At 43.8% G+C, this 71,349-nt stretch overlaps 3 protein-coding genes across 7 annotated transcripts in view; all 3 read left to right on the forward strand.

The window, feature by feature from the left end:
• The first annotated feature begins 658 nt into the window (after window positions 1-658).
• rpl22 (ribosomal protein L22) lies at window positions 659-11,066 on the forward strand. Its single transcript, XM_076268240.1, has 4 exons — window positions 659-715; window positions 1,673-1,777; window positions 1,925-2,049; window positions 10,877-11,066. The coding sequence occupies exons 1-4, from the start codon at window positions 704-706 to the stop codon at window positions 11,019-11,021; spliced, it is 387 nt and encodes a 128-aa protein (XP_076124355.1). The 5' UTR covers window positions 659-703; the 3' UTR covers window positions 11,022-11,066.
• A 962-nt stretch (window positions 11,067-12,028) lies between these two features.
• Window positions 12,029-53,238, forward strand: chd5 (chromodomain helicase DNA binding protein 5). 4 transcript variants are annotated; one of them, XM_076267767.1, is made up of 41 exons: window positions 12,029-12,534; window positions 19,222-19,373; window positions 27,677-27,874; window positions 28,083-28,201; window positions 28,483-28,724; window positions 29,054-29,169; window positions 29,432-29,588; window positions 30,183-30,349; window positions 30,670-30,888; window positions 31,622-31,828; window positions 32,651-32,862; window positions 33,484-33,615; window positions 33,937-34,045; window positions 34,203-34,394; window positions 34,657-34,857; window positions 35,015-35,152; window positions 35,387-35,508; window positions 35,921-36,094; window positions 36,349-36,490; window positions 36,981-37,112; window positions 37,719-37,836; window positions 38,212-38,336; window positions 38,985-39,240; window positions 40,918-40,971; window positions 41,359-41,531; window positions 42,432-42,606; window positions 43,386-43,472; window positions 43,994-44,082; window positions 44,348-44,481; window positions 44,638-44,782; window positions 45,731-45,890; window positions 46,151-46,233; window positions 46,392-46,596; window positions 46,791-46,877; window positions 47,132-47,284; window positions 47,531-47,639; window positions 47,823-47,955; window positions 50,054-50,249; window positions 50,570-50,733; window positions 51,200-51,323; window positions 51,810-53,238. In XM_076267767.1, exons 1-41 carry the CDS (start codon window positions 12,468-12,470, stop codon window positions 51,929-51,931), a joined length of 6,090 nt encoding a protein of 2,029 aa, XP_076123882.1. In that variant the 5' UTR covers window positions 12,029-12,467; the 3' UTR covers window positions 51,932-53,238. The 4 variants fall into 4 exon arrangements, with proteins under 4 accessions (XP_076123882.1, XP_076123883.1, XP_076123884.1 ...); XM_076267768.1 differs by having other exon boundaries at window positions 46,794-46,877; XM_076267769.1 differs by having other exon boundaries at window positions 43,407-43,472.
• Window positions 53,239-56,420: 3,182 nt separating this feature from the next.
• Window positions 56,421-71,349, forward strand: part of arhgef10la (Rho guanine nucleotide exchange factor (GEF) 10-like a) — a 147,223-nt gene continuing 132,294 nt past the window's right edge. For both annotated transcript variants that reach the window (XM_076267300.1, XM_076267299.1), the window contains exons 1-2: window positions 56,421-56,713; window positions 64,550-64,903. In XM_076267300.1, coding sequence (XP_076123415.1) covers window positions 64,555-64,903 — 349 coding nt within the window. In that variant the 5' untranslated portion in view covers window positions 56,421-56,713; window positions 64,550-64,554. The remainder of the gene's footprint in view (window positions 56,714-64,549; window positions 64,904-71,349) is intronic.

A 71,349-nucleotide genomic window follows, 5' to 3' on the forward strand; every position in this document is an offset into this window, starting at 1 on the left:
CTGGCAGCTGACATGCCCCTGGTGGGGGTGAGAGCTGATGGGTGGGGGTGAGGTTAGTTTGGGTTGAGTAGGAGGGGTGGGTTCGATAGCTAAAGGAATGACAAAACAGGACAACACAGAGGAAACCTGATACCAAGTGCTTGATCAGCATCAGGCAAAAATAACTATCTTCAATCTCCTGACTCATAGCCCGCAAATCTAAATATGCAGATGTTTGAATATCTGTTACAAGCAGTGGACTGTACATTAAGGAAAAACTAATTCTAGACAATTTGCAAGACTGCAATGTCAACTGTCCTCCAACGGCATATCCTTAAAAAGTGAAAAATCTCATCCATCATACATCCATTCATCCATCATTTATTCTTCCTTCCTATTCTTGCAAGCTCAAAAATGGTCTTATAATAGGCCTTGCACAGACAAATCGACAGGTTAGTAATGGCTGTAGGCCTGGTGAGTCTGATGCCATTCATGGATTATACTATAGATGTGTTAAGGGTATTAAGTGCAATAAATGCGTTAAATCTGGAAAACGGTTCAAGAGCTACAGTATGAGTTGCCACTGGACCCTTTTCCTTTGCATGCGCCTTAATCTATCCCATCATGTACGATTTAATCGATTCGCTCAGTATTCGATTGAGCGCCTCACTCAATTTAGCGCAAGCGCAGTTAGGCCTCTTCCTTTCTGCCTTGCCTGACGACCATGGCCCCGATTGTGAGTCGGATACTGTATCGTTAATTTAACGTTTTAATTATCTACATGTACCCCAAAATGCCTGACTGTTTTAATGTTGTAGTCTGTAACCGGTGGGCTGTGATTCTCTTTTTCATAGAGTGTCAAGAAACTGTCTGAAGCATGTAATATCAACAGTTTTGTGAGCGCTGTCTGAAATGAGGCCTGCAAAATGTAAACCACGTTGTAGCAAGTGAGTTAGCTAGCTAGCTAGCAAGGTAGTTGGATGCTGTGGTGTTCCGGTGTGTTTTGGTTTAACGTTAGCTAACCCAGAATGGCCTTCTCTGGAATTATATGGTAATGTGTCAATAGACATACACATTAAGTTTGCTGACACATTTTTCAATCGTTGGTCCTTCGAATAGGACAACGTGGACTTCATTGGAAAGTTTGCGGATGTAACGTCAGGCTTTTAAGCTGCTGCACAGCTTTCCTAGCGGTTTCACTAGTTAGCTCTTGTTGCCTTACTAGATGTCGTCCCTGGGTAAATATTGTCTGGCTTCGGTTACCGTTATCATTATAACACGTATCAATATTTCATACCATAGGGCTCACACATACAGTCGATCTAACTTGCATAGGTGTGCTGTCACCCTAATATGGGCATCCTTATGTAGCTAAGTCGACTAGCAAGATAAGATGTCAATTAGCTACGTTACCTTCCTTGTCTTGTGGTTTTTGGGAGTTGGAGTTGATCAAAGGCAATGTGAGGTTAATTGAAATGGTTAAGGTAATTTTAACTGGTCTAAACCCATACTGTCACTGCTGTAAATCCGACATCTATACGTTCATGCCTGCGTAGGAGAAGGACATGTATGTTGATGTTCTAATAGACACATATTCCTAATAGACACATTACAACATCCCCTAGTGAAATGTAAGGAAGTCATCAGTGTTGTGGATAAGATTTAAGATAACACGAGCAATTTAATCTAACAGAAAAAGCAGGCCACCAAGGGTGGCAAGAAGAAAAAGCAGGTCCTGAAGTTTACTCTGGACTGCACCCACCCTGTTGAAGATGGGATCATGGACGCTGCTAACTTTGTAAGTCTTTGTGAATACAGTATACCTCCATCTGGATAGTTTGACATCTGGTAATCAGGCCAAGTTATGCTTTAATTCTCTTTTTTCCTGTTTGCGGTTTTAGTGTTTTATTTATTTATTTATTTTTTTAAATGTTTGCAATTTTAGGAGCAATTCCTTGCGGAGCGCATCAAAGTGAACGGAAAAGCTGGAAACCTTGGAGGTGGAGTTGTCTCTATCGACAGGAGCAAAAGCAAGATTTCCGTGACTTCTGAGGTCCCCTTCTCCAAAAGGTATGCTGCTGTGTAGTCTGGACTGTTTGTTTTGCACTGGCATTGTCCTACATGATGTCACAAACCTTGATGGTTAATGATGCATGTCTATAACCAGTGAGTACAGAGCTGTCCAGAGAGCAATCCTGTGCTAGTGGGCCACTGTGAAAATGCCAGTGGGTCCAAACGAGTGCGGTATGAACCTGTCAGGGGTCTGCATGTGTTCTAAAATGGGAACCTATCCAGCAGATCCAATCTAGGACTGCAGCTATCAATTCTATTAGTATTCTAGTGGTTATTTAATTGATTAATGGAGTAATCGGATAAAAAATAATTTTGCGTTAAGTGCAATTTATTAATACACACCGCCGTTAATACAACAAATGTCATGCTGTAAACTAGCCTTAGTCACTTCAAAGTAAATTAATATATCTATTTTATGTAGATTTGTGCATCTGGAGCATTTACTATTACTACCAAATAACCTCGCTTGCAAAAAATAACTGCAGTTTTTACAGTGTTCTACTGCAATACAGTGCAGTACTTTAGTATTTTCATATTCAAAATACTGCAGCTTTGACACTTGAAGTAATGCAGTTAATTTTTTGTAAGGGCTATAATAAGTCTGGGGTAGGCGATAGATGAGGTAGCCTAACCTAACACTGTGTGTGTGCGCGCGCGCGCCAGAGGGAGAGAGATGGAATTAAGTGTGTGTTTTTTTTTTTTTTTTTTGGTGTATTGCTCACTTTTACATGAATTAGTTTACTACTTAAAATTTCCACAACTTAACATCATATCAACTCACTCCATTAGGCTACAGCCGCTACAAATATTGTACGTTCTAACTAGCTAATACATTAAATCAGCTAACATCTGTGTCTATGTTGCCTTCGGCTACGCTTGGTGAGCTGGTGTTAACAACTGGATGCTTTTGGCTCAGATGTTAAATCATTGTTTACGTGCTGTTGTCGTACGCCAGTTCTGCTTTGCAGTGGACAAATTGCACCTTGTCTTCCTTTCTAAGTTTGAAATGATCCCAAAACTTTGAACATTCTCTGCCTTTTACGGACGGTGTCTTGGCTTTGTCATCTCGCCCACTTAATTCTGAAAGTGGTGTGCAGTGCGTCAGTAATGATTAGGGTTGGGCACCGAAACACGGTTCTAATATGGCACCGGTGCCGACACAAACGGTAGTAACTGCATCGAATAACAACGTGGATTTCGGTGCCTCATTTCGGTGCTTAAATAGCGTTTTATTTATTTATTTTATACAAGGCATCACTGCATGTCATGCGCCATCTCTAACGTCTTGCTCTGATAGCAACACATCCAGATACAGTTAGCTAACATAAGTGGATGTATAAACCAGAGGGGTGCACCACATAGGCGAGTGGACAGTGTTTGACAGCTTGCGTGAGCCCAAGTAGCTTACTTTAAAGCGATATCGCGAGCTCCTGTCAAAATCTAGCAGTGGGCCTAACTACACACAAGCAAAAGGCTATGAAACATCAACAGCAGCCTAACAGCAGCCTAATGCCTTACACAATGTCCTTGCTAATGCGCTAATTGGCATTTATTTGAAATGTTATCAGCAAAGTTGTAAGGTGAAAACTTAATTTCACGGTGTGTTCTAAACAACATAATGGCATGATATTAATCTTTCATGTACATGAGGCCCATATAGCATCACAATGAATATGAAGATCATGTTAAAAGTTAGCTGGCAAAAACATAAATATGCAGGTTACATACCTGATGTCACTGAGCTGTCAAGAGGCTACGAAACCGTCTCCGTAGCCTACGTTATCGCTAATTAAACTCAGCTGACTGGTTCAAAACTATTGCGTGTTATGGGTTAAGACATGACCTTTCTTGAAGCATTTGGGAACACACTGAATTAACTGGAAAGTAGAGTCCCTGTTAGATTAGCTTGCTTGCAAATGCAGTTGTCCATATTCTATGGCAAGCGGTTTTAACATACCTTATGGCAAACCGCCTACACTGGGTAAACTTAAAAGCAGAGCTTACCATTGTGTGTGCATGCATGGCAAGCTGTTTTAACATTTAAATGTATTATTTGTAGGAGCAATGAGATATTGATAGTAAATTGAATATAACAGTTAAATTTCATGTTCAAATTTGTCTTATCAATAAAAAAAAGCAATTCATGCTTTAGACCATTTTAATTTAAAACATTTTAAAAACAAAGTACCGGTTCAGGCACCGTTTCAGCACCGGCACCGTTTTAAAAGTATCGATTTAGCACCGGTATCGGATAAAACCCAAACGATACCCAACCCTAGTAACGATAGTCCTTAATCAATAGCAATAATCCCTGAGCTGAGTAGGCCACATAACGCAAGTGATAGGAATTAAACAAAGCTTCTAGGCAGAGAATTTTCCTTGATCATTTTTTGTAATCGAATTATTCAGATTACTCAATCGTTTCAGCCCTAATCCAATCCAGCAGACCTAATGGAAGAGTGTGTTGCTATGGTTATGCTGTAAACAATAACTATATGGTTAAGTCCAACGTCAAGCGCAGCAAGACTAAACCTTGTTACTATCACCTCTGTTTTAGTGAGAGTATAAAAAATCACTTAACTTTAAGTGTAGCTGTGCAGTCAGATAAGGAGGAAGTGAGTAGTCAAATTACTATTTTCTTATTGGATACTTTGAATAGTGGGAAAAAAATAGTTTCTTTTACGTTCTATGGGGGGAAATACGAGCGGCTCTGGGTGCAGTTAGACCCCGAAAAAGTATTAACGGCACATTATTGCATCACGACTTAACAATCAAATAATTGTTACAAATTCAGCATTATCTTCTAACGTTTCCTTATTTTTCATCTGTCAAGTAGCATACAAACTTAACACTAGGCTATGCAATTATGTAATGACAGATATTATAGATTGATAATTTGTTTTCATGCTTTAAATGTTGATGTCACAAGGAAATCTGGGACAGCATTTTCCCCCAGGAGCTCATGCAAGTCAGAAAGGGGAAGATTTTATTGGGGAAAGGTTCCAGTGGGGGCTGGCATAGAAGCAAAGAGGGGGAGTCAGGGTGTGTTTGTGTGTTTTAATGTACAGAATCACACATACAGTCAATCTGATCAATAGGTATGTGCCTGGACTCAATTTTACACACTGACCATTTTCTCACCCATTCATTTCTAATGGTCCGTCATTTTTGACTGGGAATACACATGGGTGTTCTAAAGATAAAACTCTTAAATTGTTATGAAAATGATCCAAATTTGTTTTGTGTGTTCAGATGCAAAGTCATGGAGACTCATGGTAGTCAGAATAAGTTAACAATACGTTTTGATATGTTTGACCCCGAACACAACAGGAGGATTAAAGCATGGACCAGCATACCCTATGGTAGAAATGAGCGAAAAAGTATCAAAGCTCCTTTAGTTCGCTTATTCCTCCAATACTTATCATGGCTTCTTAGTAGATACTTTGGGGTCATTTCACTCAGTGAACCTTCCTCAGCAAAAACGCTATTCAACAGCAGCCAAGATGCCTGAGCCCATTGAGTTTTAGCCCCCTTGCTAGCATGGAGACCTCCTACGCCCAAAGTTTGTGAGTGTGAGTCAAGTCCAGGATCCTGCTGTCACGCCACACAAGTTACACATACATACCATCAACATGATTTTGCAGACTAGTGGACTAGTTGCCACAAGAAACGTACATCATGAAGTTGTACATTCTTAAAGTAAATTCTCTAAAAGCATATGTGAGATGCAGGGCAGGGCGTGGAGGGTGTGAAGGATGCAGACAAACACAGGCTCAGTCTTGGTGTTTTCACACCTGCACATATTAGCCCAGTTAAAACGAACTGCAGTTCTTGTTTTCCCTTGGTGTGATTTGTTTTGGCAGGTGTGCACTCAGCAATCGAACGTTGGTGCGGACCAAAACAATTGCACCAAGACCCTTGAGAGGAGGTCGTCTCAGTCCAGTCTCAAGCTAGCTCTTGAGTGGTTTGGGAACCATGGGAATGTGATGGGTCTCCGGTCAAACCCAACTGTTAGGTTTACTCAGCAAGTTTAACTAAACGGCTCCTATAGCCTGGTGAGTGTTGCATTCTGGATTGTGGCTTGTGCAGAGGCACCAGAGAGTGAAGTGAAGTCTGAAGGTAGTGATTTGAAGATTTTGCCATGTCCTCCTCCTTGGCCAACAGGAACATTTCTGCTGGCCTAGTCAAGCCAGCATCTGACTTGAGTATGTGGTTCGTTGTGGACATTTGTTTACCCAGTTTGAATTTTTTTCTTGATATTTTTGTCCTTGGCTACTTTGTCCTAAGTTAATTGTTTTTTCAAGTAAGCCTGTAGTTCCTATGGTTCTATTAGAGATCAGCTAAAATAATTGATAGGACAGTCCCAGCACATTATCACCTTATCAGTGTGGTGCTAGGTAAATTCAGACAAAAAGCACACAATGCTTTGGCTGCTTTTGCTAGCCTGGCTAGCGCCACCACTTCTCAATGAGACGTGGTCTGGGAACCAAACGTTCATTTTCTCGTATTTGAAAAAAATGCCCAGATCCGTTTATTGGGTGCCACGGATGTCTATCAAATGTCATCATCGTCTTGCTTCCCCCCTTGTTCTGTGATTGGGCGCCTATCTCAGGCGAAAATTTGCTCCATGGTCTCCAGGCTGCCTTAGCAGCGTGAATCAAATCGCGCGCAAGGCAGCATGGGAACACCCAGGCTATGCTTTTGCTGCTTTTAGACCTATAAAATAGCCATCTGCTTGTCTGTCAGGGTACCTGCTGGATCTTAAAAGTATTGAAAAAGTCTTACATTTTAATATTGTCAAATTAAGGCTATAAAATTATTGAATTTCGTTTACCAAGTCTTGAATTCCATTCACAAGGTCTTATTTTTTCCTTTGGTAGAATTAACAGATACCGTAACGTCAATTAATTTCCGTAGAGACCATAATATTGTAGATCCCAAGGGGAAAATATGCATCTCTTCAGAAAATAAACGGAACAAAATTTTCGGAACAAGCATGACTTTTATTTTGAAACTTGTGTTCACGGTTCTCATCCCTCTGTCATTCACGCCATTCTAAAGTGAAAGTGCAGGTGCATCTGGAATGTCAGCTAGAAAGATAGGGATGTCACAGGTCAATATTCAAAACGACAAAAAAAACGAGTAAATTAGCATAACAATGTAGCAGCATGTTTTCTTCTAATGTTGTGAAAGTTATCAATATTAGACCACTAACCTTATGTTGCCGTTTTTGCATGTGAAAAAATAAACGTGGGCTACTGTGTTAAACTGTTTAGGCTACAACGAGATTCTGTGATGAAGAATACATGATGTTTGAACAATATAGATCAGTGTTTCCCAAACTTTTTTTCTGGGGACCCACTTTTTAAAAATGTCAGACCATCGCGACCCATCTCACTTCAGATCTAACATGCAACCTGCATGCAAACAATTTAGGCCACAGGTTCTCAAACTTTTCTTGGTTGTATTCTTGCATGCTACACAGTAGTCACTCTTCAGCATAGTAAGCTGTTCCTATATTTCTAAAGAGAAATGTTGTAGGCTACGTTGCAGATAAATGGATCTATAACACCGTCAATTCCTATGTAAACATAGCAAGTAACTCAAGTCGTTATATTGTAGCCTATTTGTGGAGGTTTCTTTATTTGGAAAGTTGAATGCGCATTTTCCTCTGGAGTTAATCGTTTGTTTGTAGGCCGTATACCAAGGCTGTGACAAGCTTTGTTGTAAGAATGTGAAATTAATAAATATCAGAACAAGAGGCTTTTGCGCAAAAGATAATGCGCCCCTAGTAGTGTTTGCGAGGTGGAAAAACAAGAGGCAAGTTTTTAAAATGTCCATTTAAATAGTAGGCTAATATAATGCACTGTTGAGCATTTTAAATCCAAAATAATAAGGAATGTGAGGAGGTTGCTATTAACTTTAAATTGTGCATCTACAATTGAAACTACAGTGTATCTACAGCCTATGACGCAAATTGAATAGCCATGTCCGGTATACGGACATCTGCTTTAGTTGACTAGATTTTAATCGGTCAAGTTGAAGAGCTGGAGTCCGTTAATGTTCGTGCAAATAGGCTGATTTATGTCTCTTGCATTTTTCAACTGCGAGGTCCATGGCAGGGGCCCCAAATGTTTCATTTTGCGAGTGAGATGTCCACGCTGTCCCCTCTGCGACGCGTTCGCCCCCCAGTTTCAGAGCTATTCTAAATGCAAAATTGCACAGAGGGACGTGACTGGTAAACAAACTATATCCTAATAGAAAACTGATAGCTTTCCTGGCTAAATGGTATAATTTAGGCTCATTAGACAACATAAATTGTGCTGACGACCCAAATAAAATCTCTTGCGACCCACCCGTGGGTTGCGACCCAGTCTTTGGGAAACACTGATTAAGATGGACAAAGGTGGAGCAAATTCAGACAACTTTAACAGAGAATTTCATCGGTATAAGCTTAGTAAAGGCTATGTGAATAAAAGATGAATTGCCCCTTAACTGGCATGTGCCATTGCCCCCCGAACGGGCATTTCACTGACTCACTCCAGCCAGGCTTTAATACAAATAACATGAATATTCCAACACTGCAGTAAAAAAATCAAGTTCAAGGGCTTGTCAATGCAAACCCTGTTGCTTAGCGACAAACACCTGATTTTAGTACCTTCATATTACTTCATGAAATGAAAATTGCATATATTTTAAGATCAAGATAATTTAGGTAATGTTACATACAAGTATGTGCCACCAAGTTAACATTGAATCCTTCAGTATTCAGTGTCTTGAGTGCTGGCTCAGGACTAACCAACCAGTATGGACCACTTGTGATGCCAGTCCAGGGAACAGGACATGAAACAGCCCACAACAAACCTGCTTCTTTAATTGTTTGGAAGTGGCAGTTTAAAAGAGGCATTCATGTTGACATTAGGATGTAGTTCAATATGATGTGTCACAAGAAAATCAGTCCAGTATGGCTTAAGTTTCACCATTGGCTAAAAATATATAAGTGTGACTCTAAAATAAGCCCACCTAGGTTTTTTTTTTTTTTTTAATATTACTGTAATTACACTACTCACAAAAAGTCAGAGATATTCTTTTTTTTATTTCAGGATGAACCTAAAATCCACTATAACCTTTACAGGTGAACTTAATGTGACCACCTCTAAACTTTCGAATGTGCATGTCCAACAATTCAGTGTTTCAGTACTTTCTGTACTGAAACAATACATTTCAATATGAAAGCCAGATATCCCTTACTCATCAAAATGTTACACTGCAAATCAACCTATAAATATGACTATAGGTTTCTCTCAGAACTTTTTCCAGGAGAAAGTTTAAGGAGTCACATCATTTTTTAGCAATTTACCTTTTGAAGAGCTGCTCATGAATATTCATTCAGAATTTTATATTTTTTTTAGAGGCTTGCTATAATGGTAAACAAATTACACATACTGTCAAGAAAAAAATACCGATAAATTATTTCTACAAATTAGACAATGTTACCAGTTCCTTGACTGAACAGAGTTTTTCATTTTTGAAGAAATGCAGTCTACTCTTCTGCTATACACTGCACTTTTCACTTTTCACCCATGCAGATGAGAGGAGAGAATGCATTTAATAAGTGTCCCAGATAACACGTGTGCCTTTTCCTGTTTACTTGTCCAAAAGCAAGGGTCGTGATAGTTTGGTTTGGCTGATGAATTCTACATCTGAGATTGTTGTACTTTGAGATGTAGGCCCTTGTTAAAGAAATTACACCGAAATCCAGCTCAATGAAATTGAGTGTTTACTGAAATTTGTGAGGTGCTTCTGAACTTCGGAGTTATCAGCCCGAGAATAGGAGGGTAACATGTATAACATGAACCTTATAACTCTTCTCAGCTATTCTTTGACAATAAATAGTAGGCCTAGGTCTACAAATCAGACTGTTACACAGAATGCACATATCTTCACCGAAGACAAGTGCCAACATGGCCATTTAAGTGTTGTGATGTGACATTCTTATAGGATGATTAAATCAGGCTGATTAAGTGGTTTGATTATCAAACTTGAGAACTGTAGGGTCCTGCCACTGAGATGTCTTGTCACCGTTTAATATGCATTTAATTCCTGCGTCGGCATTAGTGTGTGCTTCCTCACTGCGTGTCCACTGTGTGCTGAGTGTGTTTCACTAATTTACGGATTGGGTTAAATGAGACCAAATTTCCCTCACGGGATCAAAAGAGTATATATACTTATTTCATTTCAACAAAATTACATCAGTAGTTTGGCTTTGAAGAGTTTGTATAAATGTTTTTTTCCAAATAGTCATTAGCCTGGCTCCTCCCTCCTACATGGAGGAGATCCAGTTATGGCAGATCCAGAGTGGCTCTGGGCAGATCCAGTAGTTTTAAACTTCAACAGAGTACTCGCCTTCAAGGTTCAACTCTCTGTACATTATGAAATGTACGAGTCTGGTAGGACCAGGCTAAAGAGTCATGGCATTTAAATATTTTTCTCATTACGGCTGTGTCTCAGGGTTGTGCCATATTCATAATCTATAAGTATTACCAGACACTTGCTTTTAAACGCTGAGGTTGGCTTGTCATGAGAGCTACACAGGGATGTGTACCATGCTCTGTCCTGTGGGACTAATAATAGTCTCAGTTTTAAAGCTTCAAAATCTACACAAACACGTTGTTTGCCAGTGATATTTTGAAAATGTAATTATTAATTAATTAATAAAGGCTTAAAAACAACTTTAGCTCATGGTGAGTGTCAAATCTGTACTGAAGTGATTTTGTTTTCCTCTACTTGACAAGTGTTAAAGTGTAAATCTTGTCGTTCATAGGTACCTGAAATATCTGACCAAGAAGTACCTGAAGAAAAACAACCTGCGAGACTGGCTGCGTGTTGTGGCAAACACCAAGGAGAGCTACGAGCTACGCTACTTCCAGATCAACCAGGACGAGGAGGAGGAAGAGGACGAAGATTAAATCCATACCGCTCTTTTGTAAACAATAAATTTTCAAAAGAACAGGTGTCTTGTTTAAAGCGGTCTTTATTTCGTCAATTAACCGAGCACAGAGACTGTTGCAGAGTAACAAATGCTTTTATTAATTAATAACGTAAATCCGACTGTATAGTGACAAGTGTATGTATTTGGCTATATAAGCAGGCCAATAAGACAACTTAATAGAAGGTTGGATTTCAGCTTTGACACTGGTTACGCTATTTGTAACGTTATACAGTTTGCTATTAGATCGTACATTTTACCGACATGTACGCGTTTTGGCACATACTAATTGGGTAAACTTACCTGGTCAATTGTTCTGATGCACGCGTAAAGCGTCCTATTCATAGACTATAACTTGAGGTCCTATTCAGATGCTCTTTTGTTTCCGGTACTCGCACACAGTGGAGTCGGGCATCGGTAACCTTGACAACTACTGATGTGACGTCGCTTGTCCTCTAAAGCCATAAAGTATCGTCTTAACATCATGCAATCTTAAGTGAGTAAAATTTGGCAGACGTGTTTAGTCTTTCCACTGAAGTGCGCAACATTGTGGCAAATTGTTAGGTTTTCGCCTTTGTTGCATCATTATCGACGCTTCTAAAACGCATTCCAAACGGTCGGTCCATTGCTTTGCCTTCTCGGAACGCGACGGAAGCTATCAGACACCTGTGTAGAAGTCTAAAGTAGCTGTGGGTTGTTCTGCTGTCCGTCGTTGTCCCAGTCCAACTAACGTGAAGTTATGGAGTAATAATGATCCCATTTTGTTTCTCTTAAAAACAAACATTATTAATTACATGTGACGTGTCTTATATGGACAATATAATGTACCGTTGCATGTTTGGTTCTGCTGTTACAGCTCTTGTCATAGAGTAAGAAGTCCTCCAACGTAGAGAAGGAAAAGGAACCGTTTTCCCGAGTGGCAGTTTACTGGAGGAAATGTAGCCTACGCTAAGATTTGAGGGAAGTTCCTCTCCAGCCTGATGTAACCTCAGATTCTACGGACTTTACAGGGAAAATGGGCAAAGCGAGGTTGAAGCATGCACTGCCATAGCCACTTGCAGCACTGCACACTACTAGTAAAAGTGCTAACTAGGGGAGCATGACTAACTAGTTGTGTGGAAAATTATGGGATGGATTGCCATGGCAACAGACCAGACGTCACAATCTGGGCATGTGTGTTCCATTTTTGTCTCTCTTATTTTCAGACTGGAGGATTTGGATAGAGAAGAGGGGGAAAGGAAAGGATTTTTTTTTGTCGGTGATTTAGAAATAGGACAGCTATCGTTTTTTCCCTGATATTAAAAAAAGCTCTGACCGGACGTGTCCATTTTTTTTCTCGAAACATTTAGAGCACACAGTGGTATTCTGAGGGTTAAGTTTCAGTACTTCATTCTTGGCGTGAGTGTGATTTGGTTATGCAGTAAAGATGCCTGGCTCTCTAAGCAATGAAGACGAGGGGCAAGACGACATGGATTTTGAAGACGAAATACCAGGTGAGGGAGGAAAGTGGCAGGGGAGGGGAGTTTCTGCCCTTCAGATATGTGCCACTGCTACGCCTAGTTGAATGCGGGGAAAAGGGCTTGCCCTACGTTATTGTAGACTTTGGGAGAAGGGGGGCGACAGGGCGCAGTACGCATCGGTGCACAGTCTAAATTACTATAAAGCGTGACCTGTGATATTCCTTCTCTTCACACTAGCGTGGACAGTGTGACACCAGCTCCTCGAAATCACGAAAAAAGCCTATTGCACTAATAGTTATTTGACAGTCTCTAAACGATTTATCTGTGCTGAAAAACGGACAGTTTAGCGAACCCTGACCCATTCTATCCCTCTAAAACCTTATGTAGTATGAATATAGTGATACTCCCATCAACTCCATTTTATTTGCACCACTATCAACAGACGTTTTTGCATACGAATTGGATACATGCACACCATTTTGTTTTTGCTTCAGTATGCACGGATATTATGTATCTTAACAAATCTGCAGTGTTGTTGATGTTGGCCAGTATTGTATTTAGTTTATAGACCATCGACTGTCATTTTGCCCAAGTAGGCTATGCCGTATGCTGGTTATGTGTCTACCGTTTCCAGATAAGTGTTAGCTTAGTTATTCTTAACCTTGTACTGTGTTCTGGAGGGATATTTTATGGTGCGCACGCCTAAGGAGATTTGAAGGCAAAAGTTGGGATATGAGCGCCGGTTTGCTGTGGAGAAATTCTGGCTCATGTGACTGCTCAAGCCACGTGTGACAAGAAAACATTGGCCACAACGTCTCAGGACTCAGCTGGACAGCTCACCCTTCCCCACAGTCTGCATTTATTTGTGATGGTCTGAGTAGTGTGGAGCTTTTCCAAGGTTACATAGGACCAAACTTCATTATCAAATCTAGGTCAAGCTGATTTCTGCTTGGGGAACAACTAGCCTACACCCCCTCCACACATACACACACACACCAATTAAAAAAAAACTGGGGAAATAGATTCTTTTTGGTCAGTGTTTTAATGGCCTTTCCTCTCAGAAGCGATATGTTGGCTGTGGTAACCTTCATTTGATTGTGCTTGAGGCGTAAGGACAGGCTGTTTTTAAGTTGTTTGTGTGGCCATTCAGTGCCCTTTGTCACAGGCCACCTCAAGCTGGACAGTGCTGGGGTAGGCTACTACCACACCTCTCAAATGCTGTGTTTGTTTTGTTTACACTTTCTCTGCCTGTGTGTGTGAGGGAGAGGAGCAGGGAGTCCTCGGCTGCTTCTTGAGCGAGGCTCATCAGTCAGTGAACTGCCTCAAATCTCTGAGGGTGGTTACTGTGGAGCCAGAGCCAAAGCTTGGGGTGAAGTGATGAAGTGTCTTTATGGCAAGGCCCCAGCCACTGCTGTGTGCTGTTTATACCCCCATGTCACCTCAGTCAATATAATCAATACATTCATAGTTTTTTGCCTCCAGCTTGGGCCCTGCTGAATTAATTGTGTGTGTGTGTGTGTGAAACAAGGACAGTATAAGGGGCTACAGTGGAAGGCATTGCTTTTGCGGTTTTTGAAGGTTTGCATGTACTGTAGTGTACAGTAGATTGGTGACTTTGAGGTGGTCTATGTTGATCATCTTGTGTTGCATAAATGATGGTTGAACCTGTGTGATGGTGATTGTGTACTGGGGGCTGTGGGAGTTTGGTTGTTCTTTGGTTTTTCCTGTTGTGCTGGTAGGATTATATGTATAGGCAAGATTATGAGTGTTTTTTTTCTGGCCCTCATTTTCTGTGCCACTAGGCCACCTTGAGCTGCTCAATAGAATCGAACATTAGTACATAACATTGGCCGACTTGCAATTTTTCTAGTAACAATAAAGGAGTGAAGCGTAGTCTTGGTAACCAGAGGAAATCCATTTAGTAGATTATTAGTTCATATTTTAGTCAGAGGTGTCGCATTTAAAATTTGATTTGGAAACTGCATTTTCTCCACCCCCCAACCCCTGCCTCTTGCTCGCTCGCTCTCTCTCGCTCTCGCTCTCTCTCTCTCTCTCAAACTCACACACACCAAAATGCATTGTATCCCTTTCTTTACTTCCATCTTACATCAGGACACTTTTGAGAGCTATCTCAACTTGATGGTCGGTCCATAATGAAGCCAACTATAAGAAGGATGGTGAAGGACAGGTTAGCTGTACTTCCCTACTGCAGCAAGAACACATGACTGCAAGCCATACACTGAGGGATAAAGTGATCACTGATGCATGTCTTAAATAACGGAGGGCTTAAATAAGATGAATAGAGGCTTTGTGGAAATGTAGGCAGATGAAATAAATGAGAAAAACACTGTATAAACATATTAATGCATTTAGGTATTTAATTTGCAAATATGTTTATTCTTCCAATACCACCACCCCCATACACACACACACACACACACACACACACACTATACAGTACATTTGCTTTATGCTGATAATATACTTCCATCTTTGTTTTAGGCACAGGAGGTCCTGTTCCATATTTGGCGTGTCCCTTTCAGTCTAGACCCCAAACGGATGTGAAATTATTATTATTATTATTTTTGTGTGTGTGTGTGTGTGTGTGTTTATCTCAGTTCAATCTGTATTTGTCTGCTGGCCCATCTTTAAAAAATGCCCTAACTGGTGTCCTCTGCCCTACTGTTCCAGTTCTGCCCTGGTGTAACATTGACCACGACCCTCCACTTTTGGCTTCCTCTTAGTTTCGTCCTTGTCAGAAATTGAAAGATTATCTCAGGCTTTCGTGTGCCTACAGAAGTCATCATACTGATTGGTGGGGGGCTATTTATGGATGTCGTGCAATGGAAGCTGACACCCCATTCCCTGAGCATCAGTTTTGCATCGCTCTGTGTGTGTGTGTGTGTGTGTGTGTGTGTGTGTGTGTGTGTGTGTGTGTGTGTGTGTGTGTGTGTGTGTGTGTGTGTGTGTGTGTGTGTGTGTGTGTGTGTGTGTGTGTGTGTGTGTGTGTGTGTGAGAGAGAGAGGGGGAATTGTGCTTGTGTGTGTCTGTGTGTGTGTGTGCATGAGTGTGTGTTCATTATATGTGTCACTGTGTGCGCTTGCGTATAATTTATGAGCTTATAATATATGCCTTTGTGTTCTTGTGGTAAGAAAAAAAAAAGCGTCCTCAAATAGACATCATGGCAGATTGCAGCATTGCTACAGCACTGGAAAATAGCAATCCATCCCATTTCCTTTTGCTACAGCTTGATCTAGTTGAGGAATAAATGTGTGCATGCGCATAGTTATTTTATGACAAAATTGACATCTGTGTATTGGAAATATCCTAAAGAAAAACACTGATTTTAGACACATTCACTCAGCTCCACATCCACTCGGACCACCAATTGGACTGTTATTAATTATTTACCAAATTAATGTTTTCAGGGCTGTGCCAATTACATGCTAATAGGGACCCATTTTGGTCTTTTGTGCTGATTTTTCTAACCTTGACAGTTGTTTTAGCCAATCTCCTCCTCTCTCCTTTACTCACACACTCATACCATGCCTTGACTCTTTGTTTCAAATATTCTCTATTCTAAGGTATTGATTTCAGCCATTTATCATGAGGTTTGTGGTGCGTCTGTCTTCTTGTGATTTTATTAGTTTAGTGCACCTCTGTATTGTTAGTGCCTCCGTGCATGTTTATTTTACAGTGATCGTATGCGTTCCACAGTGTGTGTTGTGGATGCATCACTGTTTAGCAAGGATTCTGTGGTCTGGTTTGATCCTTGGGTAGGCGAAGAATTAGTCTGTTATTAGAGCTAGCTGTCCTGACGAGGAGCAAACGAGGAGCATCTTCTCCACATTAGTGTTTGGGGACGCCATTACTGTGCACATTTCCATATGCGTGCTGTCAGGGGAGTAATACGTTTTGCCATAAATGTTCCTCTTTTTTTAACGGAGGGAGCCCCACCTCCCACCTCCACCCCTGGCTGTGAATCTCTAGGTTAATGGAGTGTGCCAGTGGCCGAGCCCTTCATAGAAGGTCAGAACCGCCCTGCCGCCTACGTTCGCTCCTCCAATCTGGCGTTCTGAACTCGCTGTTTTTGCCTGCCACTGCTTGATTCCTTTTGTAGCTCGGTGCCAGGTACCTGACCCCCCCCCCCCCCCCATTCCCTCTCCCCCCACCCATCACTCTGTTGATCACACAGACATCCTCTCCACACCTGGCACAGACGGACCCTCCGCTGTGCTAATGCCCGTGCCAGAGCCAGCAGTGTTTACGGGGGTCTTTCCCCTCTGTGCCAGCCTGATCCGCTCTCAATCACGGCTCCGTGTGCCCGTGGGTTGAATGGAAGCTTTCTGCAGAGCTCACTGGGAACCCACTAGAGAGAGAGAGAGAGAGAGAGAGAGAGAAAGAGTGTGTGTGTGTGTGTGTGTGTCTCTGCGGGTTACTTGAACCTGAATGGTCCCAGTACACTGAGGATTCCGGGGAATTTTGATTGGAATTTTTCAAAATTAACTCATCGAATAGCTCATGCAAAAAAGAATGAGCCGTCATCTCTGCCAGGCTGAGGTACCTTCCTCTCCCTGAATCAAATAGACAGGCTGCTGTTGGACATCTCAGTAGTTTAACCAAAAAGGAGTATAAAAAAGAGAAAGAAGAAAGAAACCAAAGGATGAAAAAAAGACGTTTTGCCTTCGTCTTGTTGCATCATCTGCACCAAGAGTCACGGGGCTGAGAGAGAAAGAGAGAGAGAGAGAGAGAGAGAGAAAGAAAGGAAGATGTGAAGCCGGCTGAGTTGTTAGCATGACGTGCCTGGCAGGCAGCAGACGTGTTCGGCAGACATGAAAGCACCTCCTGTGAGGTTTTGCAGACGCGTTGGCCTAAATATGCGTCGCTTCGCAGGCACCCGCCAATGTTTATGCACGATGCAAAGAGCAAGGTGATAGGTGGCAGGGGATGGTGTGGTGTTGGTGTTGGTGGGGGAGTGAGGATCAAACCTTCCAACAAGCTGGCTTGCCGGGGAGAGGGACTCTCCACAGAATGTAAATGCGCCAGTGCCCAGTGGGGCTGGAAACGATCTTCAACTGCAGAAAGGAGGCAGCTCTTTTTTTCTCTCTTTTTTTCCTCACACACACACACACACGCACACACGCACACACGCACACACGCACACACACACACACGCACACACGCACACACGCACACACACACGCATACCCTGCCTCTCTGGGTGGCTAAATGGAGGTTAAGTGGATTTTTAAGGACAGCGTCCAGGAGACTGGGGAACTCCCCACCCACCACCTCCACCAAATCTCCTCCTCTTTCTTGACACCCCTTCCTCACTCTCCCTCTCCTCCAGTGCCTCTCCTCAGGCTCAGTAAGCTTTGATGATAAGGCCGCTGTTGTGTGTTTGTGGAGGTTGGGGTGGGTTGGATGGGACCTGATCGACTTTCAATACCCATGCTGCTTATTTCACAGCCAGAGGTCTGCACTGAGAACAACACACACACACACACACACACACACACACACACACACACACACACACACACACACACACACACAGCGAGAGACAAGTGCTGTCTGGCTATTTGAACAGTCTCCTGGTTTCTCCCCCCTCTCCACTGCTCTCTCTGTCTGACCCGTTCTGGTGGTGCTTAACACACCAGGTCCCCCATCGCTTACAGAACCGCCACTCTTGTTTACTTTGTGAAAGTAAACAGGCAGTAACGACAGGACCGCCGTTGTTGTTCCTGCTCTGCACCCACCCGGCCACCGTGAGGTGTTTTTTGGGGGTGGTTGTCGTTGTTGCCTTTTTGCCCTTTCTACTCCGCAGCACTCTTGTCGTTGTTGCCTTTTTGCCCTTTCTACTCCGCAGCACTCCTGGCACTTGAGCGGAGCCAGACTGGGGTCTTCTCCTCGGGCCTGTTGTAGTCGTCCATACGTGGTTGATAGGCAGGGGGAGGCACGCGACGCAAAGCGCATACAGAGAGGAGTGCAGCACACAGTCAATGAGGGTGACTCACTACTCTGCTCTTCAGGTCGTGGAGTAGGGTGAGCTGTGGTTCATCACTGATTCCCGAGGACCTTGTGGGGGGTAGAGCAGTACAGATGCTCACAAGGAGAACCAGACGTTTTTTTTTTTTGTGGGTGGAGCATGACTTACTTTTAAAGGCATTCAAATCTTAACTCTTGCCTAACCAAAATTCCTGGATATCTTTGTTTATGCACATAGGCCAAAACACATTTCCAGAGGATCAGAAAATTGACCCCAGCATCCAATTACTAAAATTTGAAAACATGAAACAAAGGTGAGTTTGTAATTATTTGATGATGCTGAAGGGGGTTTGAGAAGAGTCCAGCTTTATGTGGAGCCTGCAGCTGCTGCTGCTGCTGTCTGTGAGTGCTTTTGGATTAGAGGAACTTTTTCATAGTTCTTAGAACTGCTGGAGAAAGTACAGCCTTTTTTGTGTGTCCGCACTGCAGGAATTGAGGACTATTATAGTTCTCAGAATGCTGTTCTGAGGGACTGCTACTTCAAGGTAGTTACTCTCCTAGCACACTGGGAACCATAAGTGATCTAAATGACGTAACTGAGCGATGATGGGTTGAACACATGCTCTAGAAAAGATAAACAAAGCAATGATCAAGATGCCCGTGTTTGTATATAAATGTAATTTGTTTTTGACTCTTTTTGGCTTAGATTTTGTGTTTGTGTGTGTCTCCTAGATGAGGATGAGGAAAGTGCTGGCCGAAGGGTCCCGCTTTCACCTCTGGACCGGTTCTTCTCGGATGACGAGTCCCTCAAGGAGCAGAAGAAGAAGAAGCCGGCCAAGCTAAAAGAGGGGAAGATGCCCAAGGTCAAGAAGAAGAAAAAAGAGGTAAGATGAGAGGTTTGGGCCGTTGGACATGCATATGGAAAAGTAGGTGGCCACTAGCCTGGGAACCAGATGAATCCTTTTAGTTCATTACATTTGCTTTTGCAGACCTGTCTGGACACTCTCCCATTGAAGTTGATTTCCACCTAGCCGAAAATTGGCCAGGCCAGTCACAACCACTTATCCTATATGAGGTGGCTTTTATACAATGACCGATAGAGGAACACCATTGCACTTTTAGACACAACCAGTGGCTGACACGGACATGTATTTTCTTTAAAAAATGTATAAATAACTGCCAAAAAAACCTTAATTTAAAAGAAATATGTGTTTTTAGTATTTCCAGTAGGATTCAGTAAGAGTTTATTGTAACAACTTCATTTTAATTTAACCGTTTGTTACACCCCTTGGAAAGCGAAAATGAACTGATCGGGACCAGACCAATTCTCAGTTGGTTGTTTTCTATTCTGAAATATTGTGTTATGGAATTGTATTGGGTGACCAGCAGAATGCCCTTTCTCTTACCTTACAACATACAAGTTCAGTGTAATTGAAAACCCACTCAAATGCATTCAGCATCTTAGTAGACTGAACGTAAAGCAGTGCCTGTGAGCAACATATGGTTGTAATTACTACGCCAAACTGGGTGGCTTGGAACAAACCGAGCATTAGCAGGAAAACAATAGGCACTTTCTTTCTTTTCACAGTAACCTGATGAGTCATTTTTTGTCCTATTGTGTCTCAGGGGGATTTCGTATGGAATAGTGATTCGAACTAATTTCCAAACAACATCTGTTTGCTTTCAATTAAGATAGTGAAAGATCTTTGGACATTTGGCCACCATACAAGAATGTTTGTAGGTGTAGGCTGTGAGCTATACAGACTCTGCGTCTCTCTTTCTTTCTCTCTCTCTCTCTCTCTCTTTCTCTCTCTCTGCAATCTTGTGTTCAGGGCTATAGGTTATTTCTCAGTGTTATTTCCTTCACTGTGCCTGTGTGTTTTGGTCTACAACACCCTGGGTTATGGCTTTTGAACGTAGTCTGTCAGTCTGCATTGTTAGCACATGGGGTTATTGCTCTTTGTTGTCTTGTGTTTGAGAGGGGGTTAGTGTAAAGTCTAAGATATAGCCCTGGGTCTCTTTCGCCTACTCACTGATGGCCTGTGTGCTGTCGATATTGCATCCAGTGCTTGCCGTAGGTTTTAGGTATGTAGTGGTAGCACCACAGAGTGCATGGCGTCTGGTGGATCGGTGCCAGATTAAAACTGTTCCAGAGTCAGTCTCTACTTTAATTGTTCACTCACCCCCTTTTAAGCCGTTCTCTCACATTCTTCCTGATACCTTTCCTTGACATCTCTCTCTCTCTATCTGACCTTTGTGCTCTTTATCTGCCACTTTGGACTGGACTTTGCAAACACTGTTTTTGTAGAGTGTCCCCTTCATTCCCTCTCCAGGCTGTGTGTGTGTGTGTGTGTGTGTGTGTGTGTGTGTGGGTGTGTGTGTGTGTGTTTGTGTTCGCGTGCATGTTTGTGTGTCACTGTAGTCGGTTATGCAGCCTGACAGGTGAAGTTTCTGAGGCAATTAGATCATGGCATGTAGACAGTGAGTTTGTACCAGCAGCACGAAACCTTTCTCTCTCACTGAGCACTGTCGCCATGAATAAAACACATCAAAGGCGTTGTCACAGAGTTCTGTTTAAGCAGGGAACTCTTGAAGTCTGTAATGTAAAAGCACAAGGGCTGTGGTGCATGCGCACATGCAAACAGTAGACCTGCAGAAGCAAGGGTGCAACAGCACTGAAATGGTTGATGGACATTTATGCATTTATGCACTTCTATGACGCTATAGTTTTTGCAACTTTGCAGAGATTTCAGTTCTGTCCAGTTTAAATGTGTCCGTCTGTTTACCCTGGAGGCGCCTAAGATTTTCAATGTGGTATGAAATTACCAAATTAACTTAATGAGATTAAACGTAATGAGATTATTGTTTGGTGCTTGTGAACAGACTTTGCATATCAGTGAAATTTCAACCCTGAGTAGTGGTTCGGATTTGTGGAGGTTTTTATCAACCCTTTAAGAGGCTGCCTGCTTTCTTTATCCATGCTTTTCCTTCCCTGTCTGCTTGTTTGCTCAGAATACACAAGTGGCAAGAATGAGACAGGCATTTTTCCATCTTGATTCAGAAGGTTCCGAGTAAGCTAAATATACTTCAGAAGAACAACGAAACACATCTTAGGAAGTTACTGGTTGCTTTAAAATAAATAAATTGTTACAAGCAGGACATGTACTGTACGTGCATGTCTTTCAGAGTCACTTGGTTGCTATTGTAGGTCTCATTTCTAAATTTGGATATTTAGTCAGTTGAAATACTTCTGTATGGCCACAAGGATATAAACTAAACAAATCTCCTTTCCTATTCAAATTGGTGACACAAATGTTTTTACCAGTAAGTCTCTTTCTCTAAGCAGGGATTCATGCTTCATCATTGGTCTTTCATTTTGTTGTAATCTAATTTAACGTTTTGTTAAGACTTGTTTTTCCTCTAATCTAAAAATAGTTCTCCCTTGCGCTCTGCCTGCTGCCAGTATCAAAACATGGCACACTTATTCACGTTCACTCTCATTCCATGAAGCTTTGAGGCGTCTCTGGCATTTAGTGCAGAAGCTCCACGTTATTGCTGCCTGGAAGTAAGAAAAGTATAGTTTATAGGTATCAAAATATGTATCAAAAAGGTTCCTGGAACCCAAAGTTGGTTCTTCTGAGGGCCCCACACATGTGTAAATGGGACAATTACACTAAAATAATTTTGCACCCTTTCCAGCTCTGGTAAAAGGGCCCTATGGCATTTAATTTGAGTGGTATTCACCACCTTGAGTGAAGCCTGTATGTCTCTACTTTTCCTTTATTCAACTCAACCTCAAGGTCTCAACACACCTCCTACACTGTTTGTTTCTGTCTCTCTCTCTCTTTCTCTCTCTGTTCTTCTCCTCTTTCTCTGTCTCCCTCTTTGCCATGTCTCCTCTCTTTCTCTCTATCTGACGCACACAGTTTTCCCCCGTCTCCTCTCCCTTCTATCCCCTCCAGTCCTGCCAACAGTTTGTGCGAGGGCAGCGAGGTCTCGTCTCGCGCGGCGATCAGTGCTCTGCCACTTCCTGTCGTGAGCCGCCCCAAAGTATTGTGTCAGACACGAGCGCAGATCAATGGAGGTCAGTGCACGGCGGCAGCGCAGCAGGGATGCCGAGGCCAGTACAGGAGCGACAGAGAGGAAAGGAGAGAGGGAGGGAAGAGGGGAGGGATGGAGGGAGAAAGGCAGGCAGGCAGGCAAAGGGACATGGGACGAGGGGGACAGAGGAGGAGTGACAACTGGAGGATCAACACGTGGGCGGCCGATGTCTTGTCATCACAGATTAGTTTGATGTCAGCGAGGTTTTGGTAGTCCTTTGACCAAGGGGAGTTTGCGCTCTCTCTTTTTTTTTTTCTCTCCCTCTGTGTGTGCGTGTGTGTGCATGTGTGAGTGATGTGTGTGAGAGAGAGAGAGAGAGAGAGAGAGAGAGAGAGACCAGCTAAAGAGTAGGGGCTCAGTTAAAAAAAATAAGAAATAAAAGGAAAATAAATATGAAACAAAAGAACTACTGAGACTCACTGCCAGTTTCTAAGGGCGTTTTCAGACATGCATTTAGATTACTTTGGTTCGCAGAAGGGAATAAATTGTTACAATGTTGCAACATGTGGAAGGTTTGGTTCAGTTTCACATTGAAATGGACCCAAATTTATTAGGGAAGAGAAGTCATTGGTCATTTGGTAGATCTTCAAAATATAAGGTGCCATTTACTATTTCACAATGGCAAACTCACTTGGGTTGATTTTGAACCTAGAGATTGTTTGGCTGATCTTGAGCCTGGAAATTGGTTATTTAAGCAATGTGACACGAGTGGGAGTGGTGTTGGTCAAGGATATCGCCACGGCTGTAAATCGGCCGTAGGTACGAGGCCGAAAGCTGAGTGTCGAAGGCAATTACAGCCGTGGCGATACCCTCTACCAACACCACTCCCATTCGTGTCATATTGCCTTTCTACAACAGTTCCATTAACAACTAATTTAGTTTAAAGATGGTTTTCTATTGCTTATTTAGATTTTTGTTTGTTCATCCTCCTCCCACAAAAATAGTTCTAATATTGGCCTTGGTGTTTCCCACTCGAGAGTCAAGTTCAGTGAAAGGCTTGTGCGTACAGTGACTTGTATAGCCCAGTGGTTCTCAAAGTGAGGTCTAGAGATCCCTGGGGTAGGGGTCCGCAACCCATAGCCAAAGGGTCCGCGAAATAATTGGCTTTAAATGATAAAGTTGTGGTTTATCATTTTAAAAATTCATATCTACAGATGATGACCCTTTCTACCAATAAAACAAGTAAATTGTGTCTATTTGCTCCCACCCACATTAACATTTATCTTAAATCATTCCTACTGCTGCTTAGATGGTTTGTTTGCCAACTACCTAGCTAATGAACGTGGAGAAATGTTTGAGTCAGGTGATGCAAAATCTAAAGTTGATAAAAGTTATACATTTGCCAAAAAACACAGGATAGTGAACCTGGCCACAACTTCAGAGAATACAAATGGCATACTGTATGCTTAATTTGTACGATTATGAGGGGGTCCTCAGAATCCCTCAGAAAGCCCTCAGAATATTTTCTCCCCCATTCTTCTCTTCCATGGAACCAACAAAATTGAGAACCTCTGGTATAGCCTACTTACATGTCTGTACGACATCGCTGCTGTCTTTCTTTGAATGAATGGGATGTTCATATTGGATGATTCAATGCAATATGCGGAGTGATTACTAACGTTAGCGGTACAACGGCTGAGTGGGGAAGTCCTAGGATATCGCCACTCGTGATGACGCATGGAATGCTTCTCGTCCAATCAGTAATTAATAAATAGTTCCACCGGATCTAACTGTGTCGAAATAGGCGACAATATGTGAGACTAATAATATATCGATGCACTGCTGTACACATAGACACGCAAGCAATTTCATCTAGCTATCCAACTCATTTTCATATTTCTATTGCATTTATGATCATTACATTTTGTCATTGAAAATGGACAGCTGTGTGTTCCAAACTTGAAGTCCGACCAAATCTGACACTGTGTCTCTTACGAATACACGTCTTTTCTGATATTACATCATTCAAATGCATGTTGTTGTACCGTAGGCTAGATAGGAAAGGATAACAGTACAGTGTAAAATTCATTGCCTCAATTCCCATGATTCAGCGTTATTGAATCGTTTTGGTCCTGCTTGGTTCGGGTTCCTTTCTCACCAGTGGGACTGCACCAGAGTTTGCCAGATGATGCAGATCGAGGCTGATTATTTTGGTGCGGACCTGAGTGAGATTATTGGATTCTGACTAGTGGCCTGACCACAGTTTTCATTATATATATTTTTTGGAAGGACTGTTGTGTTTTAGGCTCAGTGTGTTTACTTCAGGTGACTGAGTCAGCATGCTGACATGTATCTCTTCATCTTGGGTACTGTAAGCTTAAGTGCCAGTTAAATTGTTAAGAACATAGGCCTTTAAGTCACTTGATTATCACTCCCAGGATACTGTCTCTCTGATGCCTTAACATCAACACAGCGTCTTTTCTCTGAAAGAGTGTTGTGATCGTTGCCCCCCTCTGTGTTCTATGTTTCTCCAGCAGGCGTTAATGAGCTTGCTTGCATTTGGGTAGCAGCTCTGTGACTGGCGCATGCACACAAGTGTGAGAAACGTGACTTGAGATGCACACGCTCAGCGAAATACACACACACACACACAGACGCACACACAGACACACACACATGGCGCGATGCTCACATCTAACCAGTTCAAGGCCAAATGAGTCGTTATGGAAATGCGGTTGATTTCGCCGTCCTCTCCGCGGCCTCACTCACTCGTCATGATGCACTCATCAGATCCATTAACATTCGCCTTTCTTTTTCTCTCTCCTTTCTCTCTCTCTCTCTCTCCCTCTCTCCTCTCCTCTGCTGGTGAAACCTTGCACCCCACTCTCCTCACTGGCTTGCCCTCTGTGCTTCTAGTTCTGCATCTTAGGTGGCTCTGCTCACTCTCCTCCCTCCCTCTCTCTTTTTCTCTCTCGGTCTGTCTCTTTCTTTCATTCACCTAGCCCTCCCCTCACCTCTCTCCCCTCTTCTCTCCTTTCTTTCCCCTCGGTGCGTAAATGAGATTTGTCTAGACGGGCTCTAGAACACAGGCACTGCAAGCATGGAGCCTCTGCATAACAAGCTCGTTATGCAAACGCATGTGATTGGATGGCGCCATTCCATTGGCAGCTGCAGCAGAATGAGAGAGAGAGAGAGAGAGAGAGAGAGAGAGAGAGAGAGAGAGAGAGAGAGAGAGAGAGTAGGTGCAGGAGAGTGACATAGATGGAGGGGAAAGAGGAGAAAGAGAGAGAGGCAGAGAAGGGAAAGAGAAAATGAGGAGAGAGAGAGAGAGAGAGAGAGAGAGAGAGAGAGAGAGAGAGAGAGAGAGAGGAAGAGGGGGAGAATGGGTGTAGGAGAGGGAGGGAGAGAGAAAACCAGACACTGCACAGTTTGGTCGCCATAGCAACACAGATGGGCTGCTGGTTGGGCTTGCGCGCTCTGCCGCATTAGAGGCCCAACCCGCTCTGCTAAGCCAGACACGACACCACACACACACACACACACACACACACACACACTCACACACAAAATGCACACACACACACACACACACACACACACACAAAGTACACAGAGACACATAAATGCACAAAGTTGCCATGGGCACATGACTCTTCCCACACATGGCAGACATGTAAACATGTATGTGTAGACATACACACTTACACACATACACACAAACACACACTCTGTAGGATGAAAGCCCCACAGCTGGAGAACAGGCATGTGTATGTGTCTACCCCCCACATACAGCCCTACGCAAACACACTCATTTACTTCTGTAACAATAAACACACACACACACACACACACACACACACACACACACACACACAGCTCTCCTACACACACACACAAACACAAACTCATTAATGTGTACATACATATGCAAATCTATTCCTCATTTTTTTTCTCTCTCTATCCACCCCCCCTCTCTCCCTCTTTCTCTCTGTTCATTCCATTTTTGAGAAACACACGCACACTATACAGTTTATTTATTTTTTCCTGGTAATAACGCACACACCTATTCAAAGCTCTAGGCTGAACTCGATCACACTCATTAATGCCCAGATGTAGCCATGGCAATGCTAGCAGAGGCACTAATAAGATTGGCCTGGCGTGCTACTCCCACTAAAGACGCGAGCTGAGGGTGGCAAAGCGACTTGGCTGTGGCTCGTCTCTCAAATCAGTTTGCAATCAGCTCACACATCCTCTCAACACATGCCTCATAATGGCCAAGACAAACCCAAGGTGCCAGCCGGGTTGTTGGGAGCAGTTGGACATTGACTCACTGGCACACACACACACGCACGTGCATACACTTTCACAAGCCTAGGAAAAGTCTGATCCAAGCCACTAGGGTAATACACTGCCTGAACTTCAGCCTGATGTTACCTCTGATACATTTTGTATTGTTCCATCCCTTGATTGGTAGTTAGCCTTAGTTGTACAATGTAGTTTAAAAGATCTCTTCACTTGAGTGATTTTCTCTTTGTCTTTTTAATATTTGTCATGTCAGCACACATACACATGATTAAATTATCAACTTAGTGTACATAGACTAATAGCTTAGTAACCTCAGGACAGTTTATTTAAAGGTGCTCTAAGCGATGCCACACATTTTTTAGGTTAATACATTTTATGTCACTTGCTGCAAACATCACCTAACCAACCGCTAGCTGTCTGTGTCCTGAATACACTGTAAAAAAATGCGATCTCTGTGGACAGCCCAGGCTCCAAAAACGGCAACAAAAACAACCTGGAAGTCAACAGAAGTGATGTTACCCAGCATTGCTTAGAGTACCTGAGTCAATGTTTAGTGTCCGAATAGGTGTGCTTGATTCCTAGAACACACAGGACGTAGCCACTCTCTTTACAATGTTTCCTTGACTGTTTGTCCTGCTGCAATGTTTATCTCTGGGACTGTGGACAACCAACCAACAATAGACCATTTACATGGGCTCTGTCTGGGCCTTTGGGTGGGGGGTATCTGTACCCTTTGACAATTTCCTCATGGCGAGTCTATGACGAGGACACAGGAACAGATCCATCCATCCACTGAAGTCCTGTGGAGTACACAGGGACTTGATGTAGCCGTTGTCTGCAGGTGGCCGTGAGCGAGCATGAGGACACGTCGGACAGAGACGAGGACGACCACAGGCGGGAGAGGTCCGGCAGCGAGAGCAGCACCTACGCCTCGATGAAGAAGAAGAAGAAGCCCAAGGAGAAGAAAGAGAAGAAGACCAAACGCAGGAAGAGGGAGGAGGAGGAAGATGACGACGATGATGACGATGGGAATATGAAGGTACTGTATGCTTATGGAAATTTAAAGATTGTTTTGAGGTTTTAATGTAGAACACAAATAACAGATGATTTGACCCTTAGTAATTCCAATACAGGTAACATGTCTGGCCTGTATCTCCTTGGGAGATTTCTGTTGCCCCCTAAAGACTAGATGCAGGTGTGTGGTGTTTGAATGAATGTGTGTTGGGACATCTGGCACCTCTCCTCAGGAGCCAAAGTCCTCGAGTCAGCTGATGCTGGAGTGGGGTCTGGAGGATGTGCAGTACGCCTTCTCTGAGGAGGACTACAAGACCATCACCAACTACAAAGCCTTCAGCCAGTTCCTCAGGTAGCAGCTCCGCCGCTCTGCTAGTCCCAGTGGAATAGCTGTTTATTTGTGTGCTGTCTCCAAAGAGGACCCAGCTGGGTGGGAGACTGAGCTTGTTTTGTCCAAAAATAGTGCAAAAATGTTATCTTAAGAATATGATTGATTTGGTTTGAATTTGGCCCACTTGCACTGTAGATGAACTGAGGATTTGCGCTGAGACTGTTCAACAGAAGCTGTTAGACCGTCCCCAAATTAACTGAGCTCATGTAAGGTCTTTGCCTTTAATACCCCCCTCTTCCCAGGCCCCTTATTGCCAAGAAGAACCCCAAGATCCCCATGTCCAAAATGATGACGGTACTGGGGGCCAAGTGGCGGGAGTTCAGTGCCAACAATCCTTTCAAGGGCACCTCTGCCACGGCCGTGGCTGCTGCTGTGGCCGCTGCCGTGGAAACAGTCACCGTGTCGCCACCCATTTCTCTCAGCAGCGTCCAGCAGGCGTTGCAGCCGGGGCCAATCAGAAAAGCCAAAACCAAAGAAGGAAAAGGTGAGAATAAAAGTATGATGACCTGTCCAGTAGCTTCACAGATCTGTCACAGAAAGTCAGAGTAATAGAGAATCCTAAGATATGATTCTTTATTAAGTAGTTTCAAGGTTCAGAGCTACTTGGAACATTGTATTTGCATCTCTCCTTGTAGTGCTGTGAGTATTTAACATTCCACATGCAAATGGTAACATTTTGTTCAGGAGAAAAAGACAAAAAACATGAAGAAAACCCTCCAAGTCCCATCGATCCCCTGAAATGCGAACGAGGGGCCGTATGTGGATCTGTTAAGGATTACAGCCGGTTGTTTTCTCATCTTGACTGGATTTCAGGGCCCGGGGTTAGAAAGAAGAGTAAAAGCAGTGTAAAGGACACGAAGAAGAAGGGCAAAGGCAAGAAGACCAAATCCAAGTCAGGCCAAAGTTCCAAGAGGAAAAAGGCATCATCGGTGAGAATGACTTTAGCCTGCTCCTTTCACCTCCACACAAACCCGTTATCAAAATTCTAGTTTGTTTGTTTGTTTCAGCCACATATATTAACCTAAATAAATATATTTGACAGTGATTAACTTATTTGACATGCTAAACTCTTTGTTAAAACCTTGATTAGTTAATAGTTAATGCACTTTACCGTTAGTCTGAGGTGTGTGTGTGTGGAGGGGTCTGAAGGCTTTAAGCTGCAGCGGGTTGAACTTTCTTGTCTCCACTCAGAGCGAGGAGGACTTCCTGGATGAGTCGGACTTCCCGGATGATGTCAGCATCCACAGTGCCTCCGTCCTCTCGGACAGCGCGGGGGCGCCCAAGAAGAAGCCCCCGATGACACCGACGGCTGCTGCGGCTGCTCGACGCGGCCGCAAGAAGAGGAAAAGTGAGTGCCCTCTCGTCTCCCGCCTCGTTTCTGTGTGCCAGCACGGAAGACAGGACAGCTGCCGGGGCTGGACTCTCTCCCGTTGCCCTTCTGTCAGAAATGGACAGGGAATTTATTTAATAGATGGCCTTAAGTAAAGCGATCTCACAAACAGGCTGAGACATTTCAAGGTCTCTGTGGTCCTCCATGCACAGTTCAGCTTTTGCAGTCCTGATGTTCACTCCTCTCAGCGGGCAATTCAATTTGGGATGGTCAGGGAGCCTCTAAGAAATAGGCATCAGAGAATCTGTTGGAACACTTTCTGAAATTTGACCTCAACACAGTGGACGTTTACTACACACAGCCACACAAAAAATAAAAACCTACTGTAGCTTTCCAAAAAGTAAAGCTGCTTTAACATTTACAAACACAGTGGCACAGAATAAGCAGTTGGTTTAGTTTTCCAGTTAGTCATCCCATGGGGAGATGGTGATGAAGCCATTTAGGATTCTGAAGAACTGCCAGACTGCCAGGGTGGATGGTGATGAAGATCATAGACATGGTAATTGGCTGTGTTTATGTGAGGTTTAATCCGGTGTGTGTGTGTCCCCAAAGGAGAGGATGGCGATGGTTATGAGACGGACCACCAGGACTACTGCGAGGTGTGCCAGCAGGGTGGTGAGATCATCCTGTGCGACACCTGCCCACGCGCTTACCACCTGGTGTGCCTGGAGCCTGAACTGGAGAAGGCCCCTGAGGGCAAGTGGAGCTGCCCCCACTGTGTAAGACTGGGGGACACTGGGGAGGGGGGCCAGCTCTACACACACATACACACACACACACACACATATGCAGCGATTAGCCAACACTGTCAAGTTTGTGTTTGTTTGCAGACAAGTGTCACCAAAATTCCACCCCACATCCACCCTTGCCTACAATGATTGCTGGTCTGCATACACTGCATCCGCAAACCACATTATTTCACCTCACTACACACATGTAGAGGAAAGACATGACCTGCTATTATAGAAATCCGAGGACTCCCCCCGCAGATACTCTCCCGCTTCACCCCATGAGATTCGTCTCTCTTATGTCTCCTCAGGAGAAGGAAGGTATACAGTGGGAGCCTAAGGACGAAGAGGAGGAGGAAGAGGAGCCGGTGGGCGAGGAGGAGGATGACCACATGGAGTTCTGTCGGGTGTGCAAAGACGGCGGCGAGCTGCTGTGCTGCGACACGTGCCCCTCCTCTTACCACATCCACTGCCTTAACCCACCCCTCCCCGAGATCCCCAACGGAGAGTGGCTGTGCCCTCGCTGTATGGTAAGGGACAGTGGACAGTTAAGGTCCTGTAAAGGCTAGTGGAGCTCACTCCTGCATGCTTCTTATCATAGTCTGGTTTCGCAATTGTTGGGCCCCTAAGTCCCAATGTAATTTTAAGCACGTACAGACTATATCATCCTACCCTCTATCTACCTAGTTACTTCTGTATTTTCTTGGAAGGAGATTCTTTCAGTGCAGGCTAACTAAGTCTAAATGACAGGGAACTGTCATTTCCATTTGTCAATTCCATTCAAATCACCTCTCCGACTCATTGTTTATTTTGGTAGTGAAAGAAGAGCGTGCGTCACCAAAAACAGAAATCCAAAGTCTTCCAAGGTGATCTTTGTCTATTCAACCTTCAGTCTTGTCTTCACTGAAGCGCATCAACACAGTCATTTATCTTTGGCTGTCACACTTTGATATCTCCTTGAAATTCCGCTCAGCTGCTTTGTCATTGTCGCATTTGAACAAGCTGATACTCTTTCTGTATAGCATTGGAGTACATTGGAGTACTGTAATTTCCCAACTATTAGACGCAGTTTATACATTGATTTTGCAAAATTTCTTCCGCTATGAGGTTAATACACGGGGGCAGTTAATATGGTATTAATATGGTTTTGTTTTTTTTAACTTGCATAAACACTGTTCTGCGGTTCATACACGATGTGGCTTATATACAGGAAATTACTGTACATTGCATTTCATCAACTCTTAAAATCGACTTTTCCTCTAGTGTCCCCCTCTCAAAGGTAAGGTGCAGAAGATCCTGCACTGGATGTGGGGCGACCCTCCCCTGCCTGCGGAGCTGCCCCCTGGGCCGGACGGCGAGCCTGCTGACCCCCTGGCCAAGCCTCCCTTAAAGGGTCGCCCAGAGAGGATGCTGTTTGTGAAGTGGGCCAGCCTCTCCTACTGGCACTGTTCCTGGGTCAGCGAGTTGCAGGTGAGTGAGAAAGCAGGAGTCAGCAGCTCTCTACACCTGAGGTCTGACCAGGTCACACAACACTTTCCACCTGAGGGGAGACTCATAGAACATAGTGGTAGAACAAAGTGGTAGAACATTTGCCCAGGGAACATAGAATTTAGTTAAACCAACACTGTAAGCTGCATGTACATGTATAAGAAAAATGTGAAAAGACTGCAGAATATGATTGTACCACTGTGATAACAATTGTTTCATTGCACAATTGAAAAATGTATAAAATACAGACATAGATGTTGATATGTTTTTAACTAATATCAACCTTTTAATTATGTTCATTAATTTAATAATAACTGCTTATCATAAATAATTGCAGCAACCAGAATATTGTCAGAAACCAAATCTGAGTATCTGAGTATCTGTAAGTCTTTGTTAGTTCGGTTCATGCAAACCTTTTACTCACTACCACCATAATCCCCTCAGAACTGCACCTGTCTGTCTGTCTGTGGGGGCAGCCGGGACCTACTGGTTAGCGCTTCAGACTTGTAACCAGAGGGTTGCCGGTTCGAACCCCGACCAGTAGGCACAGCTGAAGTGCCCTTGAGCAAGGCACCTAACCTCTCACAGCTCCCCGAGCGCCGCTGTTGTTGCAGGCAGCTCACTGCGCCGGGATTAGTGTGTGCTTTACCTCACTGTGTGTACACTGTGTGCTGTTTGTGTTTCACTAATTCACGGATTGGGACAAATGCAGAGACCAAATTTCCCTCACAGGATCAAAAGAGTATATATACTTATACTTGCTTACTTACTGTCTGTCTGTCTGTCTCTGCGTTAATGCTGTAGCTGGAACTGTACCACACGGTCATGTACCGCAACTACCAGCGTAAGAACGACATGGACGAGCCGCCGCCGTATGACTACGGCTCCGGGGAGGAGGAGCTGAACATCGAGAAGAGGAAGAGCAAAGACCCTCATTACGCCGCCATGGAGGAGCGCTTCTACCGCTACGGCATCAAGCCTGAGTGGATGATCATCCACCGTATCCTCAACCACAGGTGCCTGCGCACACATACGTCACCTGGTGTCTTCAGTGACATGGCTGGGTTCATCTTTTAATAAATGTATCATAGTATTACATATTACATTACATTTAGCAGACCATTTTTATCCAAAGTGACTTTCATATGTACAAGGGACTACATTTCCCCCCCCCCTGGAGCAACTTGGGGTTAAGTGCCTTGCTCAAGGGCACAACCGGGAATCGAACTGACAACTTTCAGGCTATTGCACACTAGCCGAGCTCATTAACCACTACACTACCACCGTTGTTATGAGCTGTTATAACAGTCAGTGTGCTGTGACTCACCAGTGTCATGTTGCATGGTCATTTTCTTGACTGCTCTTGAAATGTATGATGTTATGACTTCTGTTATGCCTAAATTCTTAGAGTTGTAATACTAATTATGATAACTTGAACATATCACCAAATTAAATCAACTTCCCTGATGACTGACTGGATAGGCTATCAGCCATTTGTGTCAGTCTTATAATAGAATAATCCAGTCACACAGATGTCTTAATCTCTCTAATAGTTATATTGTGTTGTGTCCACAGAAAAAACTTTGTTTTAATCAGTGAAATGAGTTATTGTGTATGTGTGGTGTCCGTTCCTCTAGTTTTGATAAGGACGGAGATTTGCATTACCTCATTAAGTGGAGAGACCTGCCGTATGACCAGTGCACCTGGGAGGTGGACGACTTTGACATTCCAGAGTACGACAACTTCAAGCAGTCATATTGGGATCACAGGTTCGGAGGAAACACGAGCACACATACACATACACACATACTGTGCACACACACACACACACACACACACATACACACACACACACACACACACATACACATACACACACACGCCCGATCTACTCTCTGAAGCAGCCCACATGCCCCCCCTCCTCTCTCTCTCTCTCTCTCTCTCTCTCTCTCTCTCTCTCTCTCTCTCTATATATATATATATATATATATATATATATATATATATATATATATATATACACACACACACACACATACACACACTCACACAGATGGAACTGCAATGCTAAAGATTGGGTGTTATTGCAGGGAGCAGGTGCTGGGTGAGGACCATCGCCCCCTGGTGGTGAGACAGGACAAGGGCGCCTCTAAGGACGAGAAGAAGAGGGAAGTCATTCCTGACTCACCCATAGTTGATGTGAGTCAGATGTGGCCTTGTTAAGAACCCTTTCTGTCAGGTGTCTCTCTCTCTCTCTCTCTCTCTCTCTCTCTCTCTCTCTCTCTCTCTCTCTCTGTCTCTCTTAAGCCCCTTTTCACTGCTTGAGGTAATCCTGCTGTTCCTCTATGCCCTCCAGCCCACCATTAAGTTTGAGCAGCAGCCGTGGTACGTCAACGAAACCGGGGGCACCCTGCACCCGTACCAGCTGGAGGGCCTGAACTGGCTGCGCTTCTCCTGGGCACAGGGCACAGACACCATCCTGGCCGACGAGATGGGACTGGGCAAGACGGTGCAGACCATTGCATTCCTTTACTCGCTTTACAAGGAGGTGGGTATAGGATGCAGGCGAATGGATCAGAAGGTGTGATGTTGAGGACAAGTGTTCAATATAAAATTGCTTGCTGCTGTAAAAAGGTTAAATTGAGCTTAGTCAGTATTGTATTGAAGTGAAATACTTAAGGGGCTAAAGGAAATTTAAAGGCAATATTTGCCTTAAGCAATGTCCCAATTCCAGTCCCTTTATGGCACTTTATTTCTGACAACAACAAAGCCGGTGTGTCTAGTTAACTGGAAGCCTTTACTTTCATCAGGGTCATTCCAAAGGGCCATTTTTGGTAAGCGCTCCCCTGTCCACCATCATTAACTGGGAGAGGGAATTTGAGATGTGGGCGCCAGACTTCTACGTGGTGACCTACACCGGTGACAAAGACAGCCGCGCAGTCATCCGTGAGAACGAGTTCACCTTCGAGGACACCGCTGTCAAATCTGGCCGCAAGGTGTTCCGTATGAAGGTGGGAGATGTCACTGCCATGTCAGGGGATTCCAAATATCATTATCTCCTGCTATTTTTAATCTCTTTTAGGAGCAAAATGTCTGGATTTACTAACTTAGGTGGTTTTGTGACAGATTTCTTTTGTGACATTTGCTTTTGTGAATGTTATTTTACAGAAAGATACGCCTATAAAATTCCATGTCCTGCTGACCTCATATGAGCTGATTACCATCGATCAGGCCATTCTGGGTTCGATTACCTGGGCCTGTCTGGTGGTAGACGAAGCACACAGGCTTAAAAATAACCAATCAAAGGTAAGATGAATGTGTCTGTAGTGTACTTTGATAATTATATAGATTTTCAAATGGAGAAATATACTCCTAGAAAATATCCAGTTTATTGAAATTTATCAGTCACTACTATTTTATGGACCCTTAGTCTTTTAAATGTATGGATTTATTAATCACACAACAGCAAAAAACACATTTATCTTCATATTTGACTGTCTAATTGCATTGCTGGATCCCCTCAATGGCCTTCTCTGGCAGTTTTTCAGAATCCTGAATGGCTACAAAATTGACTACAAGCTGCTTCTCACCGGAACGCCCCTGCAGAACAATCTAGAAGAGCTCTTTCATCTGCTCAACTTCCTCACTCCAGAGCGCTTCAAGTAAGAGGCATGCACCCCTCCCCCACCCCCCACCTCCACTAGCCACACTGCTTCTATAATGCTCCACTGGTTTCTGGATCCTCCACCTCCTGGCTCCACTAAAAGTGTGGGAATGGCTTTGTCACACATGATGGCCCAGTGCCTCGGAGGCTGGAGTGTCTCCACAGCGCGCTGCTTGTGAATTAAGCGTGGGCTGAATGTCAGTTTAAGAGCTCTTCCCAGAAGGAGCTCCTTATAATATGTTTGGCATATTTATGCGGGTGTGAGTCTGGTGGGGGGGGGGGGGTGGTGGGTGTTAGTACCCCACTTCATGAGTTTGGATGAAAGTGCTTATGGCCGTATGACAACATTATGCCAAGCTGGTGCAGTGCACTACTCCTGGTGCTCACGGCTGATTTTTCTCTCTGGGAAGTAACCTGGAGGGCTTCCTGGAGGAGTTTGCCGACATCTCCAAGGAGGACCAGATCAAGAAGCTGCACGACCTGCTGGGGCCCCACATGCTGCGGCGCCTCAAGGCCGACGTCTTCAAGAACATGCCGGCCAAGACGGAGCTCATCGTCCGCGTGGAGCTCAGCCCCATGCAGAAGTCAGTCTCAACATGGCAGCTTTACTCCTTTGGCTGTTTGCAAAGCCTCTGATTAAATTGATGTTGTACAAATATAGTAGAATTTTCTCTTTCACTTTTTGTAAACAAAACATTCGCTAAGCACCTGAGAGGAATATTGGCATACCTGAAGATGTTTCATGAACAAATTTGCCCTGAAGCTGTTACCTGGCTGGTTTCCTCTAAATCTGACACCCTTTCACCCCTGACTCTGCTTTGACCTCTGACCCAAACAGGAAGTACTACAAGTTCATCCTTACACGGAACTTCGAGGCGCTGAACTCCAAGGGCGGAGGCAATCAGGTGTCCCTGCTCAACATCATGATGGACCTCAAAAAGTGCTGCAACCACCCCTACCTGTTCCCTGTGGCTGCTGTGGTGAGGAGAGTGTGTGTGTTTGTGTGTTTGTGTGTGTGTGTGTGCGCGTGTTTGTGTAGGATATATGTAGGGCTTTGGGGGAGGAAGGAGGTCTCTGTTGTGAGATCTCTGATTAAAGGGTGCATAGGTTTTCCTTTCATTACTCATGAAAATGATTTTTCATTTGCAAGGCTGCAGATAGATCATCATTGATTGGGATGACTGAGAGAGGGCCTGAATTAATAGGCTCTAATTCATCTCATATCTTGTGGGAAATTTCGTCTAGACATCTTCATGTAGCTTCCCTGCGATGCAAAGTACTTTGTGTAAATTAAGCAATTTTCTTAGAGGTACACATCAATATTTGTTGTTATTTCATCACAGCTACTGCCATATGTGTTCTCACAAACTCAATAATGAAAGAAATTGAAAGAAGAAACCAAATAAATGTAGAAAAATAATTCAATGCATTGGACTTTCAGTTGATGTAGTGTTGTGTTGGTTCTCTTAGGAGGCCCCAGTTCTCCCGAATGGTTCCTATGATGGAAACCTGCTGGTGAAGTCCTCAGGCAAGCTCACGCTGCTGCAGAAGATGCTCAAGAAGCTGAAGGACGAGGGACACCGGGTGCTCATCTTCTCCCAGGTCTGTCCCAAGTCAATGCACTCCAGGGCACTTCTCTCTGCCTTCGCCAAAGCCTTGCAAACATACAGTGTAGTGTGTGTACTCAAGGTTCTTTTTAAACACATGTTAAGCCTTCAGGCATTGAGGGGGATTCTGTTGTGTGTCGTGTTTTTCATGGCCTCTTTTGATATTGGGTCTTATTTTAAGCTAAAAGGAACTCTGAACACAACCCCACGTGCAGGTACAGAAACTCATTTTGAGAGGCATAAATCAAGTTCTCATTTAAAATTGTATTCATTTGTCACTTGGAACTGTTTGGTGCTTCTCAGCACTGATCTTCATTAACCATAATTCATTTTCCCTGTGAAGTACTTCAGCTGTCAGTCTGAATGCACTGAGGCTGAGCCCAGCAGATTCAGCTAATCAGAAGCTCCGCAGCTGTCTGATGAGAGTTCAGTCAGGTGTGCTAAAACAGGGAGGGAGGGAGGGAGGAGGGAATTTAGGCAGGTGGTCCGTTAGCGTACCCTATTTAATGTGGCTATTTTTAAATCCTGTTTTCATCCTGAATACGTCAAGAAGACACCTGGCCCATTTAAACAAAAAAAGTCCCCCTGTCTGCGTTTCCAGATGACAAAGATGCTGGACCTGCTAGAGGACTTCCTGGAGTACGAGGGCTACAAGTACGAGCGGATAGACGGAGGCATCACAGGTGGCCTGCGGCAGGAGGCCATCGATCGCTTCAATGGTAAGAGCCCTCTGGTTCCTGTGCTGCTACTTTTGGCCACTATAGGGAGACACATTGTGTGTGTGTGTGTGGGGGGGGGGGGGGGGGTGGGCATAGTGGTGCATAGTGTTGGTCATGGTTCCAAGGATGTCAGTATGTCTTCCAAAAACTCTTAGGTGAAGTTGAGATCATTTTAAGATGAGTCTGAAACATAACAAAATGTGGAAAAAATGAAGCGCTGTGAATACTTTCTGTATGCACTGTAGGTGACATTTAAAGGTGAAGTTGAGTCTGGTTGACTATCTAAAACCCTCTACAGTATGAAGTTTGCAAAGATCGGAAGGTGTAAAGTGTGTTGGTTTTTTCCCTCTCTGTGTGAATGGTTTGTTTTGTCAGCACCCGGAGCGCAGCAGTTCTGTTTCCTGTTGTCCACGCGAGCTGGTGGACTGGGAATCAACCTGGCCTCCGCAGACACGGTCATCATCTACGACTCGGACTGGAACCCCCACAACGACATTCAGGTAGAGAGACCATGTGTGCACATGCTCTCTTTCTCAGTGTTTCCCTGTCCCCCTATCTGTCTGTCTGTCTCTCTCTCTGTCTGTCTCTCTCTCTCTCCATCTCTCTGTCTCTGTCTCTTGTTTCTCTTCCTCACACACACACACACACACACACACACACACCATATGACCTCAGCAGACTACAATAATATGTAAATAATTGCAATAATATTGCATAGTAACTGAATGCAGTGTTGTCTTTAACCATATTCTATATTACTTGGGTTTACTTGGATAGTCTGCCCATAGACTATCTACAGATGCTCAGATAGTCTGCACATAGACTATCTACAGATGCTCAGATAGTCTGCACATAGACTATCTACAGGTGCTCAGATAATCTGCACATAGACTATCTACAGATGCTCAGATAGTCTGCCCATAGACTATCTACAGATGCTCAGATTTTCAACAAACTATCTATTGACACTCAATTTATGATTAAGGTAAAAGGTTAGGGGTTGGATTTGGTTGAGGTGATGTTCAGTACTTGTTCAACAACAATTTTACATACTTAACTGGTCGGTGTGGACCTCAGTAGATCCAAGTAAAGTGTCTAATTCAAGTAAGTCTAATATGTCTCCCTGGTCTCCACCTGCCCTTCCCTAGGCGTTCAGCAGAGCGCACCGCATCGGTCAGAACAGGAAGGTGATGATCTACCGCTTCGTGACGCGGGCCTCAGTGGAGGAGCGCATTACGCAGGTGGCTAAGCGCAAGATGATGCTGACCCACCTTGTGGTGCGGCCCGGCCTTGGCTCCAAGACCGGCTCCATGTCTAAGCAGGAGCTTGACGACATCCTCAAGTTCGGCACCGAGGAGCTCTTCAAGGATGACATGGAGGCTATGGGTAGCCTCGGTAGCCTCGGTAGCTTTATATTGAAATACTTCTCATTGAAAATCACTGAATGGCTGGTGTGTTTGGTCCAGAGAAACATAATGTAGCAAATCTGCTGAGGTCTCCTCTGTAAGAGGGGTAGGGTGTGGTGGTGAATGGACATTTTCTAACACAAGTGCAATGTCCCGTTGCTAACCTTTGAAACGATGTGGTTCCTTTAAAGGGGAACTATGCAGTTTGTTTAGCTTAATTTACCTTAACTTAACAGCATCGGAGTCATTGTTCTGCTTCCCCCGAAAAAAACCAGCCTTGCAACTTTGGGCCGACGGGCCGCCGGACTCAGAGACAGGAGGTCTTGCAGCCTCGCGATGTAACAAATTGCTTTACTGCACTACACACATACACGCCAGGCACCTGCTAGAACAAGGTAGCAATTGAGTTTCTCAGACATTTGTCATGGCAGAGCCAGTGAAAAGAAGCAGAAAGTGAGTAAACCGTTGTCGGAGGAACAGGGAAAGAGGAACCGGCAGACTGACCAATTGAGGAGTGTCGTAAAAATATATACTCTGAAGCTGTAGGGCGAGCTCTGCAGAGAAACCTATGAGCAAAAAGCGAAGAAATTGCCCAAACTGCATAGTCTCCCTTTAAAAGCTGTACCTTTTTAAAATTGTGCCCTGAAAGCTTTAAAAGCTGGGCAACTGCTACATCAGGCATTGAGCTATCCTTTGGAGGCTTTGCTTGATAATGCACCTCCGACAAAAACTCCGGTTGTCTGCACCTGCAAATAATTCCGTCTGCATCCCATGTGATGGATTGTTCTCATTTAAAACAACGTATCTCTCATATCCACCGTGGGGCTCCATCCCTTGAGTCCAGCTGATGTGTTGAGTCCTGTGGGGATGGCAGTCCCAGTGCACACTCCTCTGTAAAAGTGCTCATTTGCAGAGGTCACTCTCCCCCCAGCAGCCCCAGTTAGAGAGGGTCCCAGAGGACAGGCATGGCTCAGAGAGAACCATAAGCTAGCTGTCGCCCAGTCGCTTAGTCCAGACGTGGTTTGACTCTGGCTCAGACCTATTTATGAAGCCATTTATTTTTCATTTCCATGCTTAGTGCTATGGAGGCTTTATAGTTGTAGAAGTGAGTTTAATTTGTTTATGTCACTGGGAAAATGTTCTCTTTATTTGGTAGCCAACCCTGTTTATCTTGTGAGAGTATTTTCTCACTTGATCCGTTGCATACCAGATTCTTCCTGTATACAGTCCCTTTGTTATGAACTCTAAATCTGTTACTGTATCACTGCATTTTACTCCATTCTGTTCATCCTGGCTCAAAACAGATCTGGCCAGTCTCATTTGCCTGCCATGTGTCTGGGATTTGTCTATTTGATGTATTATCTTTTCACTTGGCCTCCGCAAGGCGCACCTAGATCAGTGGCGTCCATTCGCCTGTCCTTTGTCCCGGGACACCTTGTTTTGAGAGGTCTGCCGTATGCGTCTGACATTGTGCCGTCTAACCATTACCTTCATGCTGAAGTGTTTAGGTGTAAACCACTTTGAGTGATGTCCTTGTCATGGATAATGATGCCTCACTGAGAAGTCAAGTGCTCCGCTGTCCTCTGTGATGCTCCATTTTCCATCAACAGGGCTCTGAATGGACACACATCTGTCCATTTTCTGTTGCATCTCCTTTAAAGTGCTCTGTTTACAGGGTACTTATGCAGGTCGGGAAAGTCTAAGAAAGTATCCAGTTATGGATCACTAGGTGGGTTTACATAGACAGTTTTTTTGTCATTCCAATTGAAAAATGTTGTTTACGTTCTATTCCGCTTCTTCTATTCCTAATCTGATCGAGGTGTTTATATGTGTCATTTTTTATTCCGATTAAGAATCGGAATAAAAGTGTCCATATAAACCCACCTACTGTATTCCAAACCTGGAAAAGTACAGAAATTTGGGTCTGGGTAGTTTGCTATTAGTAATATGTAAAAAGGTCAAAAAAATCCCATCAACACTTGTCTTACATAACTACAAATGTAGATGTCATCAAGAAAAAAATTATCAGTTTAAAAAGAGGCTGGAATGTTTATTTGGGAAAATGTCTATAATTCATCATTAATGGGTTCCTCTCGTGCTGTCTTTGTCCTGAAAGGGGACACCAAGGATGGGGAGGAGGGCAGCGTGATCCACTACGATGACGCCGCCATCTCCAAGCTACTGGACCGCAGTCAGAACACCACGGAGGACACAGAGATCCAGAACATGAACGAGTACCTGAGCTCCTTCAAGGTGGCCCAGTACGTGGTGCGGGAGGAGGATGGAGAGGTCAGATGCCCTCTTACCTGTGACCCTATAACACCTGTGAATGGGTACCGATGTATAAATGAAAGAGTTGAATGAAAACATATGGGGATGTATTTCACAGCAAGGCACTAGTGCTTCACAAATGAGCTGGCTAATGGAACATGCAGCATACATGCAACATCAGACACATATTCCATTGCATGCTTTTTAACGTTTTCAGGAAAGCGTGCATGGCAGTCTTTTCAGGTGTCAGACCTTCAGTTGACTATATATCTACTGCATTTAATGCTAAGGAAGCATCTCATTTGAATTTCAAATGCGTTTCCGTTTATGCTGTGTGTGTGTGTGTGTGTGCGTGTGCGTGTGCGTGTGCGCGCATGTACATGTATAATGTGTATGTGTGTTTGTTTGTGTGTGTGTGTGTTTATTTGTTTATATATGTGTGTGTGTGTGCACTTGTATAATGTCTGTGTTTGTTTATGTGTGTGTTTGTGTGTTTGTTTATGTGTGTGCATGTATAATGTTTGTGTTTGTTTATGTGTGTGTGTGTGTGTGTGCATGTATAATGTTTGTGTTTGTTTATGTGTGTGTGTGTGTGTGTGCATGTATAATGTTTGTGTTTGTTTATGTGTGTGTGTGTGTGTGTGTGCATGTATAATGTTTGTGTTTGTTTATGTGTGTGTGTGTGTGTGTGCATGTACAATGTCTGTGTTTGTTGATGTGTGTGTGTGTGTGCATGTATAATGTCTGTGTTTGTTGATGTGTGTGTGTGTGTGTGTGTGTGTGTGTGTGCATGTGTGTGCATGTATAATGTCTGTGTTTGTTTATGTGTGTGTGTGTGCGTGTGTGCATGTGTGTGCATGTATAATGTCTGTGTTTGTTGATGTGTGTGTGTGTGTGTGTGTGTGTGGCCGTGTGCAGGAGGAGGTGCAGCGTGAGATCATTAAGCAGGAGGAGAACGTGGACCCGGACTACTGGGAGAAGCTGCTGCGCCACCACTACGAGCAGCAGCAGGAGGACCTGGCGCGCAACCTGGGCAAGGGCAAGCGCATCCGCAAGCAGGTCAACTACAACGACACCTCCCAGGAGGACCAAGGTACAACAACTCCCCGCTTGGACACGCCTGCCCTCCCCTGGCCTCTCCACCCCCCTCCCCCGCTCGCTGCTTGTGTCTCTCTCCACTGTCTTGCATCATTCTTCTCTTTCCCACAGTCAGGCCTCCCCTCAGTCTTTATTCATTGCTTTCTCTCTCACCACTTGTTTCTTTATGTCTGTTGCACTTTCATCACTTCTTTCTCTAGGTTAGTTGCCTATGCTCTTTTTTGTTTGCTTTGTTTGGTCTCTCTCTCTCTTTCTTTCCTTCCCTCTCTCTCTCTCTCTCTCTCTCTCTCTCTTTTCCTCCACCTCTCTGTGTTTTGAGCATCTCTGGTGGGTGTTTAGGCGTTTGTAGCCAGCTCATCTCTGCAGGCTGTGTGTGCAGCGCTCGTGTGTTGGGAGCACCACACGAGGTTTTCATCTGTTCAGACACCCCGGCCCGGGGGCAGCGATGGGCCTGTCGGCTTTGTCCAGACAGGGAGTAATAGCACACTCTCCCCCATGTGTGTAAGCCGGCACACGTGTCTGGCTCAGGGCCTGCTGAGCACGAGTGCTTGCTGCCTGCCTGCCTGGCTGCCTGGCTGTGTGTTTGTGTGTGTGTGTGTGTGTGTGTTTGTGTGTGTGTGTGTGTGTGTGTGTGTGTGTGTGTGTTGTGCACGCTGTTTTGTTTGTCAGTGGTGGGCAGAACTCCAGGAGCGAAGGCTTCAGCCGTTGGGCCTCCCCGACAGTGGTGAATGTAGCTGTGCTTGTTCTATTCTGTCTGTGTGCTCTGCAACTCAGAGTGGCAAGATGATCTTTCAGACAATCAGTCCGAGTACTCGCTGGGGTCCGAGGACGAGGACGAAGACTTCGAGGAGAGGCCGGAAGGTCAGTTTCCCTGCACACAGCCTTAGGAACTGTCTTAGTTATGAGCTACACCAGGCGCGTAACTGAAGCGTTCCGTTCGCGTAGCGTCTGCTGCAACAATTAGCTGCCACTATAATCAATGGAAGTAGCTACACCAGACGTGACAGTGGCGCGTACGTTCGAAAAAAATAGACCATTCATCTAAAATAGATTTTACACGTCGCGAACGGAACGCTTCAGGTACGCGTCTGGTGTAGCTCATACCTTAGTGCTGCGGATGCAGAGGTGGACAGAGCTAATCAGATAGTATAAGGACTGCTATGTTTCTTAACTAGACCATTCGGTTCCTGGTTCACAAGTTTAGTTACCAAATTCATGGTTTAGTTGCCAAATCCGAAGAGGGAACGCATAATTCTTCTTGTAGGTAAAGCCAATCTCAATCTAAAGTATCTGTCGTGTAGGTGAAGCTTATTTTATTCTAAAGTATGGTGTAAGTAAAGCTAATCTTAATCTTAGGTATCTGTGGTGTTCTCTGTCTCCAGGAGGTCGCAGACAGTCACGAAGACAGCTGAAGAGTGAGCGGGACAAGCCGCTACCACCGCTATTGGCACGTGTCAGCGGAAACATCGAGGTAAGGCCAAGTTATTTTATTGTGTGTTTATTGAGTGTCATGACAGCAGTTTAGTTCAGGTCAGCAGCTATGAAATGCTTGGTTATGAAAACATACGGCCAACAAGATTGGAAGAAACGCAGTAAATTGATATTGTTCCCCCAACTTTGACACAGGTGGATTGCTGTGAATGAGCTCAATTTTGCTCTTGCAGAGGAATTATTTACAGGTGTGTGTGTGTGTGTGTGTGTGTGTGTGTGTGTGTGTGTGTGTGTGTGTGTGTCAGGTGCTGGGCTTTAATGCACGCCAGCGTAAGGCTTTCCTGAATGCCATCATGCGCTGGGGAATGCCCCCACAAGATGCCTTCAACTCCCACTGGCTGGTGAGGGACCTGCGGGGCAAGAGTGAGAAAGAGTTCAGGTAAAGCCTCTCTCATGCACAACCTTACAGCATAGCACCGATGGCTTTCCTCGGTCTTTCTAATGTGTGCTATTTTGTTTAATGTGTGTGTGTGTGTGTGTGTGTGTGTGTGTGTGTGTGTGTGTGTGTGTGTGTGTGTGTGTGCGCATGCATCAGGGCATACGTGTCCCTCTTCATGAGGCACCTGTGTGAGCCAGGAGCCGACGGAGCTGAGACGTTTGCCGACGGCGTCCCACGAGAGGGACTGTCCCGCCAGCACGTCCTCACCCGCATCGGGGTCATGTCTCTCGTCCGCAAAAAGGTACCAGACCATGTCCCTCATTATGGCCCCGTCCTGCTTCAAGATGAGCCTGCCGCATGCTTTACAGTTTCCACAGTTAAATCTACTTCTACTTTTCACTTACTTTTAAAAGTACTACTAAAAAGTTCTACTTTCTTCACTCACTTACTTTTATTCTTAAATTCTTCTTATGTAACCATACACATAGTTAAAGATGCAAATCCGCATATATTTTGTAAACTTTCTAAGTTCTAATACAGCTGAACTTGATTCTCTGACTGAAATGTTCAAAATAAGTGTGAACTTCACAGTAGTCTTATACCAAGAAGGCAAAGAATAACAGCATTCATTTCGCCCATGTTTTATAGTCCTAGGTAAAAAGACAAAGATAGTAGAATATAAGGGATTTTTGTACTATAGTTTATTATTTCTTTTATCATGTTCAGTCAGTTGTTTTTATTGGTTTCAAAGTTTATAAAGGAAAATAAGTTTTTTCTTTAGAAATTGTTTTATCTTCAATACTTAGAAAAAAATACCTTTGAAATGAAACCTTTTGAAACCTTTCAGACTGCTCATCATATGAAATTTAATTTGTTTCTTTTGCTTGTAACAGAACCCAATTTCACTGCTCTGAGTTTATCAGTGTATGCAGCCTTCTCTTTATTGGCTCCTTTCACATTTCTAAAATGTTAAAATTATATTTTTTTAACAGTCCCTTCTAGCTTTCTAGATCCTTTCTTCTATTTAATGATCTCCTCCTTTGTGTGTGTGTGTGTGTGTGTGTGTGTGTGTGTGTGTGTGTGTGTGTGTGTGTGTGTGTGTGTGTGTGTGTGTGTGTGTGTGTGTGTGTGTGTGTGTGTGTGTGTGTGTGTGTGTGTGTGTGTGTGTGTGTGTGTGTGTGTGTGTGTGTGTGTGTGTGTGTGTGTGTGTGTGTGCGCATGCGTGCGTGCGTGTGTGTGTGTCCTGTAGGTGCAGGAGTTTGAGCACGTGAATGGAAAGCTGAGTTCTCCTGAGCTGATCCCTGCCGGGCTGGAGCTGAAGAAGCTGACGGAGAGCGTCTCCTCCGACCCCAACACGCCGGTCCCTGCCAGCCCCTACCCCACCCAGCCCAGCACACCTGTGCCCTCAGGTGAGCCCTGCACCCCAAACGCCATACTGTTTACCGTCTCTGTCTCGTGCCCTCATGAGACCCAAACGCACCACAGGATACTTGAGATTGTATAATGTCTACATCATCACATCACTTCAGTATTAAATGTTTATGGGTTATATTCTCGCCACAGTATGAAATGTTGTGTCAGGTTAAATGTCTATACCTGGATTAACTGTGTCGATCGTTTGTTTCCTGACTTAAATCCCGACTACCTGTGTGCTTCCTGGCTCCTCTAGAGAGGGCAGAGTCCACCTCAGGGCCTGCTGAGGAGAAGGAGACTGCTGAGAACACTGACACTACCAAACCCACAGAGCCTGAGGTAGGAGTTCTTCAATCATTCATCCTTTCATCCATCAATCTATCTGTCCATCCATCCATCCATCCATCCATCCATCCATCCATCCATCCATCCATCCATCCATCCACCCATCCATCCACCTTTGCTAAATCCATGCACTGGTCCTGTCGGGTCCACAGGGGCCTGCTGGGTCCGAGCCCTCCCCCGCTCCAGAGAAGACGCCGCCTGAGAGCGAAGAGTCCAAAGGAACTTCCGAGGACAAACCTGCAGAGGAGAGTGAAAAAACAGAGCCGGCCACAGCGCAATCAGAGCCGGCAGCCAATCCCACGCAGCCCTCAGTCAAACAGACAGAGCCATCGACCAATCAGACAGCAGCTGCCCCAGGTGGAGTATGCAACATGTGCTATCATGAATAAAAATGAATTAGGCAGTGCTGAAAATTACACTTGTGCCACTTAGTAACATTGCTGTTAAGTGCTGTGAAGGTGCTTATTTCCCTATCAGATGAGTGTGATATAAACATAAACTGATATCTGTATTCCTCTATTGTTTTGTCATTTTGTACTAATCCAAATTAGCAGAAACATGCCGAGAAGCAGAGAAACCACAGGAGAAAGCAGAGTGTGAAACTCCCTCTTCTAAAGAAGACAAAGAACAAAAAGCAGGTTTGTGTTTTAAGAAAAATGTACACCCACATTCACACACGCAACAGAACTGAATGGATAATCGTACACTAGGTCTTAAACTACAGTTCTGCCTTGAGTCTTTTACATCTTTTTTTCTGAACATCTCCTTTCAGTATTTACACCCTGACAAACTGACTAAGATATTAATAAAGTAGTTCCCCCCAGGAGAGAACTGTTTTTTACAGACTGTAAGTGATCCCAAGTGTTTACTTACTGCTTGCGACTGTCCATAGTCCCATGTGACGAGCCCAAACAGGAGGACGCCCCAGAGAGCCAGCTGAATGGAGACAGGGACCCCAGGGACGAGACGGACGAAGTCCTGAAGGACGGCAAAAACGGCTGCAAGACCAAGTTCATGTTCAACATCGCCGACGGAGGCTTCACAGGTGAGAGGGGCAGGCGACAGGGAAACGCGCACTAAACCATGCTGATGAACTGGGGATCAGTCTGCCGTAAGCGATCACTTTGACGGCGCACTTCCCAGGAGAGCCTGCGTCTCATCTGATAACTGAGAGTGCTGACTCGTGTTCAGGTGCTGTGCGGTGTGGCTCTGAGCGAATCTCACAGGCGGCGCCGGCTGTTTATTTGTTTGTTTGTGTGTGTGTGTGTGTCTGTGCGTTTGTTCCCAACAGAGCTGCATACCCTCTGGCAAAACGAGGAGCGTGCCGCCATGTCGTCAGGCAAGACATACGAGATCTGGCACCGCCGACATGACTACTGGCTGCTGGCTGGCATCGTCACGTATCCTTTCATAGCCTCGCTTCCTTTAAGTGTCTGTGTCGGTTCCAATGAACATAAACTAAAAAAAAAAAACAAGAAATGCAACACCCTGTCCCTGGAAAGAGTGTTAAGAGCTTTCTCGGTCCTTGGCATAGGCGTGTGTCTGATTGTGTTCTTGTCCCTTGACAAACTGATGTGCCGCAGACACGGCTACGCTCGCTGGCAGGACATTCAGAATGACCCGCGCTATGCCATCCTCAATGAGCCCTTCAAGACCGAAATGCACAAGGGCAACTACTTGGAGATGAAGAACAAGTTTCTCGCAAGACGCTTTAAGGTGGTGGGCATTGCATACCACATACATCTGCATGTGTATAGTTACTGTAGTCCTCAAAGTAATTCATGGTACCAGGTACATAACAAGTACATATATATAAGATTGATTTAGGTACTCATTGTCTAAAAGCAAGTACCACCAAAAAAGATTATCAGATAGTTATAGTTAAAGGGACACCAGGCAAGCCTGATGCTTTTTCTCTACGAAACTCCCCCTCGCTCGGTCTGAAGCTCTTTTCCTTTTCTTTGCATCTTCCGTCAAGGGTTTTCGCTGCTTCTTCGCCGGCTCTGCCATTATACACACGTTTGCAACAATTGCTAGCGTTTCGTTAGCCTGCCTCTGTGCTGTGGATGCAGGATGTAAACTGATCCTGCTTCGGTCGGCGGGTACGATACCTGAACTTGCAAGCAGGATATTCGTCCTACAGGCAGTAGGGGCGGGCGAGAGAGTCTTCATTCGCCCTGTAATAAGTCATTTAACCATACACCGACTTACGAAGATGAGTAATTAACACGAAAACGTTGCCTGGTGTCCCTTTAAGCTATAAGCCCCGAGAGGCTGTAGGTTACACTGATTATAGAATGGCTAAGGGGTGTTGTAAGGTACGACACGCAAGTGGACTCTAACTTTTGCATCAAGTTGTGGTAGCACACTAATATAGAACAAAATGTGGTCAAGGTGTATGTTTGTGCTGATTATACAACGGCATCGAACGCGATTCAGATAATCATAATTAAGGACCGGAACTACCTGTTTTAGAAGGTTTATTAGACAAAAATTAGGTCCGGTTGAGCAAGTTATTCATTTTTGATTGATTAATTGATTGATTGATATCCTGGCACAACCCCACTTGGACTCTTTACTGCTAGCAAACTCTATGCATTTAATATACCTTAGCATTAGGGTCATTCCACGTCATTTCAACCAGAGCCCACGCACTTAGGGCTCAAAAAATTCTGAAAAAATGACCAGGGGTACCTATGTTACTCAGGAGACACACTGTAAAACTACTTTTATGTAAGGTCAATACTTTCCGAGATACAGCCAGTTTTACAGAGGGAAGGGGGGCCAGAGCAGAAGTTGGTATCACCAAAGGTGTCAAAATCTAGCAGTGATTTTCGTAATCCTCTATGTCTGAGAGATATGTTTTGGTATGATAACCTTTTCTAAGTGTTAGCTTAGTTGTATTTTTACTGGCTTTTATACCCATACCCAGTACAATTCACAATACATGCCTATGTGTAGGTATAGTTGTATGCAAGTGTGTGGGATGATGCGATAAGTCTTAATCTATGTTATATCATATGTAGTTGGCATAGGCTTTTAGAAAATATACAGTTTAGATGGATTATTTAGCTTTCCATCAATTACATAGGCTAAGGTGTTTTGGTTCTCTGAAAATGAGAACCAAAAAGATTTTTCAGACTTATGAGGTCTGCTGTTCAGACCCTGAAGGAATTTATTTTCTCTTCATTGCTTTTTGTGAGAGTGTTTCTACTCTCAATAAGGAACATAAATCAAGAGCCTTTGTTGAGTACAAATAAGTCTTCTGAAGGCCTAAACAGAGCCCAGCCAAAAACTCCAATAAAATTTTGATCAACTTCGAGGGACAGCTATGACCATGCAGGATCATCCAAAACAAACGTGACAATTTTGCCACATACTATTCCTATTTATGTACCAGCATGCAAAATGTGAGCCTCCTACATGGTTTAGTTCTTGCGCTGTGGGCTTGTGAACTTTGACAAAAAAAGAGGCCAAACAAAATCGACACCCCCCTCCCCCATTAAAACTGGCTGTATCTTGGAAAGTATTGATCTTACATAAAAGTAATTTTACAGTGTGTCTCCTGGGTAACATAGGTACACCTGGGAATTTTCTCAGAATTTTTTGAGACCTAAGTGCGTGGGCCCTGGTTGAATTGACGTGGAATGACCCATTAACGTTTCATTCATTCAACGTAAGAGAGCAAACATTTAGGTTTTTTTTGTCAGTTTGGAGGTAGACAATGGAATGTGGTTGATGTCCAAATCCAGAGTTGTTGTGCCTGATCGCTCTCTGGGCTGCATAGTTGATGTCGCATGCTTGTGTGGGTCAGTTGCTGGAGCAGGCCCTGGTCATTGAGGAGCAGCTGAGACGGGCAGCCTACCTGAACATGACCCAGGACCCCAGCCACCCGGCAATGGCCCTCAACACACGCTTCACCGAGGTGGAGTGTCTGGCTGAGTCCCACCAGCACCTGTCCAAGGAATCTCTGGCCGGGAACAAGCCTGCTAACGCCGTGCTTCACAAAGGTGCGGGTGCAGTCCTCACACATAAAGGCCTTGGACACTAGTGTCATGTTTTTACTGTAATTCAGGAGTTAACTTACTTGATTCTTCCATATTTTGACAGACCTTTCCAAGTCATATTGTCCTTTGGCAGATAACAACGTTAGTCATTACCAATAATAATAATACAATATGTGTTGTATCTTTGGGAGTCAGTCATCCATCAGTAAATTTTAATGACATGGTTCTGTTAGTCTTATGTTCTGTTAGTCTTATATTCTGCTAATTGCATCTAATTACAATGTTAATTGACATTAGTAAGGGTGCTTCTGGTGTTGTTGCAGTGCTGAACCAGTTGGAGGAGCTGCTGAGCGACATGAAGGCTGACGTGACGCGTCTGCCCTCCATGCTGTCGCGGATCCCTCCGGTCTCGGCCCGCCTGCAGATGTCCGAGCGGAGCATCCTGAGCCGACTCACCAGCCGTGGCAACGAGCCACCCCCCCAGCAGGTCAGAGTACACCACAACCAAAACGCCCACTACACACAGAGTCTCCCCTAGCGTCACATACAGTGCACAGCTGCAGTCACCTCAACCAAACCCTCACCACACACAGAATTTCCCCTAGCATCACATGAAGTGTATAGCAGTCATCATAGTTGGCATGATAAGATGTATGCTGTATTCCCTTTGCACTTTTTTAGAGGAAATTGTTTTTAAAAGAAGACCATAGGGAACAGTATTGCTTGATTGTTGCTGATATAAAATCACGTATACTGATGTTACTAATGAACATCATTTATACCTTCAAGTTACCACATCAACCAAAGACTGTGTGTGTGTGTGTGTGTGTCTCTCTCTCTCTCTCTCTCTCTGTCTCTCTCTCTGCCTCTCTCTCTCTGTCTGTGTGTGTGAATGTGTGTTTCTGTGTGTGTGTCTGTGTGTGTACTGTATGTGTGTGATCTGTGATCTGTAGCCATACCCTCAGGGCTCCTACGGGTGCTCTCAGATGTACAGCGGGAGCTTCAGTGGGGGGTTCCGAGGGCCTGGGGGAGCCATGGTCAATTACAGCCAGATGCCCCTGGGACCCTACGTCAGCGGTGAGGAGGCCCTCTACTCTACTGTACTGTGATCTGGGAGAGGAGAGAACGATTGGTATTACTACACAGTGAACCCCTTCCAGCTCCTTTTGCCTTGTAGTAGTGCAAGAACACTTCCGCCGTACACTGTACAAATTCCCAATTCCCAAGTTCCCAAATTGCTGCAAGCCTGCTAGGGGTGTTTTGACTGGAAGAGAAAACTGTTGACTAAACATCAAAGGACTGAAGAGTTGTGAGTCATGATCCTGAAGCTCTGCAGAATAATGAGAGTAAGGCAGCATTCACCAGAGTCAGCTAGACTTCCACTCATACGAACACCTCAGAAGTGGGTGTTAACATTTCCTTTTCAGATAGAGTAGATACTTGGATTTCTCTGCCCTTCACTACATATTAGTTTGCAGTTTGTGGTCCATGTGTAGAGTGTCAGAAGAACAGTGTTCGTGTGAACCACTGTGACCTGTGACCTGTGACCTCTGTCCTCTGTAGTGTCCAGTGGACCTCCTCCATCTGGACTCCTGGATAAGAAATCCAGCGACCCTCTGAGAGACGTCACCACCCCCGATCTGAAGTCAGGGAAACCCAACGACGTCATCTGCATCGAGGACTAGCTCCTACCCCGGGCCCTCTGATCTGGCATTACGAAAAGTAAAACAAAAACAAAACCAGACTGGCATATACTAAGCGAGTATTATTATACATACAGATATTGTATTAACTAATCGTATTGATTGCACTTTTTTGTCTTTAACGACCCCTCATGTAAAGAATCTGCCATCTGATAGGGTTTATTTTCCTGTGCTGTGTCTTATATGAGATGAATTTTCTTTGTCAACCGTTGGAATAGAAGGTGTGTCATAGGAATTGGCACAGCCAGTCTTCTATTCACCTGAGGAGGATGCTTTATTGCCAACACCACCAGACATTTTTGCCATTTTCTCTCTTTCTCTCGCTATCTCTCCCTCTCTCGCTTTCTGTGGAATCATGGGTATTGTCTCCATTGTGGACATGATGCTGGATGGATTGCCATGGCTCTGCATCTCGAGGTGCTACTGGATCCAGAGAAGCCTCTTAGCAGTGGGCTTCTGTCCACCAAACTCTCCTCCAAGATCTCTCTCCTTCCCTCTACTCCCTCCAAGCTCCCTCTCTTTAACCTGTGGAGCCCGTGGACTGTCTCTTGGTACGGCCTTGTGCTAAAGAGGAAACTTCTCTTGTGAAGGAGAGCCCAGATTGGTCCTCTCCGATCTGGTCCTGCTGAAGTAGAGATATGTACCCTGTATATTGTATGTATGTTGTATACTGTACGACAGCATGGCACCTAGTTCTTCTTCTCTGCTTCTGACCAGTTTCTGATTGTTTCTTTTTTTAATCCTGGTATACAGTTTACTTTTCATAGCAGCTTCAGTTTAATTCTATAATCAGTATCCCTTTTCAGGGGTATCGAAGAACTCTAAAACAATATTTTGCCTGCGATATGCCTCAAACCTTTGGCTTATGTAAGACTTGCTACTCTGCAGCCATACTGCTGCATTGCGGTATAATTTCACCTGGCTGAACATCTCAGATGTAAATAGTTAAAGAGAAAGCTGTTTAATATCCCTTGCATAGTGAAGGGACTCGAATGAAACAAGGCATTTACTCGAACGAAAAACAAAGCAGCTGCGTGCGGTTTAGAGAGCAAGCAGCGTTAATTTAATGTCAATAAAGCAAGCTGATAAATTAATGCTAGGATTAGTTTGTGCGCTGACTCGGATTTTGTAAATGTTCTTTGAGCCTACCACATGAATGTTAGAAAGAGAATGTGAAAGCTCGCCCTGTCCTGTGGTATGTCTCGCAGTTGGTGCACCAGGAGTTTATTGGGAGTGTATCTTAGGGAGAGGGGGACTTCCCTTTTCATAGCAAGGAACAGATTAAGGGGGGGAAAAAATCAGAAGTGCTTGCATTACTATGTCAACTTTCGGCCTCTGACTTTTGCTCCATATTTCTTCATGAAGGTGCGATGTGTATTCAATACAAAGTTTAACATTTTTGTGTCTGTGAAGCGAACCGAAAACAAAACAGCGGAAAAAAAATCAAAAGCTGTGCTACTGAACAGTTACTCAGAGTTGTGAGCTCTGTTTGTTTCAGGGTGTCTTTTATTCTTGGTGGGGGAGCAACATATAGTAAAATTCATATTTTAAAGACAGCATGACAAATTTGCTACAGAAACAGCACTCACACTGTCTATCTGTGATTGTCTGAAGTGATAACTACCTTGGAAAAAACGTTTTATTGCGATTTTTTGTCTTTTAATGAATGTCTTTTCAATGTTTTTATCAGTGGCCTCCTTATGAGGTGTTTTGATTTTCTCCAAAGACCAGAGGCATTACTTGTGTCCTTTTTTTTAAAAGTTATGATTCTCCTTATAGTATGATTATTATTATTATTATTATTATTATTATTGTCGTTGTTGTATTAGTACAGCGCTTTACTGTGGAAATGTAAGTCTAAAATGGTGTAGTCTTTATGGAGGGCGGGGGGGCGGGTCTGGAACAGTGCAATGAATGGAACAAGGGTGCATCATGTCTGACTAAATCTGTGTGTTTTGATATAAAAAAGGCACTAAGTGTCTCTCTTAAATGTCGGCCGGAGATCGGACTGTTGAACAGGTGACCTGATGACCTTGAGATTTTCTGCCTTGCGTGTCCTCCTTGGGCCAAACCTGTGTTTGTAAAATGACTGAATGAAGCACTTTATCTGGGGAGAGATACTGTCTCAAGATGTCGTGGGAGTCAAAATGTAAATGAGGGCCAGACTAAAGTAGGTTCTTTGAAGTAGTACGTCAGTGCAGTAGACATCATTAATTCACACGTTTGCCACCCCTCTTGAAACCCTCTTTCTGAAGAGCAGTCTTCACTTCAGGTGTATGTACTTTTCAGCCCACTTGATGTCCCAAGCTCAACCCTTTGATTGTAGGCCTAAGTTAGGCCATACTGCAGTAGTTTTGATTAGCTTTGACAAGTGCACACCATCCTGCTGTATATTCTTGGGTGCGTCACTCATCAAACATAGGCTCATAAGATAATGTTTCCCAGGCTGTACTCATTGATGTCAGAAGACCATCGATCATTTGCGTGCAACTCTGGCATGTCATGTGACAGACATAAACAGGCCCACAGACATAAACATGTTTAGTATGCCATAAATCTACAGTGGACCAGAGATTAGAAACCAATATATATAAAGACCTACATTTTTGTCAATCTACAGTATTTTGCTGGAAAAAGGAAGTTCAAATTTGACCCAACTTTTGTAACCAGACATTATATATTAATTTTTTTTCTGTTCCGTCCAATATAGTTCTGTTGTGTTCTTAGTTAATCAGAGTGCCGAAAACGACTGACTATAGCTCTAAACGAAATGCAATCAAACTGAAGCCAGTATGAATGTAGGAAATATATAGCAAAAAGAAGAGGCTTCAGTCTAATACTATTCAATGTATTTACACTCTTCACTCATTAACACTTGGCTTTAAAAGCTATCAGGAGACCTTGGCTGCGGCACCGTTTGTTGCGATAAACGCACAGCATGTGGACATGTTCTTGGTTGACTTTGACAAGATGGATGTGTATTTATTAAGATGAGAAGGGTAGTGTGTAATGGTACGCAGTATTTCGCTCTGATGCGAACATTTGTTGTGAACAAGACGTGAAAAGGACATAAAAAATGAGTCATCTTTTCCTTTGTACTCAGTGTATTTGTTTAATGTGTTTTAATAAATTCTCTCAGTAAGAAATGAGAAACCATATGGATGTGTTGATTGAAAAACCATATTATATTCATGGTGGAGTAGGAACAAACTTTCAGAAAGTGGTTACTTTCAGCTAATATTAATTAACAGTAGTTAATTCAGATTTTATGTTGGCTCATTTGAATTAATGAATAACTTAATGACTCATAATCCATTAATTCACTAACCTGCAGCATATTTTTTATATTTAATTTTAACTTAATTTTGACTTTTGAATTAACTGATAATTTCAACCTAATTGCAATCCATTTAGTTCCAAGATATACTTTTCATTTGTTGAAGACATCATTTTATGAGCGCTCATGTCATGAACTCAAAAACACTTGTGGACTAGTGTACATTGTGGGACCTCAAACCATTGGCACTATCTAGAGGCTAAATTCAAAACTACACCATAAGCTCAGAGCACACCCACTATCAAAAACAGGACCATGATTGAAAAAGTTTCAAAGGGAAATCATGATATGCCATTGCCCATAACACAACATCTGTGAAGATATATTTCATAGCAAAAGCTTTGCCACAAAACACTAGCATTATTGGACAAATTATAGCTTTTAAGCATTTTAACAATGAGTTTGAATACTGTAGGATACAATGCATGAAGACAATGAAAAAGCTGGATGTCCAGTTACTAATGATGTAGCATTCTTGCCTGGGCTAAGATAATTTATGAGATCCACTGGGAGCTATTAGTGATAAGAAAACCCTCCCTAAGCTCTCTCTGACTTCTTGCCCACTAAATGGAGTTACAACAGTTTCAGTAGGATCTGTTGCAAATGGCTTGTTTCTCCCCTGCATAGTTCTATTTCTGCGCCTGGAGGGAGGCTTTGAGATGTCGTAATCTCTCAAGCCCTGCCAAACACTCTCCCTCTACTTTGTCCTTTCTTTCTTTCTCTCCCTCTCTCTCTCGCTCTCTCTGTCCCACTCGTTTTCCCTTCCCTCCATCTCTCCTTTCAGCGCTGTTGGTTCCGCCCTCCAGTCTGCAGCCCCTATACTGCGATTGAGCGGCGAGCCGTCACTCGTTTGATTGGCTGCAGCCCGGGAGAGCCGTTTGGCCCTGCCCTGTGTGGGCCGTGTCCCGGTTAACAGCAGGGGGGAGAGGAGGGGGAGGGGGAGGAGGATGAGGACGCAGAGAAAGAGGGGAGGGGCCGAACTAAAGAAGGGAGAGAGGGAGAACAGAGGGGAGGGAGACAGGGGCCTCTGTCAGCAAAAGGGGAGTGTGTGTGTGTGTGTGTGTGTGTGTGTGTGTGTGGGGGAGAAAGAGAGAGAGAGCAGGAGAGGAGCAGGGTGGAAACGGCCAGTGCCCTGCACAGACGAAGGAACTTCTCTGTGAGTGGCTGAGTGTGTGGGGCTGTGTGGGAAAGTAAACAGTTCAGGATATTTCCGTCCGTCCAAGCCTGGGTGACCCGTCCATTGGCTGCCTAGCTGCAGAGAAGGTGCCCCTGAAGAGGACGAGGAGGATGAGGCAGAACGGGAGGACGCTGGTCAGCCTCATAGCGTGAAGTAGCCCCGGGAGGAGGGTTTGGGATTTAAGCCTGTCCAGGGAGGCTCTGCGCGCTTGAGACCAGCTGGTTTGGGAAGCACTGCAGCACACAAGGAGGTGAGTCTGTTGCCCATGTACGTAGTCATCCTGTCCACTGTGGACATATATATTTCTCTATCTCTCTTTCCCCCTCTGCCTTTCTCCCCCATTGTCCATCTGACACACTCGCACACACAGGCTGTCTGCATGGCCTCCTTGCAACAAAGACGAGGGGGCAGTGAGAAAGGACGTTGGATGGGGGGTGGGAGAGTGGGCTACCCTGTTTTGTGTGCTCTGCCCTGCTGTCTGCCAGCCCATGCTACGCCGAGGGGAGAGGAGAGGAGAGGAGAGGGAAGGGAAGAGGGGAGACGCACAAAGCCCAGAGGCTTAGTCTCAACGAGTGTTTGGTCTGGACAATTAAACAGGCACTGACCTCCCAGGCCCCACTGTCAGCACTATTCCTCTTAAAGCGACGGAAAACTGGGATGGAGGAAGCCTCGTGGTCCAAGGGATGGGTTGCACTCTGGACCAGGCCTACTCTCCTGAATTGGAGTGCTTTCCAAGAACCAGCTCATGTATATATCTATATGAAGTCTTGGTTGTTTATGAACTGTTTGTTCAGTGCATGGCAGTGAAGCACTTCATGGCATACAGTCATTTCATGACCTCACTGAGCAGCATGGTCTTTTAGCTGCGCTGGACCAGCACAGTCACCCTCAGGAGGAGGAGAGCTGTACAGGATGGGGCGTCCATCTCCTCGGCTCGGTCTCACAGGCCCCCAGTGTATTGGCATGCAGGAAGGCAAGCTTATCATCCCGCCCCCCACCCTCTAATCTGGCTCTTGGACGGGGTTCCCTTCACTTATCCCTTCCCTTTTCACCGATTTTTCCGTCCCAGAATTCCATGGGAACAACGTTTCTTTTTTCTTCCTGTTTTTCCCTTGGAAGTTTCAGTGCCCTTTCCTTTCTGTTGGTTCTCTCTCTTTCTCTCCTTTGCCTTAAAAGTGTCATTAATAGTCTGTGCATGTTTGAGGGGGAGCTCGGGGACAAACGCACCCTGTCCAGGGTCCCCCCTCTCCCCAGCGCAGGCGGCCAACCAATGCCCAGCTGTGGCCTCCCGGGCTCTCCAGGGAGACAGCAGGGAGCCGGGAGTGGCGTGGGTGGAGGCGTCCCACAGGACCCGACACTGGATCCTGGTCGTGCCTCTCACGCCAGTGCTTGTTTTGAAAGGTGTGTGGGTTTGTGTGTGCCCCCGTAGAACGACATACAACTCCCTGTTTGCACACTCTTCCTAAACTCATCAATTTGGCAGACATGTAGCGAGCACACCTACCTGACACATTTTATTTTATGGTCCCAGATGTGGTATGTTTTATGCATGTGAAATATGGATAACCTTTAGAGTGTCTTAGTAATGCTTTCACCTGAAGAGATATATGATCACAGGAGAGTTCTGCTGAGCTGACTGTTGTCTGTGGGAACATGGCCCACACTTGCTGTCATCACTTGCCCCTCACTATTGTTACCTCAGATACATTCCCAGGGGCCTCACCTGCTCTATGCCATCTGTGGTCTGCTTTAGTGTATGTGTTTGTCTCCCATACACTGTATGGTGAAAATAGAATCTGTGTTGTATAGGAATAGGAAAATAATAGTTGTCTATGGTGATTTGAGACTCATCTTGAGGACCCTGTGAGCTTTCAAAGAGCGAGGTAGTCTGTAAATCGTCTGTAGAGCAGTGTGAGGCCTTGTGGTCTTGTTGTTTTGCAAGCAGAACAAGGAAGCACTGACCAAATAGGTATCCCAGGCTTCACTAAGACACCATGTAATTAAAACAACAAAGATGTTGCATGGCCAGTCTGGGAAATAAATGCATGCCTGCCACTGCATTCTTTGTTGTGAAGGCAACCACAAGTACAATACAACATGTGTTTAAACATTGTTAGCCATTGTTACCTTTCTGTTCCACCTGTGCATATAGCAGCACATTGTCAGTGACCGCTTGGTTCAGGGTAGTGGCTGCTCGAGTGGTGGCGGAGATGTGTGGGCATCAGCAAACGCTACTGACACAGGGGTCATCTTTCAGCGCCTTCCCTGCACCAGCTGTGGGGGAGAGCAGTGACCTTGTGCTGGTGCAGGGGCATCATCCCACATGTGTTTGAATTATGCATCCATGCATGTCTGAGCAGCACATCTGAGCAGCTGGCCCTGATGCACTGGGTATCAACAGTGGCTCTAGGGGGGCTTAGATGATGAGACAAAGAGGGCTGAATCCCATGTAAGGTAACAAGTATGTAAGTGTTTTTTTGTTCCTTTTTGTTTGTTGTTGTTGTGCTTTAACCATCTGGGAAATATATGAGGATGTAAATAGCCCTACTGCTCTCTGCGATGTGTATTCTACAGCATCCAGCATCCAGCCAGAAGGTTTAGAGTATTTGGTTCCTTTTAAAAGTGTGTGTTTGTATTGTTTGTACAGGTTCAGCTAGGCCCTTTGAGAAGTCTAACACTCTTCTCCATCTCATAATACTGTCACACAAACTGCTGTTCATTCAAATTCGGCAAACATTGGCAAACGTTTGTGGTGAACATGTTTTTTTCTAAACTGTTACATTTGAACGATTTGGTGTTAACATTCCATTATAACGGTAATTGCATTGTTACCTTCGTCAAGGCCATGTCCACTGTATGTTCGCGGAGAACTACCTCCTCAGACTGTTTGCAAATGTTCGCCAAAAACTCAAGACAAACAAAAACCGGAAATGTTCGCCTATGTTTGCGAATTTGATCGCACCTCTGCTAACATTGCTGCTATGTTACTGTGTGCAAGGAGATTTCATCCTGAAATACTGTGATTTGTTTTGGTGTCTTATATTACAGTGCGTTAGAAACAAGGGGACGATATTACCAAGAAATGTAACGGTGATGAGAAGACCAGTGTTTTTCTCTGCTTTTGTTTGCTTTGGTAGAAGGAGATGACATGATCTGTCTGTGTGTGCAGTTCACACAGGGCTGTATCTCCATAAATGGCTTACTGAGTCTCTTACACACTCACGGTGGGAACGCCTGCACTGATCTCACCTCTCTCTCTCTCTCTCTCTCTCTCTCTCTCTCTCAATCTTTCTCTCTCTCTCTCTCTCTGTCCCCGCTGCACAGGAGCTTGCTTTGATCAAGCACATGACAACAGCACTCTCAATCCCAAACTATCCCATCCCACCAACTCCCCTTCACTGTAATGCTGTGTTTATCACCCAGGCCTTATGGTGGATTAGGCCTCTACCCACCCACACACTCCTGAGAGGAATCCCTCCCCGAGTGGGTGGTGAAGAGCGCGGCTCCTTGCCCACCGTTCCACCGCTGAGAAAATTCCATGTCTGTTTACACACACACGCCAGCAGCAGCTGTGGCCGAGTGGCTATTGTCCATTGATGTGGACGCTGCGTCTGGTTCGTGGCCGGCCCGTGCATTATGCATGTGTACGGTGGCGGAGAGACTCCCGCGGGGTCCCAGCGCTGACCACACCACTGACCACATCACCACACACTTTTGTAGAAGCACTACTGATACGGCTCTCTGTGTCTATGGACACATCACTCAGCACAAGGTCTGTGAGATCTGAACAAAGCACTTGTCTCATAGGTTGGCATGTTTGTCTCCAAGTAACTGCTTACGTACATGATTGAAATGGATAACATGGTCTTAACAAACCATTACACACTATTGTCAGTCTTATTTAGGACACGTTCCAGAAATGCTTTTGCTCTGATCTGCTTAATGTGTATTACAGGTCCTTGTTTATGTGATGACCATAATCACTTTATCTGCTGTCTCACCGGGCTAAATGGCTCAAAGACATTATCCTACAGTTGTTCCTTTCAGAACCAGGGCAGAATTTACTTTTAAATTGTCTCCTGTAGAATCCATTCACAGTGTAGATCCGATATCTCAATGACTCTGTCTTTGATTACAAGCACCGACTTATTCTTGGAGCTTTGATTAAACACACACACACACACACACACACACACACACACACACACACACACACACACACACACACACACACACACACCCGACTAAACAGCTGTTATCCACCTGATCGATCAATATCAAATCATTATCAACCATGTAAATGCGCAACAGCCTTTGTAGTTTCACAGGTAATGCGTCTCCCTGGACGGGCCATGTTCACGACATTCACCTGCACCAATGTTATTATGTAACTCTATATGTTTGACCCTACAGAGACATAGAGACATGCCTTAAACTGTGCTTTGCTTCAGCTTATTGTTCCTCCCTGTGGGTCTTCTCCTGACTGCCCTTGCCGTAGGTGGGATTTCAAGGTAAATTCCCCCCCATCAAACTCAACCTTGTTTGAAGTGCGTTAGTCAAAAACATGTGAACAGCGGTTTGGACAATGTTTGGTTGTGCTACTGATGAGTGGAATGTTTGGATTAGAACTGAAGGTTGCATTCCTCCTCTCTCTGCTCTGCTTAGCTGTAAAGCCACATCACTGTCAAGCATCATGAACGGCAAAGCTGTGTCTCAAAAGGCCTTCATATTTTGTTACTAAAAGATGATATCTGAACTACGAATAAATGTTTTGACTGGTTGACTGGATGCAGTCCTGGGAGAGCAGATGATTTTGAACGGCAATATTTTTTAATGTGAAAATAAACTTGCTAACTTATTTTTGTTTCATACCATGTTGTTCTCTGCTGTTTCTTACAGTTTTGAGCCAGTTGTAACAATTTCTAAAGTTTCTGTTAAGATCACTGCGAAGACAATGAGTCAAGCAACTTCTATGTCTTGTCTCCAATTCCTGGAGAAAAGTTGAATCAAAGCCATGCAAAGTGACATAATTTTGCTTTGATGAAAGTGCCTTCTGAATGACCAAGCCTATCCACTGTAAAAAGCTGGATGGCTTCAAACTCATATCGTCTAAACCCTCAGTGATGTAGCCTTCCATCAAGATAGCGATAACACAAATCCTCTGTTCTGTCTGCATACGGCCAAACCTTTAACATATTTCATGGAGCTGACCCCTTGACCTGTGAGGTAATGAACTTTTTCAGTGGCAAAATGCTGGAACAATGCTTCGAGAGTTTGTGCCGAGGGGTCTCCCACAAAAGCCTCTTTGTGCATCCAAGGACTGAGTGGGCCTGCTGGAGAAACTGTGTTTGTGGTGCCCTTCCAGCAACCAGCTCCATGGGCTGAGATACCACATGAACACAAGCTACGATGATACCGTCTAGCTGACTATAGTTAAAACCAAAGCATATCTGACACTTTCCACATGCATGCTTAGAAGTATTACTGAATACTTTTCCTTATGGACCTCACGTCCCAGTCCGGGACTGCTGTACTTAGTAGAAACCCAGTTTGTCAACATGAAGATGGACAGCCTAATCAAAGAAGTTGCAAAGAATCTCACCGTTAACTGTAACAGCAAAAGTCACAGGCCCTTTCTGACTATGATGTAAGTCCCTTGTCACCAAGTCACTATGTTCCTGAGTTACTGAGACCCCCATGCTGAGAATCACACTGGCTGTGTCACCATCTAGATTCATCTTTACGCCCAAATGAGATTTTCCTTGGCCTGCATTTCCATGGAACAGCCCAGGAATGTCTGCATAGTGCCTCTTTGGAGGGGGGTTGAATAAGTCCCCTTTTAAACACAGCAGATGTGGAGACAATGCCGGTGGTCACTCATGCTGTTTAATTATATCTGTAAGCTTAAAAACCTGCCTCAGTGCCAATGTCTCTGTGTTTAGTGGTCTCTAACAGGACCCCAAGAGAGCCATGCAGTACTGTAGGTTCCCTAGGGCCACAATGAACTGGAGTCCATCCAGTAGGACTTGCTGCACTGCTCCGTCATGTACATTAATCTTCAGACTGACATGGATGTGCAGACGTCATGCTCATAATTTTCCCATCGAAAAACAAAATGAGGTCATTTCCTACTGATAGTATCAGGAGACAGCCGGTTTGGCACAGAATTAACTGCCGAGTGATACTGGACGTTTGGCTGATAGACGGTTTGAGGTTATGTTAAAAAAAATGTTTGTGAATCGGGGCGTTTGCTCAGCTTGAGGCCCCAGTCCTCTCTTCACGTCTTGTGATGTCATTCTCGGGGGACGCCGAGGAAAGGCCCCTGTGGCAGCCAGGAATGTTGGGCCGCGGAGGAGGAAGCAGTGTGGAGTTCATCGAAATGCAAAGCATATGCTGGGGAGGGAGGCGCTCGTAAAAGACTGGTAAAAGGGCTGCCAGAGAGGTGAAAGTGAATCTGACTGGAGCGTTTCCCTCTGTGTGCAGTGTGAGTGTGCAGTGCGAGTGAGAAAGGGCACTAGATGGAGGACTTGTTGTGCATGTTAAAGGGTAGGATCATTGTGGTCTACCAGTTAGCGAGGAGCTCTCTTTATTTCTTATGTGTCTCTTTAATGAAGTAGTCACATAGATGGGGAAAAGACCTTTAGGTCAGTTAGTGTTTGATCTGAGATTTGAAATCAGTGTTGCTCAATGACTAATTCAATGTAAAAATGTTTCCTGGCTAGTGAAGCACATCAAGGAACTCCATCTCCCCTCTCTTGTAAACTCTTGTGGGCCTCTCAGAAGTGCTACGTATCAGGAGCGCTAACTGTCAGACTAGAAGTAACAAATCCCACAGGTCTGAAAACACATGACTCAGCCATGCAGTCATCCAAACAGGAGAGCTCCCACAAAGATAACAAGACTATGTGCTTGGTCACGCTAGTACGTCCGCTACTGGGGCACATTTCACTCAACCACTTTAGCAGCTTCCTGGAGATAAGTGCTACATACCAAAATGGTAAAAATACTTCAATGGGTGGAATTAATCTGTGTGTAAAACCTTTTAGGCAGTTTAATTATGTTAAGAGCTCCTTCGTCAGCCATATGCCCACTTGTACCATCAGCTTAATCTCCTCTCTGTTAGATACCTCGATCTTCTCTCAGACACAAGAGGAATTAGAAAATAGAAAGAGTCTCTCATATATCCCCACGAGGGAAATTAGTTCTTTTGCTTTTTTGCTTCACTCAGAAACCGACTGGACATGCCATCTTCCTCTTTAGATAAGAAGTTATGAACCAAACCAGTGAAGTGTGAACAAAGAGACATTTGTGTTGCTGAGCAGCACATGGATGGTGTTGTACCCTACAGTACAGTTTTAATAGTTCAAGGTTTCTTTCTAAACACCGAACAGTGACATTCCAGGGTTGTGTTTGTTTTTTTCTGCTGAAGTTCTGGTTAGGACGTCGAGTTTTTTTTTTGTCAGCTATTGGTATAGCTTTAAAAAGATAATTAAACAATATTGCACTCTCACAGACACAGCACAGTATTATACAACCTATGCAGAAAAAATGTTTTTGTACAGCAGTGGAATGTTCAATTTTCCATAAAAGGAAACATTGGGCAGTTTTACAAAAGTTATTGCATACAACAATGCATACAAACATAAACAGTGACTGTTTTCATTCTACACACTGTTGTTGGCATCCTGAGCCTTTGGTACATTTTTTCGCTTCGCTCAGATTTTAATCATTCCTCTAGTTGAAGATTAGCACACATGCTGTAGAGGCTGTCTAAGATATGCTACCCAAAACAACAATAGCTTCTTGAATAGGGACTCAGCTTGGTTAAATTGAATTGCAATTATTTTCTGCACTCCTATGTGTATGCATTATACACTTTAAAACTGAGGCGGTTGCAACAGCAGGTGGTCTTAAGCATTGTTGTCACAATATACCAGTAAACAGTCTTTGTTTACTTATAGAAGAGATCATTTTGCAATAGGATTTCATCTTAATATGCTACCCATATGCACAACAGTTGGCACTTGATCATTTGTAATCCACGATAATACTTAAAACACATAATGTAATATTGTTAACATTTCAGAGCACATGTCCACCTCAGCCTCACAGCAGCAGTCCAGGTCAGCTGAGGAGGACGAGGAGGAAGAACAAGGCGAGAAGTTTGAGTTTGAGGACAGCGATGGCGAAGAGCAGGGGAGCTCTGTAATATCGTCTCCAGGTGGTGAAGCACCAGCTGGCACAATGAAGGCGGACGTGGGCGCCACCAAGGACGGCACACCTGGTGCTGCAGCGGTGGAGGAAACTCACCTCCCACATTCTGACAAAGAGACTGAGAAATGCTCAGCAGTGAAGACGACCCAGGAAATATCTACCGCAGCCTCTGTGACTCAGGAGAGCACCAATATCCAGGGTGAAACCTGCACGCCTCCTCATACAGGTAAGATGTACATGTTTACCTCTATCCCTCCGCACAGCTCTGTGTGCCACGTGCTATTTTATTCCACATATCCACCACATCAACATGCTCTGCTGCTCAACTTGTAGAGCAAGCCTCTAGCAGCAGAAGTCACGTGTTATCCCCAAGACAAACAACGCAATGATGTAGCATGTCACCTCACGTATGTTATAGGCTACGCCACTTGGGATAAAGGCATCTGGTTAATGAACCACAATAAATGCAAATATGTTCAGTATGTAGCCATTAACAATGTCTATCACTGTCAGATGTCCAGTGTTTGAGTCGGATTCAGTTCACTCATTAAACTGATTACACACACTACACACATTAAGCGGTGCCTCTGCACCGTGGTAAAGTTGGTTTTATATTGGACGTTGGATATTCGACACATTCGAAAAATCTATTTAGCACTGACTACGAGGGTCGAGTTTGTGTCAAAACAACTTGAATGTGTTTAAACAAGGCCTGCCTATATTACACAAAGCTTCTTTTGTCCAAAAACCCATGTTTTGATTTTATGAATTTTTTACGCTGATAAAAGATTTCAATCTATTATGCGGCTTCACCTTTTGACTTACCCATACTAAAACACATCTCCTGAACTCGGCTTACTGCCCTTTCTAGTACACAAAGCTTCTTTTTCCCTAAAACTTACTCTTTGATTTTATAAAATTTTTAATGTTAAATGTTTCAAATCTATTATGCGGCTTGCCCTTTTGACCTACCCATGTCAAAACACATCTGGTGAACTCGGATTACTGCTCTATATAGTACACAAAGCTTCTTTTTCCCAAAAATCCATTCTTTGATTTTATAAATATTTTTTAATGTAAAAAAAATGCTTTAAATGCTTTAAATCTATTATGCGGCTTGACCTTTTGACCTAACCATGTCAAAACACATCTGTTGCACTCAGCTAACTGCCCTACATAATACACAAAGCTTCTTTTTTCCAAAAACTCACTCTTTGATTTTATATTAATTTTTTACTATTCAAAAATGCTATAAATCTATTATGCGGCTTGACCTTTTGACCTACACATGTCAAAACACATCTGTTGCAATCAGCTAACTGGCCTTCATAGTACACAAAGCTTATTTTTTCCAAAAACTCACTCTTTGATTTTATATTAATTTTTTACTTTATAAAAATGCTATAAATCTATTATGCGAATCGACCTTTTGACCTACCCATGTAAAAACACATCTGCTGCACTCAGCTAACTGCCCTACATAATACACAAAGCTTATTTTGTCCAAAAACTTACTCTTTGATTTTATATTAATTTTTTATTATTCAAAAATGCTATAAATCTATTATGCGGCTTGACCTTTTGACCTACCCATGTCAAAACACATCTGCTGCACTCGGCTAACTGCCCTACATAGTACACAAAGCTTCTTTTTTCCAAAAATGCACTCTTTGATTTTATATTATTTTTTTACTATTCAAAAATGCTATAAATCTATTATGTGCCTTCACCTTTTGACCTACCCATGTCAAAACACATCTGCTGCACTCAGCTAACTGCCCTACATAATACACAAAGCTTATTTTGTCCAAAAACTTACTCTTTGATTTTATATTAATTTTTTATTATTCAAAAATGCTATAAATCTATTATGCGGCTTGACCTTTTGACCTACCCATGTCAAAACACATCTGCTGCACTCGGCTAACTGCCCTACATAGTACACAAAGCTTCTTTTTTCCAAAAATGCACTCTTTGATTTTATATAATTTTTTTACTTTATAAAAATGCTATAAATCTATTATGCGAATCGACCTTTTGACCTACCCATGTAAAAACACATCTGCTGCACTCAGCTAACTGCCCTACATAATACTCAAAGCTTATTTTGTCCAAAAACTTACTCTTTGATTTTATATTAATTTTTTATTATTCAAAAATGCTATAAATCTATTATGCGGCTTGACCTTTTGACCTACCCATGTCAAAACACATCTGCTGCACTTGGCTAACTGCCCTACATAGTACACAAAGCTTCTTTTTTCCAAAAATGCACTCTTTGATTTTATATTATTTTTTTACTATTCAAAAATGCTATAAATCTATTATGTGCCTTCACCTTTTGACCTACCCATGTCAAAACACATCTGCTGCACTCAGCTAACTGCCCTACATAATACACAAAGCTTATTTTGTCCAAAAACTTACTCTTTGATTTTATATTAATTTTTTATTATTCAAAAATGCTATAAATCTATTATGCGGCTTGACCTTTTGACCTACCCATGTCAAAACACATCTGCTGCACTCGGCTAACTGCCCTACATAGTACACAAAGCTTCTTTTTTCCAAAAATGCACTCTTTGATTTTATATTATTTTTTTACTATTCAAAAATGCTATAAATCTATTATGTGCCTTCACCTTTTGACCTACCCATGTCAAAACACATCTGTTGCACTCAGCTAACTGCCCTACATAGTACACAAAGCTTCTTTTTTTCAAAAACGCACTCTTTGATTTTATATTATTTTTTTACTATTCAAAAATGCTATAAATCTATTATGTGCCTTCACCTTTTGACCTACCCATGTCAAAACACATCTGGTGAACTCAGATTACTGCTCTATATAGTACACAAAGCTTCTTTTTCCCAAAAATCCATTCTTTGATTTTATAAATATTTTTTAATGTAAAAAAAATGCTTTAAATGCTATAAATCTATTATGTGCCTTTACCTTTTGACCTACCCATGTCAAAACACATCTGCTGCACTCAGCTAACTGCCCTACATAGTACACAAAGCTTCTTTTTTCCAAAAACTCACTCTTTGATTTTATATAAATTTTTTACTATTCAAAAATGCAAAAAAACAAGCTACCTCTTTGTAGGTAGACATACATCATTTATATTTATTAAGTTAACTATATTTTGTTTTCCATCCAAAGTTCCATTTGGCTGTGTAAATCAACTGGATTTTTTTAAATTTTCAATAAATGTATAATATAGATTTATAGCATTTTTTGATAATAAAACATCTATAAAATCAAAGAGTGGGCTTTGGAAAAAAATAAGCTTTGTGTACTATGTAGGGCAGTTAGCTGAGTGCAGCAGATGTGTTTTGACATGGGTAGGTCAAAAGGTCAGGTCGCATAATAGATTTATAGCATTTTTGAATAGTAAAAAATTAATATAAAATCAAAGAGTGCGTTTTTGAAAAAAAGAAGCTTTGTGTACTATGTAGGGCAGTTAGCCGAGTGCAGCAGATGTGTTTTGATATGGGTAAGTCGAAAGGGGAAGGCACATAATAGATTTATAGCATTTTTGAATAGTAAAAAATTTATATAAAATCAAAGAGTGCGTTTTTGAAAAAAAAAAGCTTTGTGTACTATGTAGGGCAGTTAGCTGAGTGCAGCAGATGTGTTTTGACATGGGTAGGTCGAAAGGGGAAGCCGCATAATAGATTTATAGCATTTTTAAATAATAAAAAATTTATATAAAATCAAAGAGTAAGTTTTTGAAAAAAAGAAGCTTTGTGTACTATGTAGGGCAGTTAACTGAGTGCAGCAGATGTGTTTTGACATGGGTTGGTCAAAAGGTCAATTCGCATAATAGATTTATAGCATTTTTGAATAGTAAAAAATTAATATAAAATCAAAGAGTGAGTTTTTGGAAAAAAGAAGCTTTGTGTATTATGTAGGGCAGTTAGCTGAGTGCAACAGATGTGTTTTGACATGGGTAGGTCAAAAGGTCGATTCGCATAATAGATTTAAAGCATTTAAAGCATTTTTTTACATTAAAAAATATTTATAAAATCAAAGAATGGATTTTTGGGAAAAAGAAGCTTTGTGTACTATATAGAGCAGTAATCCGAGTTCACCAGATGTGTTTTGACATGGGTAGGTCAAAAGGGCAAGCCGCATAATAGATTTGAAACATTTAACATTAAAAATTGTATAAAATCAAAGAGTAGGTTTTAGGGAAAAAGAAGCTTTGTGTACCAGAAAGGGCAGTAAGCCGAGTTCAGGAGATGTGTTTTAGTATGGGTAAGTCAAAAGGTGAAGCCGCATAATAGATTGAAATCTTTTATCAGCGTAAAAAATTCATAAAATCAAAACATGGGTTTTTGGACAAAAGAAGCTTTGTGTAATATAGGCAGGCCTTGTTTAAACACATTAAAGTTGGTTTGACAGAAACTCGACCCTCGTAGTCAGTGCTAAATAGATTTTTCGAATGTGTCGAATATCCAACGTCCAATATAAAACCAACTTTACCACGGTTGCCTCTGCAGCCTCTGGACAGGGCTCACACAATTGATAATCACTGCTCCGGTGAAAGAAAAAAAACTCTGACTGTCCCTCGACAGCCATCTCCTTGAGATGTAACTACTTAAGACTGCAACAAAAGCGCGTGTTTCTTCCTCCTTGAGGACCTGCGCGAGCTAATCAGCATGTACAGTAGCAGTTAGCGCTCTTGTTTCAGTTAGTCCCCGGCCCACCTGCATTACAGCACTACAGTAGACAGAGCAGCCCCTAATCCCTCAGTGCTGCTTTTGCTGGTGAGAGGTGATTAGCGGGACGATTAAGAGGCTTTGTAAACAGGGCCCATGAGGAGTAATCATTCCGCACAGCACTGGGTGCAAAGCGCCGCTCCCGGGCTCAATAATAATGCGTCCTCGGAAGGCCCGGTTGCTGTGTGCGCTGGTGGGGGTGGTATAGTGCTGTTATGTAACAGCGGCGTGCGTAAACGGCTGGGGCCCCCACGATGATCCCCTTGACTCAGGGAGCTTTTTGTGTTTACACAGCGGCATGCTATTATTCAGCCCCGCAGAATATCTTGAAAAAAGGCACCTTCTCCGGTCGCTGGGGTTGTACAATTCAAAGCAAGCCTCCGCCTCTCATTTTCACAGCTCTTCAAACGCTGGCTGCATCAACCGTGTGGTGGTTCTGGATTACCCTTTGATTGTGCGGGTGTTTGGATTGTTCTGAACAACACGCGGGGTTGCATTCATTGTTTTTGTTGCTTTGTTGTTATTGTTTTTTTTCCACAGTGGGCATCAAAGCAGATAAGGCTATAGTGCAAAAGCCTGTGTTGTGTGCCTTCTGGTTTTTCCCCACCTACTGGTTTCCTTGCGCGTGCTCACGTTGCTCACCACAGCTGCAGCAGTTGTCAAACATTCACAAACAAGTTGTTTCAGACGGATTTGAAGTCGCATTTCATATCTATCCCATGATCATTACACTACAACCACTCGTACAAAATACATGTAAAATAAAGGCTATCAATTTGCACACTTTATAGCATTAAAATGGATAGCACACCTACGAACCAGAACGATCTATTCAGCGCATTATCTCTTTAAACCACTCCAATTCTCTGAAAACCGTTATCAAATCTAACCTGACTCCGCCAGATGGATTTGCTCCGCATATCCATCTGGGAACTTTTCATTGAAGAACTTTTGGGAAGGGGCGGACATACTGGTTAGCTGATTGGATAAACCATCTGTCTATCACCGCCTTTGTTGGTTATCGATGGGCCAAATCAACCAATTAGATGAACAAAGTATTCTTCTAATGCCGTTTAACATACAATTAAGTTAGGTAACGTGACAAACGTTAAGATGTTTTAACTTACCATTTGTGAACCTAATCAAGACAATTCCCATCAAGTTTTCACGGTAGGCCCTACACTTCTGAAGATAGTATTGTAGCGATCTCACCCTCAGACAAGATTCACCTTTGGCCAGGACGGCCATTTATTGGAGCAGGAAGACTCATACGAACACAGACAACTACATAGGGCAACACAGGGGTAGTCTCAGCCGCACATGCTACACACAATAAGGGTTTACCACACACATCAACACGAGGATAAACACATGAGGTACAACTAAAGAGACTAACACGCTAACAAATACACAACATGGTAAACGTAACTACAACTATTATAACCGACATTACACATTCTAGCATTCACTCGCACTGCATTCTGGGAGACACTCATTCAACGTTAGACATGAACATCCACCGACGCTACACAACCCCCTCCCGAGCCATTGTCATCCCCGGCAATGACAGCTCAGCTCACCGCTCGCGGCTGCGTCGGTGTCAGTCCCAGTGCTTAGTCCAAGTGACCGGAAAGCCTCCGGCTGCACGATAACCCCTCCCGACTGGAAGGGCTCTCGGCTGCCTCTGTCACGTCAGTTCTCCCCCGAACAAGCACCAGAACCGGCCAGACGTGGGTCGTGGTGTTGCTTGGGCCCTCGGTTTCCCGCCGTGCAGCTGCGCTACCTCAAACAGCAGCAAACAGTCCCACTGCAAGCTGAACCCCCGGATACGCTGGAACCCCTGGACGTTCGGTAGCCCCTTCTGGCTACTGTGACAGCTCGTGGCCGTTGCCACCTGTCCACAGCATGCCGATCTCCAGGCGGTCAGCAGTCCACGTCGAGGTC

This window comes from Alosa pseudoharengus, unplaced genomic scaffold (assembly GCF_046254945.1).
Source record: "Alosa pseudoharengus isolate Yale_2024_CS ecotype anadromous, Long Island Sound unplaced genomic scaffold, YU_APseudo_1.1 YU_APseudo_1.1_scf_5, whole genome shotgun sequence".
Lineage (NCBI taxonomy): Eukaryota > Metazoa > Chordata > Actinopteri > Clupeiformes > Clupeidae > Alosa > Alosa pseudoharengus.

Excerpts from the sequence above, each read along its gene's own strand:
- rpl22 (XM_076268240.1), top strand. Across the intron at positions 1,778-1,924 it reads TCATGGACGCTGCTAACTTT|GAGCAATTCCTTGCGGAGCG; the intron begins GTAAGTCTTTGT and ends TTGCAATTTTAG. Across the intron at positions 2,050-10,876 it reads GAGGTCCCCTTCTCCAAAAG|GTACCTGAAATATCTGACCA; the intron begins GTATGCTGCTGT and ends TGTCGTTCATAG.
- chd5 (XM_076267767.1), top strand. The coding sequence starts at position 12,468 with ATGCCTGGCTCTCTAAGCAATGAAGACGAGGGGCAAGACGACATGGAT. Across the intron at positions 46,878-47,131 it reads AGACAAAGAACAAAAAGCAG|TCCCATGTGACGAGCCCAAA; the intron begins GTTTGTGTTTTA and ends GACTGTCCATAG. Across the intron at positions 47,956-50,053 it reads TTCTCGCAAGACGCTTTAAG|TTGCTGGAGCAGGCCCTGGT; the intron begins GTGGTGGGCATT and ends TGTGTGGGTCAG.